Raw genomic sequence first — 72,089 nt, forward strand, 5'->3', positions numbered from 1 at the left:
TTACATAATACATATTTATATCGCAGCTATTATTTTTTTATTAAGATTTCTTTATCCGAATAATAATTTAATTATAATTATTACTCCAATTTTTTAATAGGTTTATAACCAATATAATTAATAACCTCACAAATTTGACTCCAAATGAAATAATTGAAAGCAAAATCCTAATTGAATAAACCTCTTTTGACTTTTATACAAAAAATAATTGAAGGAAAAATTTTTGATTTATGTATTTTTGGATTGGATATAATGAATTAAATATAAAATTAGAAATTAAATTCTAAATAATTTGAATTGGTTGAGTATTATTAGTTCATTTATTCATTTAAATAAGTGTTAATGTTTAAATTTTATTTCGTGCATGTAATAATTCATTAGCTATCAATTACCTCTAAATAAAATTTACATCTACAATAAATTAATCTTTTATCTGTGAAACATTGGATACCGTGGGACAAAAAAAAAAAAAAACTAAATCCTAATCATAGATATTAGATAGACAAATATATAACAATAATAGATTAAGTATTGAGTTGTTGCTAGTTGCTACTCTCGAAAACCTCAAGACAATCTTCTCTTTTTATTTTATCTAATAGTATAGGGTAGCTCTTTTTCTATTTCAGTACCTTTGTAAAAATGAATTAGGGTTTCATCTCGCATTTTGCTTTCTTCATTCACCACACTGTCACTCCGCAAACGCAGAGAGAGCTCTTCCTTAACCCTTCTCCCCCATTCTGATCTTTTCCCGCCACTTGGTGCCTCGGATTTTGAATACTAGCCGTTGGATCTACCATTTTTTTTGTATTTGAACCAAAAAATTTGTTGACCGTTGCTCTCGCCGGAGTGAACGGGAAATGTCTGCAACGGAAGCGGAGAAGAAGGCCACCGAGGGGGAGAACGAGGTCGTCAAAGGTGGAGAGCTCTTGTTCTGTGGCGGCACGTGCTGGGATGTCGTTGGCCGTCGCAAAGGCTCCGTCGACGGTAACCTCGTCTCTCCAACGCGCCTCCGTCCTCTTGTTGGCGTTGACATTCGCTTCGTTGCCTCTGGTTGCGGTAAGTTACTTTCTTACCACTCCTTTTATATTTTCCCTCAAACTCACTCCTCGTTCGTTTTAAATTTACTGTTACTTTAATCTTGTTACTTACTGTTTTGTTAATTCTTTCTCTTCTTCTTCTTATCATTATCTTTGAATGAATGCAGCTTCTTGTCATTGTGTAGCACTTGATGTTGAAGGGCGTTGCTATACATGGGGCCGAAATGAGGTGAGGATATGATATTTTAAATTTCATGATTTGTTTTTGGGTCTTGAGTGCCCAAGGATACTACAAGGGCGTTACCATTACTATGATGATTGATGAAAAGATTTTTTTTTTCTTTTTTTCTTTTTTGCAGAAAGGGCAACTGGGTCATGGAGACACCATTCAGCGTGATAGGCCTACCGTGGTATCTGAACTTTCCAAGTTAGTTGAAGATACCTTGCTTCCTCTCCTTTTGGTTATAATGGTTCCTTATTTAGTGTTATATGTGGTTATAAGCTTGAACTAGAATGATACTAAGTCTTCTCTTGCTTGGGTTAACGATATCGTTCCTTGGGTTGTTAATAGGCGTATAGTGAGGTTTGGGAAGATTTGAGGAATACTTTGAGGAAGGAAACTATATTCTTACTCTATAATTTTAAAAACAATGCTGAGTTTAGTGTTTGTCAAGCACATTTTCTGCATAAAGGTTAATTTTGTATCTACATTTGCAGTTTTTTTCCCTGTCAATATTTATGGTTATGCTAAAATTTGTTGACGTTTGAGATGAAGATACAAAATTGTCAAAGCTGGAGCAGGGAGGAACCATACAGTGGTTGTCACAGAGGATGGAAATTCACTAGCCTTTGGATGGAACAAGCATGGACAGCTAGGTTCGGGTTCTGCTAAAAATGGTAGGTAGAGTGTTTTTAGTGTATTATGCTAAAAGTCTGCATTTTTTTATGCTAGCTATTGTTTGTTTGTTAGTGTGTTCCATGCTCCTTAGTTACCATATCCTTTGTAGCTTGTAGAGAGAAATGGTTGCAGTTACTTATATTCATCCTGGTGGTAGTTTTTATTTGCACTTGTTGCTACTGTTTGTATAGTTGTATTTGTAGCATGTCTATTTTCTTCCAGTTACGCCAAGGTGAAGATGATATTTGATCCCAAACTGCACAGATTTGCCCTTCTAGTTTTAGCTTATGCATTTCTGTTTTGTTTATGAATATTCAGAATCACCATCTCACTGAGAGCGGTAATCTGATTTTCTTCCTTGCTTCACTGTGCAGAAATTGAGTCATCTCCTGTTCGCTGTCTTGTGTCTGAAGTAAATTATACTACTTGTGGCGGTGACTTCACTGTTTGGTTGTCATCTGTTGAAGGATCTTCTATACTGTATGGTTTATGAAAATTGCATCCTTTTTATTTATTCTGTACTAGCATACATGATGATTCTCCTTTTTTGCTCGTTTTGGGACACCCATTTCAAACATTTCCTTGTTTTATTTCCCAGGACTGCAGGACTTCCACAGTACGGACAGCTTGGACATGGAACAGATAATGAGGTATGCTAGATATGTGTGTCGTTACTTTGGTTTTAACACATGGACACAGGTCACTGTAATCAAGTGGTTGAATACTTCTGTTTGTTCTACTGATGGTATGCAATATATAAAGGCTCAAATTGCAATTGTGTTTGTGTATCACATCTTTCCGGTGACTGACAAAACCATGCACTTGCAACATAGCATTTAATGTTAAACTTTTTCTTTTCTACTCAGAAGTTAAAATCTTTGTTATCATCCTCCCATAGCTTCTGCTTATCCTAGTAAATGTTTTCATGAAAGGTGCAACAAAGAACAGAAAGCTTTACATATTTTGCATTTGCTTGCAGTATAATTCCAAGGACAGCTCTGTGAAACTGGTGTATGAACCCCAGCCACGTCCTCGGGCAATTGCTTCTCTGTCTGGGGAAACAATTGTCAAAGTGGCATGTGGGACAAATCACACAGGTGCTTGTTTTTCCATTCTTGATCTCAATTATTTAACCTTTTCTTTCATCTACTCATTATTTTTTTTTGAATGTTTAGTGGCGGTGGATAAGAATGGCTTTGTTTACACGTGAGTAATTCTTTACTTTCTTAGTTCAGTATCTTAGCTCTGTAAAACAAGTTATAACTGTTGATTATCCATTTGTGCAGCTGGGGATTTGGTGGTTATGGAAGGTTTGTGCAGAAATTTCCAGACTGGTTGTCAATGTTCTGTAAAATACAAAGAAATCACAACAATCAGATGATTCAATTCAAATTGGTTTTATTTATTTATTTATTTTGTTCTTCTTCACTTTTATTCTGTTTTAGTTTACAAGTAAGTTTATGAATATGTTCAGGCTAGGACATAGGGAGCAGAAGGACGAGTGGACCCCTCGTCGCATTGATGTCTTTCAGAATAGAAATGTTTTGCCTCCCGATGCAGTTATTTCGGCTGGTTCTGTGAATTCTGCATGCACTGCAGGTATGCTTGACACAAACTCAATTCCCTTGTCTTGTGTGTGTGTGTGTGTGTGTGTGTGTGTGTGTGTGTGTGTGTGTGTGTGTGTAAATGGATCATCTGTAAGATATCTCTTTATACGAGTCATTAAGCCTTGTTCAATTATGGCTACATCAATTTTCACTATGGATTATACTGATTAATGATAGGTCATATGGCATTGGCAGTGTGAGCATTTACAAGTTACAAGATTTAAGGCTTGGTTTTGAAAAGTGACAGGCAATGTTATTACTTATAGTACTGCACCCTTTTGGACGGCTTCAGTATTACAAGTTTACAACATTGTTATTATATGTATTATGCTTACACACACACATATATTAAAACCCGTCTAAAATGGAATGCTGCTTCAGCATATTTGAAATGATTGGTTACTTTCCAGGGTTGGTTTTTGTTTAGTGTCGTTAATATGTATTTTCAGGTGGAGGGCAGTTGTACATGTGGGGGAAAATAAAAAACACTGGTGATGACTGGATGTATCCAAAGCCTCTAATGGATTTAAGGTTGTGATTTTTTAAGTCATGTTTGAATGATATATAGTATATAAAATCCATATATATGGGTTCTTATATCTCTCGTTTACTCTGACCATTATATTCTGTGTTTGCTTTGGCGAATAGTGGCTGGAATTTACGATGCATGGATTCAGGCAATATGCACCATTTTGTTGGGGCTGATTCCTCATGTATAAGTTGGGGCCATGCTCAATATGGAGAGCTTGGATATGGGCCCACTGGACAGAAGTATGTTTATATGAAAATTCCCCCCCGTGCATTATCTTTATATCCGTTTCTTCATAATTTTTTTTTTCCTTTTTTCTAATCCTGCCTTTATTTACCCTTTAGGTCTTCAGCTGTCCCCAAAAAGGTTGATATACTTGAGGGCATGCATGTTTTGAGGTAAGCAGTAAGGCTTGGTTCTTTACTCCTTTTTATCTCTGTCACTATCTCTTGGAACTGCTTCATATTCTATATTTACTCTCTGGAAGTCAACAATCAACTGGTTGTCTTCTGTCTTGTAATTACCTTTAGCTGCCAAAATGCTGAAATTGCAAAGAGATATTTAGTGCATGAAACTTTATAATAAAAAAAGGCTTCATATGGATGATATGATGCCTTATTAAATGAAGGTATATGGTTTGTTTTCTTTTTATTTCTAGTCAATGTCTTCAGTTTCCATTAATAATTAATAGGGCTAGAATGCCACCTTATTTTCATTATGTTTCCTATTTTCAAGTTTATATGAAGGCAAAAAAAGATTGAAAATTGAGTGGCTTTTTAGTTACTGTTAAACTGAACAAAAATATACCAGATACCCTTTATGATTATGATATAAATAACCAACGAAATGAGAAATGATCCTAATGTATTCCTATTTTTCAAACAGTGTTGCTTGTGGTATGGGTCATTCAATGGTTATTGTTGATAGGACAAATGTTGCTGATCGACTTGACCAGGTAGCTTAGAAGCTAATTATTTTGTGATTACTATACTAAGTTCTCCAAGGATTGAATGAGTATTGCTGTGCTTTAGTCTCTATTGATGATGCTTAAATCAGAAATTAGGGTTTCAGGAGTTTGTGTTATTTATCCACACTACATGGCACTTAGAATAAATTTTAGAGAATTAATGAATGTTATGTCCTATACATTTTTTTGTTATCCCTACCCCCTCCTTGTAAGTTTGTATCTAAATTTATACTTAGTGTGTTTATGAATGAGATGCATCAGGTTTCTGTTAGCTTTTCTGTCCTCTACATTGCTTGTCTGATTTAGTTAATATTTTTAGAAGTTCTATTTTTTTTCACATACTTATTTTTCTGCAGCTTGATATCTATGATGGCAAAGCTTTTGGTGAAGGTATGCTACTTACAATAATTCAAGTTTGTCTTGGGTGTCCCGTATGTATTTCTTCCCAAACCCGGGGTTTAATAAAACTTTTCATATCTCGAATGCATCACAAAATATGATCTAGTGGATGGATTCAAAGGGGAAATTGTTTTCCCTCTTCTTTGGTCCCGTGTTTGTGTCCTGATCATAGGGCGTCATGGATTTTCCTGATATATCTTAGTTGGATTTTAAAACAATATGGTTGAGGTATAAAATGTGCTCATTTATCTGTGTTCTTGATCAGAAAATGAGTCTACAATCAAAATTCCAGTGGCTAAACAGAGTGCAAAAAAGGGTGCCAAGGGGGCTGAAAATTCAAAGAAAAGGAAGAAATCCAAAGATTCCTCTGACTCAGAAGAGGATGTTGAAGAAAGTGATAATAGTGAGGATGAAGCTAACGGTGCGGCTGAGGTAAAAAGGTCACGTGGTGGAAATAGTTCTGGTAGAGGCCGGGGTAAGGCTAAGGCATCCAAAAAGTCAGGTTCTGGCAGAGGGCGTGGTGGTGCTCCAGCATCGAACAAGAGTAGTACTAAAGACCCGCCAGTGAAATCCGGTAAGAGAGGGCGACCCCGAAAGTCTTGAATTGGGTTTTGGCTGGAAATTTTGTTCTCTACACAGAGAATTGTAATAGTAATTCATTGGCCGATTGTCTCACTAAAATTTCTGCTATTTTGAAATCTGGTCCCGCTAAGTATTTCTTATCTAATGCAAATTTTTAAACTACGTCTAAGATTTGCTGATCGTTTTTAGGTGCAGAGGATGTACTTTATACTTTTGTGAAGGGAATAGTGGCTTAGGTTTGTATTGGTCTTTTGCTAATTTACCTGATTGGTGACTTGGTTAGATGTTTGCTGATGAAACTCGAGGTCAGTTGAACTGTTCTAATTTTTAAGCCGATATGGTACTATATTCGAGAAATTCTATGTACTTCTGTAATAGCAAAAAGATATACATGATTAATTTGTTCCTGAGAGGATCTTATCGTTACATCATAGCTAAAAGAATTTGTTTTCCTTTCAACTTTGCCTATTAATGATGGGAAAGCTAATAGTCATAATCCATTAACTATATTTGGATGTGGAGACAAATTTAGGTAATGGATTTAGCTGTCTTAATATCTAGGAAGCTTTGGTTTCTCTTCTGAGGAACCACGAGACACTTTCATTTTGTATGTCAAATCTTTTGATTTGGAATCGTAAGTAGACGGTGCCTCTTGTCTGGCCTAAACCAATCATTGTGGTTTGGAAGCAAGAACCGACTTGTCTTATTCTAACCCAATTACCCAAATAAGGCATGGTTATGTGGGACATTATATCATTTTTTATTTGATGCTGCTTGACAGTTACTCATTTGTTTATTTTATTATATTTTCTCTCTTTTTTAAAATTATTTTGTAGTGATAAATGAATAGGGCTTTAGCCCTTTTTTGTTTTTATATTGGAACATTAAGAGTGTTTTACGTTATTTCGGTGTAATACGCTGATATAGGAAAGTTTAGTGTTAGAAAAAATCGTAACTAACCATTTCAATGAAATACAAATATTAGATGAAATCGTGATCTATAATTTCATGTGGGACAAAATTTATCAGAAAAGATTGATATGTGCTAGCCAAGTGTTATGAAGTGACAAGTGTTATGTTTTGGAATAGGAAAACATAACTTGGACTAATATTAATATATATCACTATCTTTTCCAATCCCTTGAAATTAAATATCCAAAAAACTGTAAAGGTTTCGTGATTTAACTAAAGGTGAAAGTAAAACCTTTCCAATGAACTAGGTTAGGGCGGTGGCGGAATGTACCCACTGTCAGGGACTTGGGAGCTAGGAAAGTGAAGCTTCACGCTCTCCAACCATTCACAATTTCTCATTCGTCTTCTTGACACCGGGTTTCGGAGATTCAATCTTCCTTGGTTTCCTAGTCTATGTCCAAAAGTCTTAGCCAAATCCAGTGCTTGTCCTGGTTCCACTCTCTTTGACTCGTTCGTAACTAGTCCAGGTGGAGTTTTCGAGGACTTTCATCCATACATATGCTAATTGGAACAAGTTAGATACAAATTGTTACTAACGATTTGTTTATTGTTATTATTATTATTATTATTTTTAAAGAGGAGTATTAGGGTCAATAATTTTTGTGATTTGTAGTCTTCAAATAGCTATCAATAATGATTTTAATAGTGTGAGATTGGTGTGAGATTTTATCCAATGACTCATTTTTTTTGCTGGTTACATGCTCACCAAATTTTAATAAAGTTGCTGACTCTAAACTTTTCCATTTTGAAATTGTTGGTAACGATTTCATCTAACATTAGTCTTTCATTTGAAATTGTTAGTCGCAATTTCTTCTGATATTAAATTCTTCCATATCAACATATTACACCAAAACAACATAATATTAATGTAAAACTCGCTTAATGTTCCAATATCAAATAAATAAATAAATTGCGAGAAGGATCATCTTTTCTTCTTAGTGTGTATATAAAAATTACACTAGTTCCGTTATGACTATGTGAGCAAACCCTATTATCGTACAGCATAAGCACATGTGACATGTCAACACTTGACCAATACAAAAGAGCACATGCGAACACGTATCCTATTCTAACGGTTACTACTAGTAGTGAGTAAAGTGATTATGTGTTACGTGAATTTGAAGCATGAGAGGATGATAAGGATCCAAAGGCTTGTGTGCTGCGCTGCTCACTGATTGTTAATGATTCATGGAGGCAGCATGTGAAACATGTCAGGGGCCATAACCCTTTTGAACTGAGACCAAGCCACATAACACATAACACAACACAAACTTTGGTTTTTGAATGAATGAGTACTGTCTCTTCATAATGAGTGAAATTTTGTTAACGAATAACAAATTTATGGCTGGCTTTCTGCGTTGGATCCCATGTGATACTGGGCTCTACCACAACTGCACACTCACTATTAATTGGGTTTAAATGGGTGGCCACCCATGTTTCGTTGTACCTAAATGTCATTTGATTGCTGAACCGAAACAAAGAAAAAGAAAAAGAGGAGTTGCATATTAGTATTACTAACTACTAACTAGTGCTGTTATGGATAAGAAAAATGGAACCTTTATGTGTGAAAGGTTTACACCCAACCAAATTGAAGTTTTTTTTTTCTTTTTTAGTAAATCAGTATTTTTTTATACAAGATTAGTATCCACTTCTAGAAAGTGCGAGAGAGCAATTGCTGGAAAAAGAAAAGGAGAAGTAGGAGTATCAGGGAAAGAAATAACGAACTTGCATTGTTCTCATCCGTGTGTCATTGCTGTAAAAGGGATGGTTACGTCATTTGCTTTTGTCGCGTCTGTTTGTCCATACGACGATTTTGAAATTAATGTGTTGGGATATTGCATGGAGTTGAAGTGGCTTAGTTGAATGAGACATTGTTTTTGTTTATAAAACTTTTGGGGTAATCATAGACTGAGAAAAATAATTTTTTAAAATATAAATATAAATAAGTGTTGAAATAATTTAAAAGTGTGACAATAATGATAAAAATATTGACAAACGATTTTTAAATTTATCAACAACTTATATATTTTATTTGAGTTTTGTAAACAAAATTAATTTAAATTAAAGAGTAAACACCTAACTCGGTTATTGTCCATTTTAAAATAGGACAAGGCAATTCCTGTCAATAAATTACACCTAACCCCGTTGTTATTCCTGATAAAAGTGAGACAAGGTGGCCCCTCCATTATAACTCTTCACCAAAATTGACGAAAAAGTCTTACGTGACCGGTGTTGATGTAGAGGGTTACTCACAGTTAAGTGCCACGTTGGTTAGCGAAAATAGACATGAGTCAATTTGTCCCCCTCCATTCTTCAAAAACGACGCCATTTCTGGTTTATATATATATATATATATATATATTGAAATGCAACCTAATTTTAGTGGGTGATTGCACCCTAAACCTCTTCCTACGTTCTGGGGTGCGAAATTGGAGACAAACCCTAGGACAAGATGAACTTGCGAATTGGAGGTGATAATTCGAGTTGTAACATGAACTCAAGTGAGAGCGTTGGAATTCGGAGGAAGAAGAGATGGTTCTCCCCAAAGAGTTATTGTGGGTCTCATGCTATTCTATTCATGTCTGAGACTGAAAACAATCCGGATAGATTATTCTTTCATTGTCCTTATTTCAAGGTATGTTAGGTTTAATAATGTGTTGATTCCAAATAGGTTTAATAATGTCTAGGTTTAGTTTTGTACTCATTGTTAGTTTCTCAAACTTAATTCATATTGTAGACTGCAGAAGTTCCTTGCTCATTCTTTGCATGGCTAGATGATTATGTTGCTTCATTTAATGAGTATGCTGGAAAGACAATGTCAAAGGGGGTATTGTTGCAAAAGCAGAATACGTTTGAAGGACAGAGTAATGCAGTGGATGACAAAGTGAAAGAGCTAGAGGATAGGTTGATTGGATTAGAGAACGAATAGGAAAAGTGTAGATTAAAAATGGGTGAAAGTACATGTCTGAGTTTTGGATGTAGATTTTTTGTATTTTTTGGTGGAGTTGTGATTGCTTGTTTGTTCAGGTTAATTTTGTAAAAAAATTGATGTCCTAACTTTAGTTGGTTGGGATTATTTATAATTTGGGATGAAATCATATATTTGAACACTATTGAAGATAAATGAAAATAACTTCCTATGATCTTTTTAATAGTTTGTTCCATGAATTAAATATGCAAAAAAATTTGTGCATGAAATATTTGTAAATGCAATCTGCTGGTTGTGCAACAATCCATAAGTTCACCAATATCAAATAAAGCACAAAAGTTTATGTATTATACTCATGCTGATATTGCACAAACAATCTATAGGTTCATAGTTTAGACAACATTTCATGGGCAATAACATGATTTTAAATCAAAAGACTAAAACATTTGTCCCTAAATCAAAAGACTTAAACATTTGTTCCTAAATTGAAAGACTTAAACATAATCTTGAAGAAGCTAAATAAGCAGCCAAAAAATTAAAATAAGTAGCCAAAATACCAAAAGAACGAAACACACTTTTTTAATCCCTATATCATTATCACAGCTTCTTCGAAGGACTGAGGCTTGGAGGCCTAAAGCCTGGTGTTGGCACAAATTTCTGAAGCCTTGATGCAGTTGTTGAACTTGCCGCAGCCATCATCTCAGCAGATATTATGCTCCCTGTAGTTCTTGGATTTGTTGTACCAACTACTGGCCTAGTGCATTGATTCTGTGAGTTGTGAGGCTTAGGTTGTTGAGATTGTGAGGGTTGAGATTTAAACCATAAAGTTAGTCCTGGAGCTGGTATAGGTGGGGGTACATAACATGGAGCTGTAGGTCGAACAATTTGTTGCTTTTCTCTAAATGTTATAGGATTGTTGTTAGAGTTATGTGTTGTAACCTGTTACAAGTGGTGAAATTGATCAGCATAGAATATTAATTCTTTAATAACAAAAATAATGAATATACTACCTCCTTAACCTGTGGTGTAGATTGTGACAATGGAATTTCTTCACTCTGAGCTTGGACTATTGTTTCAGGCAATATTTTGAAAATCGAACTGGTCATCGAACCGTTCTAACTACTGGTTCGTTGATTCATAGGTTCAATCGGTTCGACCGTTGTTGAACCGAAGAAACTGTTTTATAATAAAATAATAAATAAAATATAAATAAACACATTAAAATATAATTATAGTCTAACATAAACTTTAAAGTTGTAATTACACGTCCCTAAAGGCCATTGGGAGCACCTTATATTCCCAACCTAAGTTCTCAACAGTTACCTCACTTATTCTAATTACTACCTGCATAGGTCTAAAATTTTATTATGATTCATTGCTGCATCAAAATATCCCAAACAATTTAACTATATCATCTATTGTCTTCTTACTGTAATCCAATACGTGTTCCAGTAAGTCTTTATATGTTAAAAAACATTCTAAATTTTGGTGATGGGACAAATGTAACGCCATCATGAAATCATATACTTGGACTAACATCAAAACAAAATAAGTAAAATGCTCATCCTAATCCCTAATCTAACATAATTGCAGATCACACATAGACAAAAAATTTACTTTCCAGCATCTATAAGAATGTTGTGAGTTCCTGAGGAGCCCGGGTGACGAACGAGGATGCTCGTGTTAAGTCTCCTATTCTTATTGCCCGGCTGAGCAGCCTTTGAACTTATCTACAACAATCATGAAATATATAAATCTTAACAAAATCCTAAATATTCACTTCCATTGCAGCAAATTTTTAATTATTTTTTCCAAAAAGCTTTTTTGTTTCTTCAATGTACCGAACATTTTTCAGAGGATTAGTCAAGCAGTGATGAGCGGATAATTTATACGCTTTTTGGCACTGTTTTTAGTATGTTTTTAGTATACTTTAGTTAGTTTTTATTTAAAATTCACTTTTCTGGATTTTACTATGAGTTTGTGTGTTTTTCTGTGATTTCAGGTATTTTCTGGCTGAAATTGAGGGACCTGAGCAAAAATCTGATTCAGAGGCTGAAAAAGGACTGCAGATGCTGTTGGATTCTGACCTCCCTGCACTCGAAGTGGATTTCCTAGAGCTACAGAAGTCCAATTGGCATGATCTCAATTGCATTGGAAAGTAGACATCTTGGGCTTTCCAGAAATATATAATAGTTCATACTTTGTCCAAGATTTGATGGCCCAAACTGGCGTTCCAAGTCAGCTTAAAGATTCTGGTGTTTAACGCCAGAATTGGCATAAAAGCTGGAGTTAAACGCCCAAACTGGCACAAAAGCTGGCGTTTAACTCCAAGAAAAGTCTCTAAACATGAAAGCTTCAATGCTCAGCCCAAGCACATACCAAGTGGGCCCCGGAAGTAGATTTTTACACTAAACACCCTAGCTTACTCATTTTCTGTAACCCTAGGTCACTAGTTTACTATAAAAACTACTTTTAGTGATTCATCTTGTACCTCAGGACATTCTACACATTTCATATTGTATCTTCTACGGCATGAGTCTCTAAACCCCATTGTTGGGGGTGAGGAGCTCTGCTGTTCTTCATGAATTAATGCAATTACTACTGTTTTTCATTCTATCACACTTGCTTCTATTCTAAGATATTCATTCGCACTTCAACCTGATGAATGTGATGATCCGTGACACTCATCATCATTCTCACCTATGAACGCGTGCCTGACAACCACCTCCGTTCTACCTTAGATTGAATGCATATCTCTTAGCCTCATGATTCAGATCAGAGTCTTCGTGGTATAATCTAGAATTATTGGCGGCCATTCCTGAGGTCCGGAACGTCTAAACCTTGTCTGTGGTATTCTAAGTAGGATCTGGGAAGGGATGACTGTGACGAGTTTCAAATTCGCGAGTGTTGGGCGTAGTGACAGACGCAAAAGGATCAATGGATCCTATTCCGACATGATCGAGAACCGACAGATGATTAGCCGTGCGGTGACAGCGCATTTGGAACATTTTCACTGAGAGGACAAGAAGTAGCCATTGACAACGGTGATGCCCAACTTAAAGCTTGCCTTGGAAGGAGCCTTGCATGCATGAAGAAGAAGATAGTAGGAAAGCAGAGATTCAGAAGACAAAGCATCTCCAAAGCCTCAACCTATTCTCCATTACTGCATAACAAGTATTTATTTCATGTTCTTCTACCTTTTACAATTAAATCTGAGAATTATTGATATCCTGACTAAGAGTTACAAGATAACCATAGCTTGCTTCAAGCCGACAATCTCCGTGGGATTGACCCTTACTCACGTAAGGTATTACTTGGACGACCCAGTGCACTTGCTGTTTAGTTGTGCGGAAACGCAAAAGTGTGATTGTGATTTCGTGCACCAAGTTTTTGGCGTCGTTGCCGGGGATTGTTCGAGTTTGGACAACTGACGGTTTATCTTGTTGCTTAGATTAGGAATAATTTATTTTTGTTGGTTTAGAGTCTTTATTTGAGTTTAGTTTCATATTTTAAGTTTGGTGTCAATTGCATGCTTTTATTTTCTTTCAATTTTTCATATTTGCATGTTCCTAGTTCTTTCTTGATCTTTAAAAGTTCTAAGTTTGGTGTCTTCTTTGTGTTTTTCTTTTAATTTTCGAAAATTTGGGTTTGATTTTCTAAAAATTTTAAGTTTGGTGTCCCTTGTGCTTTTACTTACCTAAAAATTTTTTAAAAATTTGTTCTTGGTGTTCATCTTGATCTTCAAAGTGTTCTTGGTGTTCATCTTGACATTCAAAGTTTTCTTGTTTGTTCTCTTTGTTTTGATCTAAAATTTCTAAGTTTAGTGTCATTCTGTTGTTTTTCTCTTTCCTCATTAAAATTCAAAAATCAAAAAAAATATTTTTTCCTTATTTTACTCATAATTTTCAAAATTTTGCATTAATTTAGTCAAAGATTTTCAAAATCATATCTTTTTTTTAGTCAAATCAAAATTCTAATTTCAAAAATTGATCTTTTCAAATCTTTTCCAAAAATAAAATCTTTTTAATTTCTTCAATCATATCTTCTCAATCATATCTGTTTTCAAAATAATTTTCAATCATATCTTTTTGATTGCTAATTCCAAAATCTTTTTAATTAATTAATTAATTTAGTTTTCAATTTGTTTTTATTCCATTTTCTTCTAATTTTCGAAAATCATTTCCAGAATTTTTCAAATCTTTTTAATTAATTAGCCATTTTAGCACTTGAATTACTTATTTATCTTTTTACTTTTTCTCTTAATTTTTGAAACTTTTATTTTATTTTTCATTTATTTTGTTTTATTTTTTCGGTTACTTTTAATTAAATAAAAAAATTCATATCAATTCCCTTTTCTCCATCATGGACATAAGTGGAAGTGAACAGTCCAGAAAGACTCTGGCGTCATATGCTAACCCCATTACAGCTGCATATGGGAGTAGCATCTGTATAGCTCCCATTAAAGCAAGCAGTTTTGAGCTAAATCTTCAGCTCATTATCATGGTGCAGCAAAATTGCCAGTATTCCGGTCTTTCACAGGAAGAACCTACTGAGTTTCTGGCACAGTTCTTACAAATTGCTGACACAGTACGTAATAAAGAAGTGGATCAGGATGTCTACAGATTATTACTGTTTCCATTTGCTGTAAAAGATCAAGCTAAGAGGTGGTTAAATAACCAACCCACAGCAAGCATAAAAATATGGAGACAGTTATCAGACAAATTTCTGAATCAATTTTACCCTCCAAAAAGGATGACACAGCTAAGGCTGGACATCCAAGGCTTTAGACAAGAGGATAATGAATCCCTTTATAATGCCTGGGAGAGGTACAGAGGGATGCTGAGAAAATGTCCCTCTAAAATATTTTCAGAGTGGGTACAGTTAGACATCTTCTACTATGGGCTTACAGAAAAAGCTCAGATGTCTCTAGACTACTCAGCTGATGGATCTATACACATGAGGAAGACGATTGAAGAAGCTCAAGAACTCATAGATACGGTTGCTAGAAATCAGCATCTGTACTCAAGCAGTGAATCCTCTATAAAAGAAGAGGCTAGGGCAGTAACTACTGATCCTAATCCTCAAGAACAGATTGTTGAACTTAATCAGCAATTACTCCTTGTGACAAAAAAATTAGCAGAATTTAAAGAGATGCTCTAAGACACTAAAAATGCTAACAAGAATATGGAAGCACAATTGAATCAGACAAGACAGCAGCTATCTAAACAGATAACAGAAGAATGCCAAGCTGTCCAATTAAGGAGCGGGAAGACATTGAATAAATCAGCTCAAAGTAGCAGAAAGCCAAGAAAGGAACAACTGACAGAAGATGACCAAACCACTACCCAAAATCCCTCTAAGGACAGCAAGAGCCCAGAGAGGAATAATTCTGGCATTCAAACGCCAGAAAAGGGTGAAAGATTGGCGTTCAACGCCCAGTGGATGCTCACTTCTGGCGTTCAAACGCAAGAAAAGGGAGAAAAGTTGGCGTTAAATGCCCATTCTCTGCCTAGTTCTGGCGTTCAAACGCCAGAAAAGGGTGGGAAGCTGGCGTTAAACGCCCATCCAGCACCCAATCATGGCGTTCAAATGCCAATGAGAGATCAGACACCTGCAAGTGCTGATAGTAACCCCTCTAAGAAGGCTTCTCCAACCACCTCTACAAGGAATAAACCTGCAGCAACTAAGGTTTAAGAATATAAAGCCAAGATGCCTTATCCTCAGAAACTCCGCCAAGCGGAACAGGATAAACAATTTTCCCGCTTTGCAGACTATCTCAGGACTCTTGAGATAAAGATCCCATTTGCAGAGGCACTTGAGCAAATACCCTCTTATGCTAAGTTCATGAAAGAGATCTTAAGTCATAAGAAGGATTGGAGAGAAACTGAAAAAGTGTTTCTCACTGAAGAATGCAGTACAGTCATTCTGAAAAGCTTACCAGAGAAGCTTCAAGATCCAAGGAGCTTTATGATACCATGCACATTAGAGGGTGCTTGTACCAAGACAGCTCTATGTGACCTTGGAGCAAGTATCAACCTAATACCTGCATCCACTATCAGAAAGCTTGGGTTGACTGAAGAAGTCAAACCAACCCGGATATGTCTTCAACTTGCTGATGGCTCCTTTAAATATCCATCAGGCATCATTGAGGACATGATTGTCAAGGTTCGGCCATTTGCCTTTCCCACTGACTTTGTAGTGCTGGAAATGGAGGAGCACAAGAGTGAAACTCTCATTCTAGGAAGACCTTTCCTAGCAACTGGACGAACTCTTATTGATGTACAAAAAGAGGAAGTGACCCTGAGAGTCAATAAGGATGAGTTCAAGTTAAATGCTGTCAAAGCTATGCAGCATCCAGACACATCAAATGACTGCATGAGCACTGATATTATTGACTCTTTGGTGGAAGAGATCAATATGACTGAGAGTTTTGAATAAGAGCTAGAGGACATCTTTAAAGATGTTCAGCCTGATTTGGAGGAACCAGAGGAAATAAAAGAACCTCTAAAAATCCCTCAGGAAGAGGAGAAACCTCCTAAACCAGAGCTCAAACCACTACCACCATCCCTAAAATATGCATTTCTGGGAGAGGGTGACACTTTTCCAGTGATCATAAGCTCTGCTTTAAATCCACAGGAAGAGAAAGCACTAATTCAAGCACAAGACAGCTCTTGGGTGGTCCATAAGTGACCTTAAGGGCATTATCCCAGCAAGATGCATGCACAAGATCCTATTGGAGGATGATGCTAAGATAGTGGTTCAACCACAGAGGTGGCTAAATCCAACCATGAAGGAAGTGGTGCAGAAAGAGGTCACTAAGTTACTAGAGGCTGAGATTATTTATCCTATTTCTGATAGCCCCTGGGTGAGCCCTGTCCATGTTGTCCCTAAGAAGGGAGGAATGACAGTGGTTCATAATGAAAAGAATGAACTGGTTCCTACAAGAACAGTTACAGGGTGGCGTATGTGTATTGACTATAGAAGGTTCAATACAGCCACCAAAAAGGATCATTTTCCTTTACCATTCATAGACCAGATGCTAGAGAGACTAGCAGGTCATGAATACTACTGCTTTTTGGATGGCTATTCAGGATACAACCAAATTGCAGTAGATCCTCAAGACCAAGAGAAAACAGTATTCACATGTCCTTCTGGAGTATTTGCCTACAGAAGGATTCCCTTTGGTCTATGCAATGCACTTGCAACCTTTCAGAGGTGTATGCTTTCTATCTTCTCTGATATGGTAGAAAATTTTCTGGAAGTCTTCATTGATGACTTTTCAGTATTTGGAGACTCATTCAGCTCTTGTCTTGACCATTTAGCACTTGTTCTAAAAAGATGCCAAGAGACCAACCTAGTTTTAAACTGGGAAAAATGTCACTTCATGGTGACTGAATGAATTGTCCTTGGGCATAAAATTTCAAACAAGGGAATAGAGGTGGATCAAGCTAAAGTGGAAATAATTGAAAAATTACCACCACCTGCCAATGTAAAGGCAATCAGAAACTTTCTGGGACATGCAGGATTCTACAGGAGGTTTATAAAGGATTTTTCAAAAATTGCAAAACCTCTGAGCAATCTGCTAGCTGCTGACACGCCATTTGTATTTGACACAGAGTGTCTGCAAGCGTTTGAAACCCTGAAAGCTAAGCTGGTCACAGCACCAGTCATCTCTGCACCAGACTGGACATTACCATTCGAACTAATGTGTGTTGCCAGTGACCATGCCATTGGTGCAGTGTTGGGACAGAGGCATAACAAGCTTTTGCATGTCATTTACTATGTTAGCCGTGTTTTAAATGATACACAACAAGCTTTTGCATGTCATTTACTATGCTAGCCGTGTTTTAAATGATACACAGAAGAATTACACAACCACAGAAAAAGAGTTACTTGTAGTGGTTTATGCCATTGACAAGTTTAGATCCTATTTAGTAGGTTCAAAAGTGATTGTGTATACTGACCATGCTGCTCTTAAATACCTACTCACAAAGCAGGATTCAAAATCCAGGCGCATAAGATGGTTGTTGCTTCTGCAAGAGTTTGATATAAAAATAAGAGACAGAAAAGGGACAGAGAACCAGGTAGCTGATCACCTGTCCCGGATAGAACCAGTAGCAGGGGCGTTCCTCCCTCCTACTGAGATCTCTGAAACCTTTCCGGATGAGCAACTCTTCGCCATTCAGGAAGCACCATGGTTTGTAGACAGGAAAGGGAAGAAGCATGAAAGGCTTCTCTCAATACAGATTCAAATAAAACCCCCACAACCAAACTCTAAGTTTGGTGTTAAGAGGGCATCATCATGCTTTGAGTATCTGTGAGGCTCCATGAGAGCCCACTGTCAAGCTACTGACATTAAAGAAGCGCTTGTTGGGAGGCAACCCAATTTTACTTATCTATGTTAAATTTCTATTTTCCATTGTTATTTTATGATTTCTGTAGGTTGATGATCATGTGAAGTCACAAAAACAATTGAAAACGCAAAAACAAACTGAAAAATAGAATGAAAAATAGCACACTCTGGAGGAGAAGCCTACTGGCGTTTAAACGCCAGTGAGGGCAGCAGAATGGGCGTTAAACGCCCAGTCTGGCACCATTCTGGGCGTTTAACGCCAGAAATGGGCACCAGACTAGCGTTTAACGTCAGAAAAGGGCAAGAAGCTAGCGTTAAACGCCAGAAATGGGCAGCAACCTGGCGTTTAACGCCAGGATTGGCTACAAAGGGCGTTTTGCAAGCCTAATTGGTGCAGGGATGAGAAATTCTTAACACCTCATGATTTGTGAACCCCACAGAATCCCCACCAACCTCAACTTACTCTCTCTGTTCTTCACACCTTTTCATAATACTCTTCCCCATATACCCTTCACCAATCACCTCAATACCTCTCCCCCAAAAACCCCTCACCCATCAAATCCTACCCTCTTCTCCATAAAACCTTCACCAATCCACATCCATCCATCACAAACCCACCCATACATGACTGAACCTTACCCTCTCCCCACTTCTATATAAACCCATCTTCACCCCTTCATTTTCACACATTTTTTGCTCGAGGACGAGCAAACCTTCTAAGTTTGGTGTGGTAAAAGCATTGCTTTTCATTTTTCCATAACCATTTATGGAACCTAAGGCCGGAGAAACCTCTAGGAAGAGGAAAGAGAAGGCAGTGGCTTCCAACTCTGAGTCATGAGAGATGGAGAGATTCATCTCAAAAGCCCATCACTAGAAAGAGGATGGAGCAAACAAGAGAGCCCACTCATGGACCTCAACAAAAGCAAGCCATTATCATCTATGAAATTAGAGAAGACCAAAGAGTTATGAGAGAGGAGCAATAAAGGCAAGGAAGATATATTGAGGAGCTCAAGCACTCCATAATATCTTCAAGAGGAAGAACAAGTCGCCATCACTAAGGTAGACCCGTTCTTTAATGTCCTTGTCTTTATTTTCTGTTTTTCGAATTTTTATGCTTTATGTTTATTTATGTTTGTATCTTATTACATGATCACTAGTGTCTAAGTGTCTATGCCTTAAAGCTATGAAAATGAATCCATCATCTTTCTTAAATAAAAAGTGTTTTTAATTGCAAAAGAAAAAGAAGTACATGAATTTCGAATTTTAAAACAGTTTAATTATTTTGATGTGGTGGCAATAGTTTTTGTTTTCTGAATGAATGCTTGAACAGTGCATATTTTTGAATTTGTTGTTTATGAATGTTAAAATTATTGGCTCTTGAAAGAATGATGAAAAAGGAGAAATGTTATTTGATAATCTGAAAAATCATAAAATTGGTTCTTGAAGCAAGAAAAAGCAGTGAAGAGCTTGCAGAAAAAAGAAAAAAAAAAGAGAAGAGGCGAAAAAAAAGAGAAAAAAAAGAAAAAGAAAAAAGGCAAGCAGAAAAAGCCAATAGCCCTTTAAACTAAAAGGCAAGGGTGAAATAAAAAAAGGATCCAAGGCTTTGAGCATCAGTGGATAGGAGGGCCCACAAGAATAAAATCCTGGCCTAAGCGGCTAAACCAAGCTGTCCCTAACCATGTGCTTGTGGCATGAAGGTGTCAAGTGAAAACTTGAGACTGAGCGGTTAAAGTCGTAGTCCAAAGAAAAAAAGAGTGTGCTTAAGAGCTCTGGACACCTCTAATTGGGGACTCTAGCAAAGCTGAGTCACAATCTAAAAAGGTTCACCCAGTTATGTGTCTGTGGCATTTATGTATCCGGTGGTAATACTGGAAAACAAAGTGCTTAGGGTCACGGCCAAGACACATAAAGTAGCTGTGTTCAAGAATCAACATACTGAACTAGGAGAATCAATAACACTATCTGAATTCTGAGTTCCTATAGATGCCAATCATTCTGAACCTCAAGGGATAAAGTGAGATGCCAAAACTGTTCGGAGGCAAAAAGCTAAAAGCCCCGCTCATCTAATTAAGACTGATCTTCATAGATGTTTTTGGAATTCATTGTATATTCTCTTCTTTTTATCCTAATTGATTTTCAGTTGCTTGGAGACAAGCAACAATTTAAGTTTGGTGTTGTGATGAGTGGATAATTTATACGCTTTTTGGCACTGTTTTTAGTATGTTTTTAGTATACTTTGGTTAGTTTTTATTATATTTTTATTAGTTTTTATTTAAAATTCACTTTTCTAGACTTTACTATGAGTTTGTGTGTTTTTCTATGATTTCATGTATTTTTTGGCTGAAATTGAGGGACCTGAGCAAAAATCTGATTCAGAGGCTGAAAAAGGACTGCAGATGCTATTGGATTCTGACCTCTCTGCACTCGAAGTGGATTTTCTTGAGCTACAGAAGCCCAATTGGCGCGCTCTCAATTGCATTGGAAAGTAGACATCCTGGGCTTTCCAGAAATATATAATAGTCCATACTTTGTCCAAGATTTGATGGCCCAAACTGGCGTTCCAAGTCAGCTTAAAGATTCTGGCGTTTAACGCCAGAACTGGCATAAAAGCTGGAGTTAAACGCCCAAACTGGCACAAAAGCTGGCGTTTAACTCCAAGAAAAGTCTCTACACATGAAAACTTCAATGCTCAACCCAAGCACACACCAAGTGGGCCCCGGAAGTAGATTTTTACACTAAACACCCTAGCTTACTCATTTTCTGTAACCCTAGGTCACTAGTTTACTATAAAAACTACTTTTAGTGATTCATCTTGTACCTCATGACATTCTACACGTTTCATATTGTATCTTCTATGGCATGAGTCTCTAAACCCATTGTTGGGGGTGAGGAGCTCTGCTGTTCTTCATGAATTAATGTAATTACTACTGTTTTTCATTCTATCACGCTTGCTTCTATTCTAAGATATTCATTCGCACTTCAACCTGATGAATGTGATGATTCGTGACACTCATCATCATTTTCACATATGAATGCGTGGCTGACAACCACCTCCGTTCTACCTTAGATTGAATGCATATCTCTTAGCCTCATGATTCAGATCAGAGTCTTCGTGGTATAAGCTAGAATTATTGGTGGCCATTCCTGAGATCCGGAATGTCTAAACCTTGTCTGTGGTATTCTGAGTAGGATCTGGGAAGGGATGACTGTGACGAGCTTCAAACTCGTGAGTGTTGGGCGTAGTGACAGACGCAAAAGGATCAATGGATCCTATTCCGACATGATCGAGAACCGACAGATGATTAGCCGTGCGGTGACAGTGCATTTGGAACATTTTCACTGAGAGGACAGGAAGTAGCCATTGACAACGGTGATGCCCAACTTAAAGCTTGCCATGGAAGGAGCCTTGCGTGCATGAAGAAGAAGATAGTAGGAAAGCAGAGATTCAGAAGACAAAGCATCTCCAAAGCCTCAACCTATTCTCCATTACTGCATAACAAGTATTTATTTCATATTCTTCTACCTTTTATAATTAAATCTAAGAATTATTGATATTTTGACTAAGAGTTACAAGATAACCATAGCTTGCTTCAAGCCGACAATCTCCGTGGGATCGACCCTTACTCACGTAAGGTATTACTTGGACGACCTAGTGCACTTGCTGGTTAGTTGTGCGGAATTGCAAAAGTGTGATTGTGATTTCGTGCACCAAGCAGCTAACTTTAGGTATCCCTTCACTAGTTCCAGTCCCCATGAATATAATCTCTTCCTGATCACCAGGTAATTCAACCCCAATATCTCCATTTTCTGAAGCAGCAGCAGCAAATAGAATAAAGGCAAAAAATCAACACAAATTTCACCTAATTCCATATTAAATTAAGAATTCGAACAATCCAAAAGCATAGTTCTAGCTTTAATTAAATAATATCAGAGTACAATCATGCAATCAAATTATGATAATAAATAAATAAATAATTAAATAAATAAATAAGTGGAACAAAATTGGAGAGTAGTTAGTTACTTGGTTAGATAGTTACTGGATTGGAGGCGAGAATGAATGGGAAGGAGAAGAGAAACGAAAAAGACAGAGCGCCAACGGGAAGAAAAGGAAGTGCGATGAGGAAAGGGAATGGAGGTGAAGGAAGGTGGGAAAAGCGGAATGGAGGGAGCAACCACCATTGCTAAGTAGATCAATCGGCTTCGTTGGATGCGCACACTGAATACTGAAGGAGAAGGAAGTTGCGATGGTTGCTGCGCAACGGAGGGGAAGGAAGATGCGACAGTGGCTTCCAAGTTCGCAATTGCGTCGGCGGCGGTAGCAGGCGGTGGCTAGACGGAAGTGACGGAGGAGCAGGAGCTCGATGAGAGGAGCTCGGACTGGCTGAGTTTGAGAGAGGTAGGAGCGCATTTTGATTAGGGGATAGGGGCTTAGGGCTGGGGCTGGTAAGGGTTACCTCCCGTGCCCTAATGTGCTACAAAACGACGCGTCTAAGCTTAACTAAAAAAATTGGCCAGGTCACGGTTCGGTTTGATCGACCAGTTCCTGGTCGGTTTGACGGTTCAAGAGCGGTTTCTGAATTTCCCGATTTTAGCATTTGACTGATTCGCTTTTCTCTTTGGTTCGCAGTTTGATCGGTTCAACTGGTCGGTTCAAACCAATTTTCAGAACCTTGGTTTCAGGTTTTGTAGACAATAGGAAGTTTTTTCTTAGATTTTCTTGCCTTGGTCTGTATCAAAATAATGAGTTACAAACAGTAATCAACACAGCTACCTTTAAGAAATGTTCTTACAGGTTAAACTCACCACAACATCTGAGATTGTCCAACCATATGTTGTGTTATCATTGACTTGAGTGTTGTTGCCACCTTCTTGGGCCTACTCAGTAGGAAAAGAAATGTACAATTAAACCATCATACAAACATAATAAGGACATATATTTCTAAACAGTACCTGATTAGTGTTTGTTGCTTGAGTGGTGGATGAGTTTTGGTTTGTTGTGCTCTTTTGTGCTCTTCTCTCCTTTTTTATCATTGGCTTCCAGTTAAGGTCTTGGGGTACATTTGTGCATGTTTTATAGTAATGACCTTTCTGTCCACATTTGGAGCAAGTAACAATAAATATTTTCTTCACCTTCATTGTGCTCAACTCTTTCTCAACTGGGTCAGCTCTTCTCTTAAGCTTTGACCTGTGAGCAGCTCTATTGATTGTGGAAGGCATAGGCCTTGGAGCTTCAGTAGGTGTCCAGTACTCTTTATTATTGACAGGTTTAATGCAGTTTACATATGTTGCCCTAATGGCATCCATGATTAGCTATTTATGGACAAAGTCCTCAGCTTTAAGGCCTATTTTAGCCATTGCAGCAACTGCATGTCTACAAGGCATGTCTGTACATAATATGAAATAGGAAGAAATATTATTCAAAATCTCACAATGGACGTACAGAAAATATTTTGGCAAATTTTATTATCAAATAGATTGAAAACATTACTGAAAAATAAGATAAATGTGCTTTAGAAACTCTTACCATTCAGTTGCCAAACATTGCATATGCATGTCCTCTCCTATAAATTAACAGCCACCTTATGATTTTGGCAATATAATGAACCTCAAACAGAATTTTTTATGAATCACCAGCCCAAATAGCTCTCCATCTATGGCTTTTAGACTTGATAAAATCATTTAATCTTTTATGTTATACTGGAGCAAGGGGTCTAATGTGAGACTCTAACTTCTTTTTATGCATTACCATTTTTCTCATTATGTAGCACCATAATTCTTCACATATAGTTAGAATTGGCTTTTTCCTATATTACACTATTTTAGCATTCCACACTTCACACATGTTATTAGTTATATTGTCCACCTTAGATCCAAGACTAAAATGTACCTTATACCAAATAACTGGCTCAAATTTCTGGAGATATTCCCATGTTGGAGTGCATACTTGCTTCAACTTTTCCATTACAGCATTCAGTTCATTGTGAGTGGTACATTTTGCATACTCCCACACTAGTTGTTTTGTCTGTTCATCTTTAAAGCGTTTAATAAAATTTTTCTACATGTGTAAAATACAGTTTCTGTGATGACCTCTCAGATATACATCCTTCAAAGCTAATGCCAATCCCTAAAACACATTTAACACAAGAGTAAGTAATTTACTAATTAATTATCACCCACTAAATTACTTTAGACTCTGATGTATTTGAAAAGAAATGCAAAATGTCAACTAACTACGCAACTTATCTAATGTATTTGAGAAAATAAAATAAATGCATCAATCAAACTTAGCAGAACCCACAAAATATGAAGCACTAAAAACTGCATAAGTAAAACTAGGCTTACTACTTGATATAAATTAAAATGCATCAAAGCAAAAAGTAATTAAAAATGAAAGGGCTGTAACACCCTACCACACAGAGCTTTACGCCTAGGACGTAAATCATGGGTGGAGAGGCACTACGACCTCTAAAATTAAATACATACATAGATATAGTAGAAAGAAGTTATAACTAGGAGTCTTGAAAAAGAAGTTAAGCAAAATTGAAACAGAAATCGCGTCGCTCACGAAGGATAAGTATAGACGGATAAGCAAGATTGAAAGGAAGGCTAAAAGACCATATATATATATATATATAACCTAAAATATCCCAGACTCATAAAACTGACAACCTGTTTCTTCAAGTCAACCTCTAAGAGGGACAAGCATAAAATACAAGATGGAGAATCTATATACATATATAAACATAAATAAAATGCAACCCTAAGTCCCCAGAGTTCTTCGCTTAAGAGAGTCTCCAGAATGCTTAGTGAGGTACCTCCTACTCTGCATCTGAAAAGCAACAATATGTATGGAATGAGAATCGGAGGTTCTCAGCATCCCTAAAGGTGTCCACATAGTTAATACAAAAGGTCCAGAGAAAGCCAGAGGCAATCCTAGAACTCCGTCACTTAGATATAAACTTAAAGGAATAAATTAAACCATAAATTTTGTAAAATTCTCTAAAGTATCCAAGTCTCAATCTAACTCTAATTTTACATTCTGATGAGCGGATAATTTATACGCTTTTTGGCATTGTTTTTACATAGTTTATAGTATGTTTTAGTTACTTTTTATTATATTTTTATTAGTTTTTATGCAAAAATAACATTTCTGGACTTTACTACGAGTTTGTGTATTTTTCTGTAATTTCAGATATTTTCTGGCTGAAATTGAGGGACCTGAGCAAAAGTCTGATTCAGAGGCTGAGAAAAGACTACAGATGCTGTTGGATTCTGACCCTCCTGCACTCGAAGTGGATTTTCTAGAGCTACAGAAGCCCAATTGGCGCTCTCTCAATTTCGTTAAAAAGTAGACATCTTGGACTTTCCCTCAATATATAATAGTCCATATTTTGCCCGAGATTTGATAGCCCAAGCTGGCGTTCAAACGCCAGCCAGAGACCCTTTTCTGGCGTAAAACGCCAGGAGTGGCACCAGAACTGGAGTTAAACGCCCAAACTGGCATCCAAGCTGGCGTTTAACTCTAGAAAAGGCCTATTCACATGTAAAGCTCAATGCTCAGCCCAAGCACACACCAAGTGAGCCCTAGAAGTGGATTTCTGCACTATCTGCACTTAGTTACTTATTTTCTGTAATCCTTAATAACTAGTTTAGTATAAATAGCACTTTTTACTATTGTATTCGGATCCATCTATCACTTGGAGACCTGATCTTTTGACTTTTATGTTACATTTGGGAGGCTGGCCATTCGGCCATGCCTAGACCTTTTTCTCTTATGTATTTTCTACGGTGAAGTTTCTACATCTCATAGATTAAGGTGCAGAGCTCTGTTGTTTTTCATGAATTAATGCAAGTACTATTGTTTCTCTTTCAATTCACACTTACTTCTTCTCCAAGATATACTCTCGTACTTAATTCAGTTAAGTCAGAATGAAGGGGTGACCCGTGACAATCACCCACTATCTTCGTTACTCGCTTAGCCAAGATCCGCGTGCCTGACAACCACAAGCGATCTACATGATGTTCAACGTAGTCATTGGACGACAGCCGGAGTATAATCTCTTAGGTCTCTAATCCACGGACCAAGTCCGTGAGATTAGAACCTTCGTGGTAGAGGCTAGAACCAATTGGCAGCATTCTTGAGATCCGGAAAGTCTAAACCTTGTCTGTGGTATTTCGAGTAGGATCTGAAAAGGGATGACTATGACGAGCTTCAAACTCGTGAATGTTGGGCGCAGTGATAGTGTGCAAAAGGATAGAGAGATCCTATTCTGACACAAGTGAGAAGCGACAGATGATTAACCGTGCGGTAGCTGTACCTGGTATTTTTCATCCGAGACGAGAAATCCGACAGTTGATTAGCCGTGCAGAAACCGTACTTGGACCATTTTCACTGAGAGGATCATACAGCTTGCCATGGAAGGGAGCACGCATGATTAGATGAAGACAATAGGAAAGCAGAGGTTCAGAAGCAACAAACCATCTCCAAATGCTTATCTGAAATTCCCACCAATGAATTACATAAGTATCTTATTTTATTTTATGTTTTATTTATCTTTTAATTATCAAAACCTCATAACCATTTGAATCCGCCTGACTAAGATTTACAGGATGACCATAGCTTGCTTCAAGCTGACAATCTCTGTGGGATCGACCCTTACTCGCGTAAGGTTTTATTACTTGGACGACCCAGTGCACTTGCTGGTTAGTTGTACCAGAGTTGTGAAAAGTGTGATCACAATTCTGTGCACCAAGTTTTTGCCACCGTTGCCGGGGATTGTTCGAGTTTGGACAACTGACGGTTCATCTTGTTGCTTAGATTGGGTAATTTTATTTTATGTTTAAGCTTTTTATTTTTATTTTCGAAAAAAAAATGTTCTTCAGAGTTTTTAAGAATGAATTCTAGAGTTTCATGAGATATGTTGAAGCCTGGCTGGCTGTTAAGCCATGTCTAATCTTTTGGATTGAGGTTTTCACTTTCCATTGTAGAAAGGACATGTCTGTATTTGTTATGCTAAAGCTTGGCTGGCCATTTGACCATGTCTAATTCTTTTGGATCGAAGCTTTAGAATAACATTGCATGAATCCTGGAATTCTTATTAAAAATTTTGAATTTCTTATTTCTCTTTTTCCAAAATAATTTTTCGAAAAGTATACAAAAAAATTAATAAAATCATAAAACCAAAAAAAAAAGTTTGTGTTTTTTGTTTGAGTCTAGTGTTAAATTTTAAGTTTGGTGTCAAATGCATGTTTTTAATTTTTCTTAGATTTTCAAAAATTCATGCATTGTGTTCTTCTTTGATCTTCAAGTTGTTCTTGATGACTTTCCTTATTTGATCTTTAAATTTTCTTGTTTTGTACTTTTTGTTGTTTTTCCTATGCATTTTCGAATTCATAGTGTCTAAACATTAAAAATTTATAAGTTTGGTGTCTTGCATGTGTTTCTTCTCTTAAAAATTTTCAAAAATATGTTCTTGATGTTCATCATGATCTTCAAAGTGTTCTTGGTGTTCATCTTGACATTCAAAGTGCTCTTGCATGCATTATTTGTTTTGATCTTAAATTTTTATGTTTTGTTTCATTTTGTTGTTTTTCTCTCTCCTTAAAAAAATTTCAAAAGTAAAAAAAAAATCTTTTCCTTATTCTTCTCATAATTTTTGAAATTTTGAGTTGACTTAGTCAAAAATTTTTAAAATTTAGTTGTTTCTTGTTAGTCAAGTCAAAATTTCAATTTAAAAACTTTATCTTTTCAAATCTTTTTCAAAATCAATTCTTTTTTATTTTTTTTTATGATTTTTGAATTTCATTCTTAAAATTTTTCAAAATCTTTTTCTTATTTTTATTTCATATTTTCGAAAACTTTACTAACAATTAATGTTTTGATCCAAAAAATTTCAAGTTTGTTACTTTCTTGTTAAGAAAGGTTCAATCTCTAAATTCTAGAATCATATCTTTTAGTTTCTTGATAGTCAAGTCATCAACTTTAATTTTAAAAAAATCAAATCTTTTTAAATCTCTTTTTCAAATCTTTTTCAAAATAAATTTCAATCATATCTTTTTCAAAATTTAAAAATCTTTTTCTAACTTCTTATCTTTTCAAAAATTTGACTTTCAAACCTTTTCAACTAATTACTTGATTTGTTTGTTTTAATTTTAAAAAAAAGTTTACTATTTCTTATCTTTTTCAAAATTACCTAACTACTTTTCTCTCTCATTAATTTTGAAAACTAAATAATAAATTTTTCAAAAATCTTTTTAATTAATTAATTTACTTAGTTTTCAATTTGCTTTTATTTCTTTTCTTAAATTTTGAATTCTAACTTATAATTAAAATAAAAAACAAAAACATTTTTCTTTTCTTTTAATTAATATTCGAATACTCTCTCTCTCATCTCTTTCTATTTATTTTATTTATTTACTAACACTTCTCTTCTACTCATCTAATAATTCAAACCCCCTCTCTCTCTCTCTGTGTTCAAATTTCTTCTTTTTCTTCCTTCTTCATTCTATTCTTCTATTCTTAAACTCACATAAAGGAATCTCTATACTGTGACATAGAGGATTCCACTATTCTCTTTGTTCTCTTCTTTTTCATATGAGCAGGAACAAGGATAAGGACATTCTTGTTGAAGCTGATCCTGAACTTGAAAGGACTCTGAAGAGGAAGCTAAGAGAAGCTAAAGCACAACACTCTGGAGAGGACCTTACAGAAAATTTTGAAAAAGAAGCAGACATGGCAGCCGAACCCAACAACAATGGTGGATATGCAAGGAAGGTGCTTGGTGACTTTACTACACCAACTTTCGACTTCTATGGAAGAAGCATCTCAATTTCTGCAATTGGAGCAAACAACTTTGAGCTTAAGCCTCAATTAGTTTCTCTAATGCAGCAGAATTGTAAGTTTCATGGACTTCCATTGGAAGATCCTCATCAGTTCCTAGCTGAATTCTTGCAAATCTGTAACACTGTTAAGACCAATGGGGTTAATCCCGAGGTCTACAGACTTCTACTTTTCTCCTTTGCTGTAAGAGACAGAGCTAGGATATGGTTGGACTCACAACCTAAAGAAAGCCTGAACTCTTGGGAAAAGTTGGTCAATACTTCCTTGGCCAAATTCTTTCCACCTCAAAAGTTGAGCAAACTTAGAGTAGAAGTCCAAACCTTCAGACAGAAGGAAGGTGAATCCCTCTATGAAGCTTGGGAAAGATACAAGCAATTAATCAGAATGTGTCCTTCTGACATGCTTTCAGAATGGAGCATCTTATGTATATTCTATGATGGTCTGTTTGAATTGTCCAAGATGTCATTGGACCACTCTGCTGGTGGATCTCTTCACCTGAAGAAAATACCTGCAGAAGCCCAGGAACTCATTGAAATGGTTATAAATAACCAGTTCATGTATACTTCTGAAAGAAATCCTGTGAATAATGGGATGACTCAGAAGAAAGGAGTTCTTGAGATTGATACTCTGAATGTCATATTGGCTCAGAATAAAATATTGACTTAGCAAGTCAATATGATTTCTCAGAATCTGACTGGAATGCAAGCTGTATCTGGCAGTACTAAAGAAGCTTCCTCTGAAGGAGAAGCTTATGACCCTGAGAATCTTGGAATGGAAAAAGTGAATTACATGGGAGAATCTCATGGAAACACTTACAATCCTTCATGGAGAAATCATCCAAATTTCTCATGGAAGGATCAACAGAAGCCTCAACAAGGCTTCAATAATAATAATGGTGGGAGAAATAGGTTTGGCAATAGCAAGCCTTTTCCATCATCTTCTCAGCAACAGACAGAGAATTCTAAGTAGAGCCTATATGACTTAGCAACTATAATCTCTGATCTATCTAAGACCACTCTCAGTTTTATGACTGAAACAAGGTCCTCCATCATAAATTTAGAGGCACAATTGAGTCAGCTGAGTAAAAGAGTTACTGAAACTCCTCCTAGTACTCTCCCAAGCAATACAGAAGAGAATCCAAAGAGAGAGTGCAAGGCCATCCATATATCCAAAGTGGCCGAAACTATAGAAGAGGAAGAGGCAGTGATTTCCAGTGAGGAAGACCTCAATGGACGTCCACTGACCACTAAGGAGTTCCCTAATGAGGAACCAAAGGAATCTGAGGCTCATACAGAGACCATAGAGATTTCAGTGAACTTACTGTTGCCATTCATGAGCTCTGATGAGTATTCTTCCTCTGAAGAGGATGAAGATATTGTTGAAGAGCAAGTTGCTCGATATCTAGGAGCAATCATGAAGCTGAAGACCAAGTTTATTTGGTAATGAGACTTGGGAGGATGAACCTCCATTGCTCATCAATGAACTGAATGCCTTGGTTCAGTAGAAATTACCTCAGAAGAAACCGGATCCCGAAAAGTTCTTAATACCTTGTACCATAGGCACCATGACCTTTGAGAAGGCTCTGTGTGACCTGGGGTCAGGAATAAACCTCATGCCACTCTCTGTAATGGAGAAACTAGGGATCTTTGAGGTACAAGCTGCAAGAATCTCACTGGAGATGGCAGACAAATCAATGAAATAGGCTTATGGACTTGTAGAGGATGTCTTAGTGAAGGTTGAAGGCCTGTACATCCCTGCTGACTTCATAATCCTAGACACTGAGAAGGATGACGATGAATCCATTATCCTTGGAAGACCCTTCCTAGCCACAGTAAGGGCTGCGATTGATGTAGACAGAGGAGAGTTAGTCCTTCAATTGAATGAGGACTACCTTGTGTTTAAGGCTCAAGGATCTTCTTCTGTAAACATGGAGAAGAAGCATGAAAAGCTTCATCCAATTCTCTCCATACAGAGTCAAGCAGAGCCCCCACATTTCAACTCTAAGTTTGGTGTTGGGAGGCCACAATCATGCTCTGAGTATCTGTAAAGCTCTGTAAGATCTCACTATCAAGCTATTGACATTAAAGAAGCGCTTATTGGGAGGCAACCCAATCTTATTTATCTATGTTAATTATTTTTTTTCATGTTCCATTGTTATTTTATATTTTTTTAGGTTGATGATCATGTGAAGTCATAAAAACAGCTGCAGAATTAAAGTGGATTCAAAAACAGCATCAAAAATAGCACACCCTGGATGACAGGCTTACTGGCATTTACACGCCACTAAGGATAGCAGAATGGGCGTTTAACGCCCAGTTTGGCAGCATTCTGGGTGTTAAACGCCAGAATTGGCAGACAGACTGGTGTTTAACGCCAGAAAAGGGTGTCTGGTTGGCGTTAAACGCCAGAATTGGCAGACAGACTGGCGTTTAATGCCAGAAAAGGGTGTCTAACTGGCGTTAAACGCCAGAATTGACAGACGGACTGGCGTTTAACGCCAGAAAAGGGTGTCTGGCTGGCGTTAAACGCCAGAAAGGGGCATCAGCCTGGCGTTTAACGCTAGGAAAGGCAGCAGAGCTGGCGTTAAACGCTAGAAATGGCACACAGAGGGCGTTTAAACGCCAGAAATGTACAGGGAGCAGAATTTTTTGACACCTCAGGATCTGTGGGCCCCACAGGATCCCCACCTACCCCAACTCACTCTCTCTCCTCTTCACACCTCTCCATAACACTCTTTCCCAAATACCCTTGACCAATCACATCAATACCTATTCCCCAAATACCATTTACCTATCAAGTCCTACCCTCTTCCCCATATTCTCTTCACCACTTACATCCATCCACTATTCCCCAAAAATCCATCATAAAACCCCACCTATCTCACCATTCAAATTCAAAACATTTCCCTCCCAAACCCAACCCCCTCTTACACGAATTCCCTCTCTCTCTTACCCTATAAATACCCCTCCTTACCACCTTCAATTTCACACATCATAAATACTTAAACCCCCCTTGGCCGAATTCAACACACCCCTCTATCTCTTCCATTTCTTCTTCTTTTACTCCTTTCTTTCTTCTTTTGCTCGAAGACGAGCAAACCTTTTAAGTTTGGTGTGGAAAAAAGCTCTGTTTTTTGTTTTTCCATAACCATTAATGGCACCTAAGGCCGGAGAAACCTCTAGAAAGAGGAAAGGGAAGGCAATTGCTTCCACCTCCGAGTCATGGGAGATGGAGAGATTCATCTCAAAGGTCCATCAAGACCACTTCTATAAAGTTGTGGCCAAGAAAAGGGTGATCCCCGAAGTCCCCTTCATGCTCAAAAAGAGTGAATATCCGGAGATCCGACGTGAGGTTCGGAGAAGAGGTTGAGAAGCTCTCACCAACCCCATCCAATAAGTCAGAATCTTAATGGTTCAAGAGTTCTATGCTAATGCATGGATCACTAAGAACCATGATCAAAGTATGAACCCTAACCCAAAGAATTGGCTCACAATGGTTCGAGGGAAATACTTGGATTTCAGTCTGGAAACTGTGAGATTGGCATTTAACTTGCCAATGATGCAAGGAGATCCTCATCTTTTCACTAGAAGGGTCAACTTTGATCAAAGGTTGGACCAAGTCCTCATGGACATCTGTGTGGAAGGAGCTCAATAGAAGAGAGATTCCAAAGGCAAGCCGATTCAACTGAGAAGGATTGACCTCAAGCCTGTGGCTAGAGAATGGTTAGAGTTAATCCAACGCTCTATCATTCCTACTAGCAACCGGTTTGAAGTTACAGTGGACCGGGCTATCATGATCCCTAGTATCATGAATGGAGAGGAAGTAGAAGTTCATGAGATCATACCTCTAGAACTATACAAGGTGGCGGACAAGCCCTCTACTTTGGCAAGGTTAGCATTCCCTCATCTCATCTGTAACCTATGCAATTCAGCTGGAATTGTCATAGAGGAAGACATCCTCATTGAAGAGGACAAGCCCATTACTAAAAAGAGGATGGAGCAAATAAGAGAGGCCGCTCATGGACCTCAACAAGAGCATGAGGAAATTCCTCATCAAGAAATCCCTGAGATGCCTCAAGGGATACACCTTCCTCCACAAAGTTATTGGGAGCAACTCAATACCTCTTTAGGAGATTTGAGTTCCAACATGGAGCAACTAAGGATGGAGCATCAAGAGCAAGAGGACCAAAGAGCCATGAGGGAGGAGCAACAAAGGCAAGGAAGAGATATTGAGGAGCTTAAGCACTCCATAGGATCTTCAAGAGGAAGAACTAGCCGCCGTCACTAAGGTGGACCCGTTCTTTAATTTCCTTGTTCTTAGTTTTCTATTTTCGTTTTTTATGCTTTATGATTTGGCTATGTTTGTATCTTCATTATATGATCATTAGTGTTTAGTGTCTATGTCTTAAAGCTATGAATGTTCCATGAATCTTTCACCTTTCTTAAATGAAAAATGTTTTCTGAAAAAGAAAAAGAAAAAGAAGTACATGAATTTTGAATTCTATCTTGAAAAAAGTTTAATTATTTTGATGTGGTGGCAGTACTTTTTGTTTTCTGAATGAATGCTTGAACAGTGCATATTTTTTATAGTGAAGTTTATGAATGTTAAAATTGTTGGTTCTTAAAAGAATAATGAAAAAAGAGAAATGTTATTGATAATCTGAAAAATCATAAAATTGATTCTTGAAGCAAGAAAAAGCAGTGAAAAACACAAAGCTTGCGAAAAAAAATGGCGAAAGATAAAGAAAAAGAAAGAAAAAGAAAAAGAAAGCAGAAAAAGCCAATAACCCTTTAAACTAAAAGGCAAGGGTAAAAAGGATCCAAGGTTTTGAGCATTAATGGATAGGAGGGCCCAAAGGAATAAAATCCTGGCCTAAGCGGCTAAATAAGCTGTCCCTAACCATGTGCTTGTGGCGTGAAGGTGTCAAGTGAAAAGCTTGAGACTGAGTGGTTAAAGTCGTGGTCCAAAGTAAAAAAGAGTGTGCTTAAGAACTCTGGGCACCTCTAACTGGGGACTCTAGCAACGCTAAGTCACAATCTGAAAAGGTTCACGCAGTTATGTGTCTGTGGCATTTATGTATCCGGTGGTAATACTGGAAAACAAAATGCTTAGGGTCACGGCCAAGACTCATAAAGTAGCTGTGTTCAAGAATCAACATACTGAACTAGGAGAATCAATAACACTATCTAAATTCTGAGTTCCTATGGATGCCAATCAATCTGAACTTCAAAGGATAAAGTGAGATGCCAAAACTGTTCAGAATAAAAAAGCTACTAGTCCTGCTCATCTAATTAGAACTAAGCTTCATTGATATTTTGAAATTTATTGTATTTTCTCTTCTTTTTATCCTATTTTGTTTTTAGTTGCTTGGGGACAAGCAACAATTTAAGTTTGGTGTTGTGATGAGTGGATAATTTATACGCTTTTTGGCATTGTTTTTACATAATGTTTAGTATGTTTTAGTTACTTTTTATTATATTTTTATTAGTTTTTATGCAAAAATCATATTTCTGTATTTTACTATGAGTTTGTGTATTTTTCTATAATTTCAGGTATTTTTTGGCTGAAATTGAGGGATCTGAGCAAAAGTCTGATTCAGAGGCTGAGAAAGGACTATAGATGCTGTTGCATTCTGACCCTTCTGCACTCGAAGTAGATTTTCTGGAGCTACAGAAGCCCAATTAGCGCGATCTTAATTGCGGTAGAAAGTAGACATCTTGGGCTTTCCATAAATATATAATAGTTTATATTTTGCCCGAGATTTGATGGCCCAAGATGGCGTTCAAATGCCAGCCAGAGACCTTTTTTTGGCGTAAAATGCCAGAACTGGAGTTAAACATCCAAACTGGAATCCAAGCTAGCGTTTAACTCTAGAAAAGGCCTATGCATGTGTAAAGCTCAATGCTCAGCCCAAGCACACACCAAGTGGGCTCCGGAAGTAGATTTCTGCACTATCTGCACTTAGTTACTTATTTTCTGTAATCCTGAGTAACTAGTTTAGTATAAATAGCACGTTTTACTATTGTATTTGGATCCATCTATCACTTGGAGACCTGATCTTTTGAATTTTATGTTACATTTGGGAGGCTGTTCTTCATGAATTAATGCAAGTACTGTTATTTCTCTTTCAATTCACGCTTACTTCTTCTGCAAGATATACTCTCGTACTTAATTCAGTTAAGTCAGAATGAAAGGGTGACCCGTGACAATCACCCACTATCTTCGTTACTCGCTTAGCCAAGATCTGCGTGCCTGACAACTACAAACGGTCTACATGATGTTCAACATAGTCATTGGATGACAGCCGTAGTATAATCTCTTGGGTCTCTAATCCACGGACTGAGTTCGTGAGATTAGAACCTTCGTGGTAGAGGCTAGAACCAATTGGCAGCATTCCTGAGATCCAGAAAGTCTAAACCTTGTCTGTGGTATTCCGAGTAGGATCTGGAAAGGGATGACTATGACGAGCTTCAAACTCGCGAATGTTGGGTGCAGTGACAGTGTGCAAAAGGATAGAGAGATCCTATTCCGACACAAGTGAGAATCGATAGATGATTAGTCGTGCAGTAGCTGTACTTGGTATTTTTCATCCGAGACGAGAAATCCGACAATTGATAAGCCGTGCAGAAACTGTACTTGGACCATTTTCACTGAGAGGATCATACAGCTTGCCATGGAAGGGAGCACGCATGATTAGATGAAGACAATAGGAAAGCAGAGGTTCAGAAGCAACAAAGCATCTCCAAACGCTTATCTGAAATTCCCACCAATAAATTACATAAGTATCTTATTTTATTTTATGTTTTATTTATCTTTTAATTATCAAAACCACATAACCATTTGAATCCGCCTGACTAAGATTTATAGGATGACCATAACTCGCTTCAAGCCGACAATCTCTGTGGGATCAACCCTTACTCGCGTAAGGTTTTATTACTTGGACAACCCAGTGCACTTGCTGGTTAGTTGTACCGGAGTTGTGAAAAGTGTGATCACAATTCCGTGCACCACCTTCCACTTTCTGTCTCATTAAACTCTAACCCTATAATTCACTCTCTGTCTCCTCCAATCTAATTGTGATCCAATCCTTCGCTTTCCCTTTCCTCCATTCCTCCAAAACTCCGGTGCATAGACAAGCAATACAGGCAAAGCAAACACAAGTAGGATACAGATATAGCAGGTAGCAATTATAGCAGGTAAGCATAATAATCACATAGGCAAGTCCAATTAATGTACGATCAAACAAAATACACATATGCATATGATGTATGTCTACCCTATGGCTGATGAGTCTCATCTGTTGGTTATAAAGCCAACCCGACATATTTGGTAGCTAACCCGGACATCGTCCTCTTGAAAACTGGTGAGGGGTACAATACCACGATCCTCACCTGATGAGCGGTAAACCACCTCGATCCCTGCAAAATAACTTTTTTTTTAAATCTGGTGGGCAGTAAATAACCACGATCCCCACAAAAGTATCGACATTGGACAAGCGATAAACCACCACGATCCTTGCCAGGTCAAAGCTCAAAAATCAATTTCATTTTCAAATTCATTATAAAACATTCACACATTCATTCTCAATCATATCTCATTCATCACGAATCTTAACATCAATACCATCTCCATCATACCATATTCATTATTTCTAATCAAAGTCATTTGTTGTTATAACTCACTCCAACTCCTCTACCCTCTACTCAATTGGCTCTAAATTCATGATGCTAAACACTCTTTTAAACCAAAATCAATTTTAGTTTCATTCTTAAATTTAAAATATTCCTAAAAACTCGAAGATCGTCCCGTTTTTCTAAATCAAAACTCAAATTCTTCAACTTTTCCAAAATGTTGCAAAACAAAATTATTCAATCAAAAACCAATTACTTTTAAAATTCACTAAAATTCTCCCAAATGTGATTTCTTAATCAAACTCAAAACACAATTCTTTTCTCAATAATTTAAACTCAAACCTAATTCATTCTTTTCTTAAATAAATCAAAATCAAATAAACTATTCTTCTATCCAAATTAACCAATACAAAACTTTCCAAAATACTCATAAAATTTTGGCAGCACCTCCCCTAAAACTCAGACTTTGCCACCCATCTCGGGTCCCATCCAAACCACTCAATCATCCACAAATATCTACATATATATAATCAACAAATCTCCACAACCTATCCTCATCATCACTTACTATCAATGTTATTTATCACATTCATTATTAATTTCAAAGTTCATCATTATAATTCAATATCATTCATCAATCATCAATCATTCTCATCATCATTATTCACAATTATTAATAATCAATCATCATGCATTTCAACCACCCACTCAATAATTTTCAACAACGAGTCACTAAACCTCAACCTTCCATATCATATAACTTATTCTATGATCATCTAGCCTATGTTTTCACGTGACATTAAACATTAACTACGAGAAACCAAAATCATACCTTGGCCAATTCCTCCCTAAGTCCGAAACACCTCAATTATCCACCGTTCCTCAAGCTCCAAAGCTTTAACTTCTCAACAATTGAATTTTCAGCTCCCAGGATTCAATTCCCAACTTTCAATATCCACCAATTTAACTCCAATTCAACAAGATACACGAGCTAATTCATACAATATCACAATAATCAATATTGAGCTCACTAAATCACCAATTCACAAGGGTTAGAGCTTCCTTACCGTTATCCACGAGTCAAATAGACAAAATTCAGTGATTATCCACCACTAGAGTACCCTTAAACTATCAAAATCACAAAATATCTCAATTACCAAAACCCAAAATTACGAAATGAAAAGGGGAGAATTGGGTAAGAAAACATGATTCCCTTACCAAATTTCTCACTTTTGTAGAGAATTTTGAGACGAATGCATGACCGTTGACGGCTCGTCAATCAGAGCTCCGAATTGAAAGTTATGGACGATAGAATTTTTTGGAAGAGAGTGTTAGGGATTTTGTTACGTGATTCTCTCCTCTTTAACGTCTCAAGAGTGAAAAATGAGAAAAGAAAGCTTGTGGCTTAGTTTATAGGGTGGGCTTTGGGCCCGTTTGGACCTGGTCCAATCGGTTCGGTGTGTTGACTCGGTTTTGGACTAAAATCTTTAAAATTAGTGTCAAATTTTATATTTTAATTATTTCTTTCATTCTAAACCATAAAATTTAATTTTCTATTTTTTAAAATAATAATTAATTTATTGACTAATTATTTACTAATTACTCGGGGTTTACATCCTACCCTCCTAACAAAAATTTTCGCCCTCGAAAATTTGCTATCAAATCTTCGTATATGCTTCCTCAAATTCAGCCGACATCATAACATTCATTCTGTCATTCTCCAACATCAATTCACACACTAATTTACATTCTCCATTATCATGTACAAGATCATAAACTTAACCAAATTAAAGCCTAAGTCATACCTATTTGTTTCACTCTTAGCTTCATTTAGTTCTTTCTCAGTAACTACACTCTCTCTTACACTTTAAGGTTTTCATCTAAATCAAAACAATCTCAAACACTAAACAATTTCTCAATCTCTTAGTCTATTTTAACCCGCTATAACCTAAATCACACACTCACACTTTCCATTCCTTGATCCTACGTCAATTCTCGAAATAATCTCCTATCCCAAGACTCCTTTTTCACGTCACTACAACTCTAGAGCCACCAAATCACCTTGCTTCCGTAGCGCCACTCAAATTATAAATCACTAAGAGCTTAATCCTTCAATCGCTTCCACCGAACATCTCCTTGAATCTTTTTACCTTTTTAACTAAACGCCATTGTCCTTTACTCCATTTGTACGAGTTCTAATCCCTTGGTTTTCTTCACCGCCAGATCCATTACCGCCTCTATCACCGTTTTTAGCTTGTTGTCTCAACCCGTCAGTAATAGCCTGTATAGTAGCAGCTCTATCGTCAACTGTATCACCTCACTCGCGTCCATGAGACGCCCTTTGGGTCTTGTCCATACCGAATAATTGATATTAAGGTGACCAGTATTAATATCTCAAGTCTAGCGCTTCGAATCTCCAAAAGTATGCTCATGAATATTTATGTTATATATGTCTAGCTGACATCCTAAATAGCATATGCACATACCCAGAGTATGCCCAGAAGCATAGTTAGTCCGTCCCTCAGGCTCTATAGGAATGAACTGCTCTGATACCATAATGTAACACCCTACCACATAGAGCTCTACGCCTATGACCTAAATCAGGGGTGGTGAGGCGCTATGACCTCTAAAAATAAAATACATACATAGATATAGTTGAAAGAAGTGATAACTAGGAGCCTTGAAAAAGAAGTTAAGCAAAATCGAAACAGAAATCGCGTCGCTCACGAAAGATAAGCGTAGACGGATAAGCAAGATTAAAAGGAAGGCTAAAAGACCAGAAATATAGATTAGAATTCCAAAATACAAATATCAAGCTCCGAACTTGACCTGTGAAGCAAAGGCCAGCCATAGTGTATATACATATAACCCAAAATATTCCAGACTCATAAAACTGACAACATGTTTCTAGAAGTCAACCTCTAAGAGGGACAAGCATAAAATACAAGATGGAGAATCTATATACATATATAAACATAAATAAAATACAACCCTAAGTCCCCAGAGTTCTTCGCTTAAAAGAGTCTCCAGAATGCTCAGTGAGGTACCTCTTGCTCTGCATCTGAAAAGCAACAATATGTATGACATGAGAACTAGAGGTTCTCAGCATGGTAAATGTGCCCACATAGTTAATATAAAAGGTCCCGAGAAAGTCAGAGGGAATTCTAGAACTCCGTCACTCAGATATAATCTTAAAGGAATAAACTAAACCATAAATTTGGTAAAACTCTCTAAAGTATCCAAGTCTCAATCTAACTCTAATTCTACATTTCACTTTCTATCTCATTAAACTCTAATCCTACAATTCACTCTCTGTCTCCTCCAATATAATTGTGATCCAGTCCTTCACTTTCCGTTTCCTCCATTCCTCCAAAACTATGGTGCATAGATAAGCAATACAAGCAAAGCAAACACAAGTAGGATACAGATACAGCAGGTAGCAATTATAGAAGGTAAGCATAATAATCACATAGGCAAGCCCAATTAATACACGATCAAATAAAACACACATATGCATGTGATGTATGTCTTCCCTATGGCTGATGAGTCTCATCTGTCGGTTATAAAGCCAACCCGACATGTCTGGTAGCTAACCCGGACATCGTCCTCTTGAAAACTGGTGAGCGGTACAATACCACGATCCTCACCTGGTGAGTGGTAAACCACCTCGATCCCCACCATCTGTGGGCGGTAAACCACCTTGATCCCCACAGACATTTTCAATTGGAAAACAGCACACACGTGGGCGGTAAATAACCACAATTCCCATAAAATAACTTTCTTTAAAATCAAGTGGGTGGTAAATAACCACGATCCCCACAAACGTCTCGACACTAGACAAGCGATAAACCACCACGATCCTTGCCAAGTCAAAGCTCAAAAATTAATTTCATTTTCAAATTCATTATAAATCATTCACACATTCATTCTCAATCATATCTCATTCATCACAAATCTTAACATCAATACCATCTCCATCATACCATATTCATTATTTCCAATCTAATTCATGATGCTAAACACTCTTTTAAACCAAAATTAATTTTAGTTTCATTCTTAAATTTAAAATATTCCCAAAAACTCGGAGATCGTCCCGTTTTTCAAAATTAAAACTCGAATTCTTCAACTTTTCCAAAATGTTGCAAAACGGAATTATTCAATCAAAAACCAATTACTTTTAAAATTCACTAAAATTCTCCCAAATGTGATTTCTTAATCAAACTCAAAACACAATTCTTTTCTCAATAATTTAAACTCAAACCTAATTCATTCTTTTCTTAAATAAATCAAAATCAAATAAACTATTCTTCCATCCAAATTAACCAATACAAAACTTTCCAAAATACTCATAAAATTTCGGTAGCACCTCCCCTAAAATTCGGACTTTGCCATCCTTCTCGGGTCCCATCCAAACCACTCAATCATCCACAAATACCTACATATATATAATCAACAAATCTCCACAACCCATCCTCATCATCACTTACTATCAATATTATTTATCACATTCATTATTAATTTCAAAGTTCATCATTATAATTCAATATCATTCATCAATCATCAATCATTCTCATAATTATTATTCACAATTATTAATAATCAATCATCATGCATTTTAACCACCCACTCAATAATTTTTAACAACGAGTCACTAAACCTCAACCTTCCATATCATATAACTTATTCTATGGTCATCTAGCCTATGTTTTCACGTGACATTAAACATTAACTACGAGAAACTAAAAGTATACCTTGGCCGATTCCTCCCTAAGCCCGAAACACCTCAATTATCCACCGTTCCTCAAGCTCCAAAGCTCCAAGTCCTCACCAATTAAATTTTCAGCTCACAGGATTCAATTCCAAGCTTTCAATATCCACCAATTTAACTCCAATTCAACAAGATACACGATCTAATTCATACAATATCAATATAATCAACATTGATCTCACTAAATCACTAATTCACAAGGGTTAGAGCTTTTTTTACCATTATCCACGAGTCAAATGGACAAAATTCGATGATTATCCACCGCTAGAGTACCCTTAAACCATCAAAATCACAAAATCTCTCAATTACTAAAACCCAAAATCACGAACTGAAAAGGGGAGAATTGGATAAGAAAACGTGATCCCCTTACCAAATTGCTCAGTTTTGTAGAGAATTTTGAGATGAACGCGTGGCCGCTGATGGCTCGTCAATTGGAGCTCCGGATTGAAAGTTATGGACGATAGAATTTTTTTAGAAGAGAGGGTTAGGGATTTTGTTACGTGATTCTCTCCTCTTCAATGTTCCAGGAGTGAAAAATGAGGAAAGAAAGCTCGTGGCTTAGTTTATAGGGTGGACCTTCAGCTGGTTTGGGTCCGGTCTAATTGGTTTAGTCTTTTGACCCAGTTTTAGACCAAAATCTTTAAAATTAGTGTCAAAATTAATATTTTTATTATTTCTTTCTTTCTAATCTATAAAATTTAATTTTCTAATTTTTTAAATAATAATTAATTTATTGACTAATTATTTACTAAGAGTAGCATTTCTTGTAAGATCCAGAACCTTTGAAAAGTCTTTTTATGATCAAGTCTCAAATCATATGGTTATTTATAGCCTTAATTTCAGAAATCATTTTATTAAAGATAATTAAGGCAAGTTTTGATTTATTGAATTTGAGACGAGTTATGATTATTATCCAATTTTATAATTATTGGATTATTTTCTATATTTGAATTATAAAGTTGATAGTTATGAAATAATAAGGATTTTATACGATTTGGATTAGATAAGTAATATTTTAAATATTAATGTTGTTATTTTGGAAAATAGAGAAATTAATTATATTATTTCTAATTTTTAGATTTGGGCATTTTATTGAAAATAATTTGTAAAGTTGATGAGCAAATAGTATTTTCCTATATATGATTAGTGTTGGATTTAATTTGGATTTCAATTACCATATTATCCTTATTTTTATGTGAAATTACTATATTGCCCCTAACCCTAAGTTTCGAAAATAAAACCCTAATCCTTGTAACCCAGCAGCCACCCCCAACCCCCCTTCAGCAACACAAACAGCAGCACACGGTTTTCTTTCCTCTTTCTCCATGAAAGGAAAGGAACAGAAGCCAAAAATCAGAGAGAAATGGAGACTGAGTCGCGAAGAAGGAAGGAGGAGAGGAAGACATGCGCTGGCGTGCTGGTCTCACTGCCGCCGTCGTCTGACCGAGGAGGGGGAAGAGCGCCGCGCCTCTCTGTCTCGCCGCCGCTGAACTCGCGCACAGGAAGAGAGGAGATGCACGAAAGGGAGCCACTGCGGGGAAGCCATCGCCGCCTGCCACCATCGCCGAGTGTGGGGCCGCCGTCCTCCTCGTCGCCGACCAGCCCGTCTCGTCGCCGCCGTCAAACCCGTCCCTTGCCGCCGCCGTTGAAGCTGCGAACATAGAAGAGGGAAAGGGATGAGTCGCAAGGAAGCAACGCTGCCCTTCCATCGCCGCTGCTGCCACGGTTGTGGTTGAGGGTATCCCCGTCGCCGTGGGTGGTTCCACCGCCCTTGCTGCCGTGCCGTCAGAGTATGCCGCCATGGCCGCCGGTCTCGTAGTTGCTGCTGTGATTGGGGGTCTGCTGTGTATGGTCGCCGGAAAACCTTTCTGCCACCGGAGCTGCCCTAAAACACCATCGGAGTCTGACAGCACCGCTGCCGGAGTTCTGAGGCCACCGGAACCACCGCCAGAGGTTCTGGCTACTTCTGCCGTCGCCGAAAAAGTTGCCGGTAAGGGTTTCATTTGAGGTTTCTGCCTTTTTGGTTTTCGAGATGGTTTTGATGCTGTGCAGTTTTTCTAGTTGATACACCGGAGTTTCCGGCTGCCGCCGGAGTTGTTGTTGCTGCCGGTTCGAAATCGCAGCTGCTTCGTGTTGTTATTCCGGTAAGAAATTATGTTTCGAAAAGTCTCGCGTTAGTTTTTGGTTGTGTTGGTTAATGAATATGAGTTTTGGTAACGTGGGGTTGAGTCCTGATTATTCTATGTTGCGATTATTGTCGCTATGGTTATTGGGGATGTGGCTTGAAGCTGAGGTTGCGGTTGTTGATGATTTCGGGTTGAGGCGGAAAGGACTCTGTGACGCGTTTGAGTTATGGAATTTGCGTTTTGAGGTAGGGGCGCTTTTCGAAAACTATAGTTTATTATTGGAATTATTACATATGGATACTGATGTGAGATATGGTGTATTTAGTGATTGTATCTGCCTTATGTATTATTTGATTGAGTCGAATGATTATGGATGTTTGTTTGGCTGAATTGTTGTGCGGCTTTGTGAAATGTAATGTTTTGAAGTGATTCTTTAAAGATTTGAAATCTGAGTTTAATCCGTTGAGGATTGATTTGATTTGAGTCAATTATTTGATGATGTGAAAAGTCGAATGCACTTTTGAATTCAGCCTGGTTTACTTTAATTGACTTGATCTTGGACAAATGATTTGTTACTGAACCATTTCTTTAAAGCTTTGGAAATGAGTTAAATCGGTTGATATTGAATTGACTTTGAAATGGTTTTCTTGAGATATGCCACTGAGGCGACTGTTGGATTTAACTTGCTTTGAATTGATTTCTGGTTTTGAGCTGTTGAAAAGGAGTGAGAAACGGTTTAGTTGGGACCCGAACCGGGTGGCAAAAGTCCAAGTTTTAGGGGAGGTGTTGCCGACTTTTCTACAAAATCCTAGTCTTGTTTAAAAAGTTATTTAAAAAGGATTGGATTTGAGAAGTTGTATTGTTTGATTTATTAAGAGAATATTTATATTTTCAAGCTTAATTTATTTAGTGAACTTTATGCCTTGAGTTTGACTTATTTAGAAATGAACTATTTTCACCGTTTGAATCACTGAAGGAAAGAATGATGCTCTAATATTGATTTCAATATAAAAAGGAGATTTTAGTGATTTCAAATGAATCTAGACTTTTGATTGAGTAATTAAGTTTGAGGCATTTTGGAAGAGTTAGAAAAATGGGTTCCAAAAAGAAACCTGAAAGTGGTTTGATTCAAATGAACCGGTTTCTTTTCAAATGAGTTGATTTTTGGACCGGGTTGGAACTTGTGATTTTGTATGGTTGGTTTCATAATAAATTCAGTTTTATTTACTTGAACCGAGAATCCATGATTTTAAGAGTTTCAATGAATTTTAAGGAATTGATATATGTTGACCTTCCCTAAAGACTTGGGACTCTGCTGAGAAACTTTTGTTATAAAATCCTATTGTTATATGGGTGATTTTGAATACTTTGAAATAAATCCTTAACTTGCCATGGTTTTGGAAGTTTTGGAAAGAGAATGCCAAGAGTGGCTTTGTTTTAAAAAGGGAACTCACTTTGAGTAAATTTGGCTTATGAGCCTGAGATGATTTGAGAAACGAGATTTCTAAAGCCAAGGCTGAAAAGAGTTGAAACTTGATTTCAAAGTGAATCAATTTGAGAAAAAGTGATTTATGGCTTAAATGCCGGTTTTATGAATTTGATGATGTTGGATGGTGGAAGTGCTGTTTTGTTATGGGCCGGAATGGTTGTGTATGATTATGAATATTGGCTGGTTCTGGATTGAACCGTGAGCCGAAATGGCTGTGTATGATATTGATTTATGACTGATTGCCGAATGAGTTATGGGCCGTATGGCTGACTATGAATTATGAATTTAAGCCAGATGGCTGAGATGGATGTTGATCCATGGCTGGGACTGAATGAATATATGCTTGAGATACCTGGGTAGTAGCAAGGGTTGTGGTTCGTCCCACTTGCTCCAGGTTATAGACTGTGACGCCTGGGTAGTAGCGGTAGTAGTGGTGATTCCACTCGCTCCAGGTTGAGCTTTTAAACACCTGCCTGGGTAGTAGCCACAGTAGTGGTTATTCCACTGGCTCTGGGTTGAGCGGGTAGTAGCAATGGGGTTGTAGCTCAAACCTACTTGCTCCGCGATGGGTGTTTCTGTCCATGGTTAGCTACCAGGACGTGTCGGGTTGGCTATATAACCGACAGATGATATCATCAGCCACTAGGGACAGGCATGCATCATATGTATTTATGTGACATTGTTTGGGTGTGCATATTATACTTGGTTTGCCTATGTGATTAATTGCTAACTGTTCTACTTGCAATAACTGTTTGTTTGTGCTTGCATCTTCCTATTTGTGTTTGCTACTGGGGCTCTGTTGGACTGTGGTGATTGGTTGTTGTTGGATTGTTTGGGCCTAAGACCGTGGTTGGAATGAGATGAATCGATGGTTGATTTCGGTTTTGTGTTTTTGGTTTGGAATAAAATATGAAAGGCTATTTTGGTTCAGTATAAATAAACCTTTTGAAAGGCTTTTGATGTTTTCGAGAATTGAACGGTTCCTCTTTCAGAAAAGATTTCCGACTTTACTTTTATTGAAAACCGTTGTTTTTGAAAAGAGGCATAAGACGGTTATTAACCACTGGTACAGTCTATCTTCACGTAGCCTATTACAGTAATTCCCAAAAACCCTCTACTGAGAACCCTTTCGAGGATGATGTTCTCACCCCCCTACATTTTTTCCCCTTTCAGGACATGGGCGCAGAAGTTACGAAGATTTTATTTAGTTGTTGTTAAGATGCTCTGTCTTGTTTTAGTTATGGTTTATTGAACCCTCGCCGTTATCTTGATATATTCTGTAAGAGGGATAGGAATTGTATTGGCTAATACTTGTAAAGTTATTTATATATATTTATGTATATATATATATGGATGTACGTTATCGAACGAATGTATTTTTGGGAGCGGTATTACGGTTTAAAGTTTTAAACAGGCTCATATTTTAGTATTAAATAGTATAAGTGTCGTCGTAATGTCCGAGCTATCAGAGTCGCGTAGCCGGAAGCGTGAGCTTTGGTAGTTAGGATGTTACATTATGGTATCAGAGCAGTCCTTTCTGTAGAGCCTGAAGAATGGACCGACTATGCTTCAATTGCATACTCTGAGCGTTTGTCATGTATTAGGTCTTGTCGAATGACGAGAATTAGAGCTTTATGCACATGACGGTCTATTGATTAACGCTGTTAGTCTTGTATTGCAAAATTCTTGGTATTAAATTTGGCCGGCTTAATACTAGTGAATTATGTATATGAAAGCACTGATGGGTTATCATAGATGATATACGAGTTTCGAGTAAAGTGAATCGCGGGTTTTGGGAATGTTGGAAACTATTTCTCGAGGCTATTCAGTTGTGTGTCTTGAATTCTGTTCGAGTCGACCTGTTCTTTCGTATCCTAACTTGAAGTTCTTGTTTGCTAATCCTTTTAAAAAGTAGTTTGATTTTTTTTAACTCTATTCCTTTATTCATATGCATTCTTGTTTGATCTTAATTGCATATGCTTGTTTAGAATCCTTGTTACATCTGTCTTTCTCTATTTCAGTTCTTCTTTATTCAAATATTCTTTGATATAGCTTTGAACTTGTCTTAATGCGCTGTGCCTTTTAACTCTGGAGTCCGAGTCCGTTCTTAGAGAAATTGTTGATTCAGTGTTCCTCTTATTTGACAGTGAATTACAGCCAATTTTGAGATTTTTATAAAGTTGTTGTTGATTAGATATGTACTTATCTATATATGAATCTTTGAAGATTTCTTATACAGTTTAATAACTATTTATCTCTAATACCTCACATGTACTTTTACTGATTTACGGAACTGCACTTACTTTAAAAGTAAATTGACTTTCTAGTAATTCTACTATAGCTCTAGTGCACATCTTCATTTGATTATGTATTTGGATATTTTTCAAAATTTTGAAAAGAAAGGATTTACCACTTTTGTCTCGGTTGAGTTTCGTTTGATAAACTTTACTTAATTCATTTTGATTTGAGTTTGATTTAGCATACTACATGGCTTATGCCATTGTTGTTCTTTTGAAAATGTTGGACTCATGGCTTTCTTCTTATGAGCGAACTCGTTCTCTCTTAAGCTTTCCATCTCCATGAATGTCATGCTTGACCTTGTTTTTAACTGATCTCTTACATCTTGTGAGCATTACTATTGATCTTGGTTTTTCCAACCTTGTGAATCTCATTCTTATGTGAGTTAGTTTGATTTGTCTCAAATAGTGCATCGTTTATTCTCATTATCTTTACAAGAGTTTTTAGTCAAAGATTTATCCTTGGGAAATTACTAATGATTGGGTTGTATTTTCCTATGACTTTCGTATTCTTTTGAATCAATTGAAAGCTTGTTTGATGCCTCATGCCTAGTGGATCTTGTTTGAACTATCTTGATTTAAGATCCTTTCAGGTATGGCTTGACTCCTTTTAAGTACATTCTAATCTCCTTGAATATCCTTCTGAGATGGTGATTTCAAGAACACTTTTGGAGTCTTGTTTTGAACTTTTTAAAGAAGTTTTGAATTCTCTTTAAAGCAGTTCTAAACTAAATTTATTTTTCAACTGCTTGATTGTGATGGAAACCATCGTTCAACTTTGACAAAGTTGTTTTAAAGTGGCATGCGCTATTTTAAATGAGGTTTTAGAAAGCTTCCTTGTTTAGTGGAAATCGGTTTGTTTGTAACGCACTACTTATTTCCTTTACCAAATTGTAAGCAAATTTTTACTTCGGAGTTTCTTTTCTACAAAGAGTTTAACTTTCTCTTTCGTACTTGCTATAAATGTTATACACGCTTGTTTGAATATAAAATTTTGAGAATTTTGAACAAGCATTTGATTACTTTCGAGTTTTTATGAACTGCTTTTGGTTAAGTTGTGCATCTAATTATCTTTCTAAAATATTTAAGGAAGTATTTTAGCTCTTAGCCAAAGTTGTGTGCATTTGTTTTTGGAACTCTACAAAATCTTCTTCAACATGAAATTGTATTGAAGTAAAGCCACATTTATGCTTTTGCTACTCTCTTGAAGAATGTTTGTTGCTTAACTTTTCTTCTAGATTGCAAAGTGGTTTTTTCGCAAGTTTTCGACTCTTTCATGAACAATGTATCCGAAAGTATTTGTAATCGTGCTCTTGAGTTCTGTGAGCTTTGTCTTGGGTTCGAGATATTCTTTCCTGTAAACCTCCTACTTCTTCGACTCAATTTGAATTTGTTTCGAACTAAGGCGCTAGTTCTCTTCTTATTGGTCCTATTGAATTTCTTGGATCAAGGGTTATCTTTGAAGTTGTCAATTGATTTATTTCTAGCAAACTTCATTGCTTGAGCGTCTTTGTTTATTTGGGAATTGGATACATTCTCTTAAATCTATGAGCATTATCCTTGATATTGTTTCTCTGTTCTAAATCTTGTATCCTTCTGAGTAGACTCGAGAATTGTTTAATATCACGTGCGACTTGTAGACGTATACGTAACGCGATGCGTTAGTTCTTTAAGACATGATATGTGTATATGGAAGATGAAGCGGTAGGTGTGTAACATTATGATGAGTTGTGGGTGTTTTGTCCCTTGCAAACGAGCTTGTGGGTGTTATGCTTATGATTGGCTTTGAGGTTGAAAAGTGCTTGACGAAGTTGGAAAGTTGAAGCCTTGAGGTTGATATGAGATTAGTGTGCGGATGTTAAGCACGTCGTTTTAACCCCATCATGTTTTATAGCCTTCGATGCCTTGCTTTACTATCACATGTTTGAACCATGTCATCTTTGCTTTGTGAACGCCTATCTTGATTTGCACCCTATTTTGGCACCTCAAGTTTTTGTGAGGCATTGGGATCATATGACCTTGTGCATTGAGCCTATCTTATAACGGTTGCTTTACAATCACACTCCTGCCTTTGTATCTTTATGCATACGACCATCCAAGTATTTGAAAACCGTATATATGCTTATATGTTGAGATATTTTTGCTTCTTTCTTAAATATGTTCAAAGGTGAACTGTTATGAAATTTCTTTCATTTTGTATCAATTTTCAAGGACGAAAATTTTTATAAGGTGGGTAGAATGTAAGATCCAGAACCTTTGAAAAGTCTTTTTATGATCAAGTCTCAAATCATATGGTTATTTATAGCCTTAATTTCAGAAATTATTTTATTAAAGATAATTAAGGCAAGTTTTGATTTATTGAATTTGAGACGAGTTATGATTATTATCCAATTTTATAATTATTGGATTATTTTCTATATTTGAATTATAAAGTTGATAGTTATGAAATAATAAGGATTTTATATGATTTGGATTAGATAAGTAATATTTTAAATATTAATGTTGTTATTTTGGAAAATAGAGAAATTAATTATATTATTTCTAATTTTTAGATTTGGGCATTTTATTGAAAATAATTTGTAAAGTTGATGAGCAAATAGTATTTTCCTATATATGATTAGTGTTGGATTTAATTTGGGTTTCAATTACCATATTATCCTTATTTTTATGTGAAATTACTATATTGCCCCTAACCCTAAGTTTCGAAAATAAAACCCTAATCCTTGTAACCCAGCAGCCACCACCCCAACCCCCCTTCAACAACACAAACAGCAGCACACGGTTTCCTTTCCTCTTTCTCCATGAAAAGAAAGGAACAGAAGCCAAAAATCAGAGAGAAATGGAGACTGAGTCGCGGAAGAAGGGAGGAGGAGAGGAAGACCTGCGCCGGCGTGCTGGTCTCACTGCCGCCGTTGTCTGACCGAGGAGGGGGAAGAGCGTCGCGCCTCTCTGTCTCGCCGCCGCTGAACTCGCGCACAGGAAGAGAGGAGATGCGCGAAAGGGAGCCACTGCGGGGAAGCCATCGCCGCTTGCCACCATCGCCGAGCGTGGGGCCGCTGTCCTCCTCGTCGCCGACCAGCCAGTCTCGTCGCCGCCGTCAAACCCGTTCCTTGCCGCCGCCGTTGAAGCTGCGAACAGAGAAGAGGGAAAGGGATGAGTCGCGAGGAAGCAACGCTGCCCTTCCATCGCCGCTGCTGCCACGGTTGTGGTTGAGGGTATCCCCGTCGCCGTGGGTGGTTCCACCGCCCTTGCTGCCGTGCCGTCAGAGTCTACCGCCATGGCCGCCGGTCTCCTAGTTGCTGCTGTGGTTGGGGATCTGCTGTGTATGGTCGCCGAAAAACCTTTCTGCCACCGGAGCTGCCCTGAAACACCATCGGAGTCTGACAGTGCCGCTGCCAGAGTTCTGAGGCTACCGGAACCACCGCCAGAGGTTATGGCTACTTCTGCCGTCGCCGGAAAAGTTGCCGGTAAGGGTCTCATTTGAGGTTTCTGCCTTTTTGGTTTTTGAGATGGTTTTGATGCTTTGCGGTTTTTCTAGTTGATCCACCAGAGTTTCCGGCCGCCGCCAGAGTTGTTGTTGCCGCCGGTTCAAAATCGCAGCTGCTTCGTGTTGTTATTTCGGTAAGAAATTATGTTTCGAAAAGTCTCGCGTTAGTTTTTGGTTGTGTTGGTTAATGAATATGAGTTTTGGTAACGTGGGGTTGAGTCCTGATTATTCTATGTTGCGATTAGTGTCGCTATGGTTATTGGGGATGTGGCTTGAAGCTGAGGTTGCGGTTGTTGATGATTTTGGGTTGAGGCGGAAAGGACTTTGTGACGCGTTTGAGTTATGGAATTTGCGTTTTGAGGTAGGGGCGCTTTTCGAAAACTATAGTTTATTATTGGAATTATTACATATGGATACTGATGTGAGATATGGTGTATTTAGTGATTGTATCTGCCTCATGTATTATTTGAATGAGTCGAATGATTATGGATGTTTGTTTGGATGAATTGTTGTGCGGCTTTGTGAAATGTAATGTTTTGAAGTGATTCTTTAAAGATTTGAAATCTGAGTTTAATCCGTTGAGGATTGATTTGATTTGAGTCAATTATTTGATGATGTGAAAAGTCGAATGCACTTTTGAATTCAGCCTGGTTTACTTTAATTGACTTGATCTTGGACAAATGATTTGTTACTGAACCATTTCTTTAAAGCTTTGGAAATGAGTTAAATCGGTTGATATTGAATTGACTTTGAAATGGTTTTCTTGAGATATGCCACTGAGGCGACTGTTGGATTTAACTTGCTTTGAATTTATTTCTGGTTTTGAGCTGTTGAAAAGGAGTGAGAAACGGTTTAGTTGGGACCCGAACCGGGTGGCAAAAGTCCAAGTTTTAGTGGAGGTGTTGCCGAAATTTCTACAAAATCCTAGTCTTGTTTAAAAAGTTATTTAAAAAGGATTGGATTTGAGAAGTTGTATTATTTGATTTATTAAGAGAATATTTATATTTTCAAGCTTAATTTATTTAGTGAACTTTATGCCTTGAGTTTGACTTATTTAGAAATGAACTATTTTTACCGTTTGAATCACTGAAGGAAAGAATGATGCTCTAATATTGATTTCAATATAAAAAGGAGCTTTTAGTGATTTCAAATGAATCTAGACTTTTGATTGAGTAATTAAGTTTGAGGCATTTTGGAAGAGTTAGAAAAATGGGTTCCAAAAAGAAACCTGAAAGTGGTTTGATTCAAATGAACCGGTTTCTTTTCAAATGAGTTGATTTTTGGACCGGGTTGGAACTTGTGATTTTGTATGGTTGGTTTCATAATAAATTCAGTTTTATTTACTTGAACCGAGAATCCATGATTTTAAGAGTTTCAATGAATTTTAAGGAATTGATATATGTTGACCTTCCCTAAAGACTTGGGACTCTGCTGAGAAACTTTTGTTATAAAATCCTATTGTTATATGGGTGATTTTGAATACTTTGAAATAAATCCTTAACTTGCCATGGTTTTGGAAGTTTTGGAAAGAGGATGCCGAGAGTGGCTTTGTTTTAAAAAGGGAACTCACTTTGAGTAAATTTGGCTTATGAGCCTGAGATGATTTGAGAAACGAGATTTCTAAAGCCAAGGCTGAAAAGAGTTGAAACTTGATTTCAAAGTGAATCGATTTGAGAAAAAAGTGATTTATGGCTTAAATGCCGGTTTTATGAATTTGATGATGTTGGATGGTGGAAGTGCTGTTTTGTTATGGGCCGGAATGGTTGTGTATGATTATGAATATTGGCTGGTTCTGGATTGAACCGTGAGCCGAAATGGCTGTGTATGATATTGATTTATGACTGATTGCCGAATGAGTTATGGGCCGTATGGCTGACTATGAATTATGAATTTAAGCCAGATGGCTGAGATGGATGTTGATCCATGGCTGGGACTGAATGAATATATGCTTGAGATACCTGGGTAGTAGCAAGGGTTGTGGTTCGTCCCACTTGCTCCAGGTTAGAGACTGTGACGCCTGGGTAGTAGCGGTAGTAGTGGTGATTCCACTCGCTCCAGGTTGAGCTTTTAAACACCTGCCTGGGTAGTAGCCGCAATAGTGGTTATTCCACTGGCTCTGGGTTGAGCGGGTAGTAGCAATGGGGTTGTAGCTCAAACCTACTTGCTCCGCGATGGGTGTTTCTGTCCATGGTTAGCTACCAGGACGTGTCGGGTTGGCTATATAACCGACAGATGATATCATCAGCCACTAGGGACAGGCATGCATCATATGCATTTATGTGACATTGTTTGGGTGTGCATATTATACTTGGTTTGCCTATGTGATTAATTGCTAACTGTTCTACTTGCAATAACTGTTTGTTTGTGCTTGTATCTTCCTATTTGTGTTTGCTACTGGGGCTCTGTTGGACTGTGGTGATTGGTTGTTGTTGGATTGTTTGGGCCTAGGACCATGGTTGGAATGAGATGAACTGATGGTTGATTTTGGTTTTGTGTTTCTGGTTTGGAATAAAATATGAAAGGCTATTTTGGTTCAGTATAAATAAACCTTTTGAAAGGCTTTTGATGTTTTCGAGAATTGAACGGTTCCTCTTTCAGAAAAGATTTGCGACTTTACTTTTATTGAAAACCGTTGTTTTTGAAAAGAGGCATAAGACGATTATTAACCAATGGTACGGTCTATCTTCACGTATCTTATTACAGTAATTCCCAAAAACCCTCTACTGAGAACCCTTTCGAGGATGATGTTCTCACCCCCTTCATTTTTCCCCTTTCAGGACATGGGCGCAGAAGTTACGAATATTTTATTTAGTTGTTGTTGAGATGCTCTGTCTTGTTTTAGTTATGGTTTATTGAACTCTCGCCGTTATCTTGATATATTCTGTAAGAGGGATAAGAATTGTATTGGCTAATGCTTGTAAAGTTATTTATATATATTTATGTATATATATATATGGATGTACGTTATCGAACGAATGTATTTTTGGAGCGGTATTACGGTTTAAAGTTTTAAACAGGCTCATATTTTAGTATTAAATAGTATAAGTGTCGTCGTAATGTCCGAGCTATCAAAGTCGCGCAGCCGGAAGCGTGAGCTTTGGTAATTAGGATGTTACATTTCTACTCTATAAGATTCGTACATTTTGAATCTCCATATATATATATATATATATATATATATATTTCATTTATTAATTTAATAATAATATTATTATTGTCACTTACAACAGGCACAGTTGCACAAAGATATTGTTATATAAAGCCTTAGAGTTTGTAATATAAAAGGGCCATATATTAATTAGGAATAGCATTTCTACTCTCTTTATATATATAGATGCAGGTATTTGTGTGAAACAATGAAAGGGCTGTGTAAAAATATCAAAGCCAATATTAAAACAGAACAAAAATTCAGCAAACATAACAATAACAAAAAATCAGCAACCAAACTACTTGCTTTAGTGTACATAATCTCAAATAATTTAAATCAACTTACATGATGTTAAAGAATATAACATCAGATTGCATAACAATGACATCAAACAATATAAGATTCATAACAATAACAAAAAATCAGATTATATCAATTGAATTCAACAACTCAGATTACATAACAATAACAAAGAAATCAACATATAAGTATCCATTTATATGAATTAAACTCAACAACTCAGATTATGTAACAGTAACAAAAAATAACAAATTAGTACCCACTTATGTCAATTGAACTCAACAACTCAGCTTGCATGATAATAATTAGTAATAAACAAATCACTATACAATTAAATCAATTGAATTCAACAACTCAGATTATATGACAATAAAAAAATTCAACAAATCAAGGTATATGACATCAAATGAATTAACTTACAGCAGAGTCTATGTATATATTAACAAAATATATAAGTTAGATGTGACATTTTTGTTGATTCGATATGAAATTCAAGCCAAGTTCAATGCATTCTCCTAGATCTTGTTGGAGTAGTGTGAGGAACCACTTCTATGTATCTTTATACTCATTGGAAACTACAGCATACGCAATAACAAAAAAGTGATTGTTGGTGTCTTGATCCATCGCAGATAATAGCTAATCACCGTAATAACCTTTTAGAAAGCACCCATCTAACCCGATTAGAGGTCTGCACCCATCTCTAAATCCTTTTTTACATGCATCCAAACTTATGTATAATTTATCAAAAAGTGGCAGCGACTCCGGCTGAGGTATGACTTCCATCAAAGCTGTGCTCCCAGGATTACTGATGAGCAGATATTTTATACGCTTTTTGGCATCATTTTCATATAGTTTTTAGTATGTTTATTTAATTTTTATTAAGTTTTCATAGGTTTTAGTGCAAAATTTATATTTTTGGATTCTACTTTGAGTTTGTGTGTTTTTATGCAATTTCGGGTATTTTCTGGTTGAAATTGAGGAGTTAGAGCAAAAGTCTAATTCAGAGACAGAGAAAGCACTGTAGATGCTGTCCGGATCTGACCTCCTTGCACTTGAAAGAGATTTTCTAGAGCTACAGAAGTCCAAATAGAGCATTCTCAATGGCTATAAAAAGCTTACTTCTATAGCTTTCCAGAAATGTATAATTGTTTATACTTTGCTTCAGAATTGAAGGCCCAAAACTGGCGTCCAACGCCAGCCTCCTGCCCCATTCCAGGCGTCCAGCACTCAAAGGAGGAGACCAGTGTCCAAACGCCCAGAGAGAACCCCCTAGCCATCGTTCAATGCCCTAGTGGCCTCCTAGCACGTGGATCTCATCAAAGCTCAGCCCAAACACTCATCAAGTGGGCTCCGGAAGTAGATTTCAGCACTAAAAGACTGGTTTACCCTTTTTATGTAATCCTTAGCTAGTAGATTAGTATATATAGAACAAGGATCACACTTGTTCAGGACCTTTTGACATTTTACACGTTTTTATGATTGTATTTTCTTTCAGTATGAGTTTCTAAACCTCCTACGTTGAGGGGAGGAGCCTTGCTGAGTTTTATGCATTAATAAAGAAAACACCCATCTAACCCAATTAGAGGTCTGCACCCATCTCTAAATCTTTTTTTACATGAATCCAAACTTATGTATAATTTATCAAAAAGTGGCAGTGACTCCGGCTGAGGTATGACTTCCATCAAAGCTGTGCTCCCAGGATTACTGATGAGCATATATTTTATACACTTTTTGGCATCATTTTCATATAGTTTTTAGTATGTTTATTTAATTTTTATTAAGTTTTCATAGGTTTTAGTGCAAAATTTATATTTTTGGATTCTACTTTAAGTTTGTGTGTTTTTATGCAATTTTAGGTATTTTCTGGTTGAAATTGAGGAGTTGGAGCAAAAGTCTGATTCAGAGACAGAGAAAGCACTGTAGATGCTGTCCGGATCTGACCTCCTTGCACTTGAAAGAGCTTTTCTAGAGCTACAGAAGTCCAAATAGAGCATTCTCAATGGCTATAAAAAGCTTACTTCTATAGCTTTCCAGAAATGTATAATTATTCATACTTTGCTTCAGAATTGAAGGCCTAAAACTGGCGTCCAATGCCAGCCTCCTGCCCCATTCCAGGCGTCTAGCACTCAAAGGAGGAGACCAGCGTCCAAATGCCCAGAGAGAACCCCCTAGCCAGCGTTCAATGCCCTAGTGGCCTCCTAGCACGTGGATCTCATCAAAGCTCAGCCCAAACACTCATCAAGTGGGCTCCGGAAGTAGATTTCAGCACTAAAAGACTGGTTTACCCTTTTTATGTAATCCTTAGCTAGTAGATTAGTATATATAGAACAAGGATCACGCTTGTTCAGGACCTTTTGACATTTTACACATTTTTATGATTGTATTTTCTTTCAGTATGAGTTTCTAAACCTCCTATGTTGAGGGGAGGAGCCTTGCTGAGTTTTATGCATTAATAAAAGTATTACTGTTTCTCTTCAATCCGTGTTTGATTCTCTATTCTAAGATGTATCTTCGTTCTTCATCAATATGAATGCGTTGAACTGGCATAAGGTTATCACATTCTACATGGGTTCAAAGTGAGTCTTTCATCGGACAATGATGAACCACCAGCTTGATTATACATCTCTTAGACGGCTAATCCACGACTTCGTTGGGGACTTCTCAAGACACCAGTTCAGCCAAAGTATGGGGAGATTAGGGTCTCTGTGGTAGAGGCTAGAACCAAAGGCGCAGCATCCTCTGATCTGGAAGATTTGACCTTATCTGTGGCGTTTTGAGTACGATCACCAAAGAGAATGAACGGTAGGAGCTTCACCTTCAATCAGACTGGATCCGCAATAACCCTGGGGTTCAGATCTAGAGGAGTATTGGCGGCTGCTCAAACCAACGTCAATCACATACAGCCTGCCATAGAAGAAATCATTATAATTGAAGAAGATAGTAAGACTAGAGTTAATCCAGAAGGACAAAGCATCTCCAAGCCTTAACCATCTTTTTATCATTATTCTTATAATCAAACCTTGTAATTCCATCTTTATTCCTTTTTATGCCCTTAACCAAATCCAACAACTCTTCTATTTACCTGACTAAGATCTGCAAGATAACCATAGCTTGCTTCAAACCACAATCCTCGTGGGATCGACCCTGACTCGCTCAGGTATTATTTGGACCCCAGTGCACTTGCTGGTTCAGTTGTACGAAGTGTGGAAATTCGTGCACCAATTACTCCGATGCAGTTCTTGCGGATAGTCACGAATCTTCCCATATTGAGCTTGTTTATTACCTATAACTATCTCTTTAGCAGCCTTCAGTGTCCTACTTACCATTTTACCATTTTACAATTCAGATACACATTGTAATCTTCAATCATGTATTCCATAGCCTGTTTAGGCTTCAAATCAGGGTGAGTAAGTAGCCTCTTCATCATTGATGTTACCCAATGCCTATCAGCTAGGTTGGAACCATAATTCCTAGCATATTGTGCTCATTCTTCACTTGATAACTACCTTCTGCACTATTCCAAGAAGTCAGGATCAACCAAGGGCACTGCTCACCCACACATGCTGTCCTAACCCTCTTCTTTTCATTTTTGAGATATACTACATCCTTCCCCTCAAACACAAAATAGTCCTTCAGGGCATTCTTGAAACTTTCCATTGTAACAAATGTCTGTCCAACCTTAAATTCAACCTCTCCATACTCTATCTCCTTATTGAATGCATCAAATGCAATCCTTTCTTCATCATCATCTGACACTGAACTGTTAAATGCCTCACTTTCATCCTCATATGGCTTCTCATAATCAGAATCTAACTCAACTCCATTTCAATCATTTGTTGCTGCCACCAAATTTTTTCCTATTGCATTTTTAGGCCCATTACCACCCCCTGTGTCAAGCGTATCACCCTATCTAAATTCACACTACCTCCTTCATTCTTTTCAGCTCTAAGAACATGTGTCCTCCTCCTTCCAGAATACTTCTTTGAAGTCCTTTTTTTTGGTTATCCTAGGAGAAAAAGTTGGGCCACTCTTACTTGGGCCAGCATGATCACTTTTCTTACTTGGGCCAGTCTTATCTACAATTTTTGGGCCAGTCTTATCATCTTTCATCTCAGCATTTAGTCCCTGAGCAGCTCTTTTTCTTGCAGCACCCATCCTTCTCTTCTTCTTCAACCTCTCATTCTTTCTTTGTTCTCCACTGTCTTCACTACTATCTGCATCTTCATATCGAGGAGGAGGAGGCTTATAAGACTCATCTTCCGTTGTTTCATATCCATCATTTGAAGATGATGAGTCACTCAGAATAACATTCTCAACTTGCTCCTCATTATCCACAACTTCAGGTACACTAACTAGATGATCAAAGTAGATGTGAATTTCATTAATTTTCTTATTTCTACTCTTGTTATCGCTTATTTCATTTATTTCAGCATCACTCTTTATTACATGCAAACCAGACTCAAAGTTAGGGGCGATGCTATCAAACCAATACATGGTCTTGTAATTTGTGTAACCAAGCTCCCTTAGTAAAGCTTCTAGATCGAAGAAGTTCACCAAATCAATATCAAGAGGTGGCCATTTCTTCACTTTTTCATTAACATAATCCATTTTATCTTGTAAATTTTTCTTGAAATTTCCTCCATGATGAAAAATAGGAACTACTTCAAACTCATCCATCTGCAAATATGTACATCTAATCAAATTTCACTTCAACACACTAATTATCCAACTATGACAGTGATCTAAACCAATCACAAACAACATTATTTAGATAACAAATTAATTAACCAGCTTTAGAACACCATTCACGCAAAAAAAAAAAAAAACAAAAAAAAAGCACATTCAGTGAACACTCTAACATCAACATGCAATTGAAAAAAAAAGAGTGAATACTACTAAATTTTGAAACCATAAAACCTTTCACCAACCTGGATGGTGACAACAGCTGCCTCCACTCAACGTTGTCAATGACACCGTCAATTGTGCAATTATAGTTGTCGTTTGGGACCTTGTTAGCAGCCTTGTCAGCAACGCACTCAGCACAATCGCCAGGTGCTCCGTCAAACGTTTCTTGTTTTGGGTGAAGAAGAAGATAAGGGTTTGGTATTTCTGTAAATAAGGGTTAGGGTTTGGGGGGTTATATGTGACCTTATTAGGTTTTGTTTCAATAGAGGACCAGAAACGTCGTCGTTTTTGAGGAACGGAGAGGACAAATCGATCCCTGTCCATTCTCCCTAAGCCAACGTGGCACTTAACTCTGAGTAACCCTCCACATCAGCGCTGGTGAATGCCACGTAAGACTTTTCCGTCAACTTTGGTAAGGGGTTATAACGGAGGGGCTGCCTTGTCTCACTTTTATCAGGGACAAGGGTCGGGATGGGTGTAATTTATTAACAGGGATCGTTTTGTCCTATTTTAAAATGGACATGGACCGGGTTGGGTGTTTACTCTAAATTAAAACTATCAAGTTTTAAGCATGAAAATGTATGCTTAAATTTTGGGTCAATTAGATGTTATTTGTGAGATGGATTGTATGGAAGCGTTCAATTTTGTTACTAATCACTAAGATGTTTTTGGGTTTATTGATCCGTTGGTGCTCAAAATAAGGGATATCATGCATTGAAATTGGCGTGTTAAATTTTGTTTAATTATGTGAGATGCAAACACGGTGGCAGACACCATGACAAAGATGGCGATGAGATTACAACTTCATCAAGTGGAGCTTCTTTTTCTTTGAGAGGAGTTTAGGAGTAATCTTAAACGAGACTATTCCTGTATTTAAGCAGTTCTTTTGTTTTTCTTATATTTTTTGTTTAGCTTATTTAAGTCACAAAAAAAACATGAAAATATATAATTTTTAAATTTTTAAAAATATATATTTAATATTTAATTATTTTTCTCACATTTTTTTATTTTTCAAAAATTTACATGTTATTAATATATTTTAAAATATTTTTCAGCAATATAAACCATACCAGTTAAGGAGTTTATGTTTTTTTTTGGTGACATTTTGACTAATTTATGTTTAGACTAATAGAAAAATATTAGTTGTCCTTTAATTTTTAGGTTTTAATAAATTTTTTTAAAAATTTTTTATTATTATTTAATTAATTTAAATATCCATTTTTACGTCTTTGTTGTTCAAAAAATTAGAAAAATTATTTATTTTTTTATTTTTTTTTCTCTTATGAAAACTAAATAAAAGGATAATATTTAAAGAATATTTAGTTGTAGTGTAATTAATGTATTCATTTATGTTTTATAAATTTTTATATTCATTTATGATTAATCCGATAATAAAAATACCGTGACTAAAAAATTTTTAATATGGATATTAGAGGTGTACTTTATCTGAAAAAGGAGGTTTTTGGTATATAGACAGGTGGGTGAAAAGTATGTAGGCACAACACGCAGGTAACGCGTTGAGTCAGCACACAACTAACGTGTTGGACATGTGACACAATCGCACACAACAGGCAGGTAACGTATTGCCACGTGGCACATATTCATTTAACACACAAGTAATGTATTGCACACATAACAAAAGGTTGTTGAACGATATTTCAACACGTAAGTAACATATTATACACATAGCAAACACGTCAACACATTATATGTGTGTTGAACAACAGATAACCTCCGTGTTAAACTATTTTTCTAACACATCCACAACTCTTTAAAATATTTCAAACACCCATATTTAAACAAAACACTATTCTTTACTCCATATCTAAAATAATTTCTGGAATATAGTATCATATGATTTAAATAATTATTTCTGTAGTACGGAGGAAAAAAGTAATTTCATAGCCAGGAGTCCAGGACATTAGTCACTATTAGCTGCCTTAATTTCAAGAGAGTAAAACCTACTTAACTACTACACATAAATTTCGAAGCTGTACTAATCTCTTACATTTTGATCCGACTGTGGTGATGAAGACAAACTTTCGAGGATCCAATCGAGGCGTTGCAGTTTTCTCATCTGTTTAGTTGACCCGTACTGTTAGTGCCAAACGATAACGATCCTAAATTCCCAATCCAGAAAAAGGCAAACCTACTTCACTCTCCGTCATCATAAAACCAACCATCTTCAACACGAGATTTTCACTTTTTACCGTACTCGTCTAATTTCTCGCGAGTTCCGAGTCTTCTCTCTATCCTCATTCCTCAAAAGTTAAAATTTCAAAGCAACGACCACCGGATAACATCATTGCTTCAAAAAAAAGAAAAAGAAGATTAAATTAAATTAAAACATGAGTCATAGGAACGGAACGCGGACTCCAATGCAAAAAACAAAGTAGATTTAAAATGTGTTGAGGTCCGATTCATAAATAAAATTTTAGTTAGTATTATTTTTTCAATTTCCAATACTGTAACAGGAACGCAAAGCGGTATGGTTTGTCTTATTTTCTCCAGTGAGTGAAGTAGGAAGTGTGAAGTGAGTGAGACTGTGAGAGAGATAGAGAGAGAAGCAAGCAGCATGGGAAGACCGGCCTCCTGCTTCAAGCTAATTATATGCGGCGGCGATGCGGCGGAGAAGGACGGTTACCAAGTAGCTCAGGTGAGCTTAACCTCTTCATTCGCTTCATCTCCATTGTGCTTTATGCATGTGCATTATTGTGCTCACGAAAGAGTAGAATCAGTCAACAATAAATTAAAGTAAATGCTTCAATCTAGAATGTCTCAATTATATTATGAAATTGCAGATCAAGGATTCTAATGATAAACGTGGTTGGAGTTTCCGCAAGAAATCTGTAACTGCAAAACAACGTGTGCTTAGCAATACTGTGACTGCAGATTCCTCATCTGCAAATAAGGAGAGTTCACAATGTAATAGTTTTAATTTTGAACCTAACGTTGTTGACAAGGTTTACACAACAAATAACTCTGATAAGAAGCCCAATTTATCCTGCATTGAAAGTTCAGAAACGAATGTCATTGAAGCAGAGAGTAAAAAGGACGTGAATCCCCCAGAATCTGCTGTTATCACTATCCAGGCTGCCATCAGAGGGTTGCTGGTATATTTTCCTTTCGAATTTTGGTAATCATGAAACTTCCATGAAGGAACCAACTGTAATTAAAATGTTATGTGTGTTTTATTGTTTGGTTGTGATCAGGCTCAGAGAGATTTAATGCAGATTAAGAATTTAGTGAAATTGCAAGCTGCTGTTCGTGGGCACTTGGTCCGGAGCCATGCTGTAGGAACCCTTCGCTGTGTTCAAGCCATTGCTAAAATGCAGCTTCTTGTTCGAGCTCGTCGGGCTCAGCAATCACAGGTTCTTCTTTTCAATGGTGTATATTTTAGTTTGCATATAGTTTTGTCCGTCTGGATTTATTAGTTTAGTCATTCAGAGCAATTTTCCCCTTCATAAGTATTGTTACAGCTACTTGATCTTAGGATACTAATTGTAGTTTGTTGACTGTTGCTTGTGAGATATCAATAAAAGGTTTCAATACAGAAGAGCATTGTTGCAGTTAATTAATATGCTCTAGGTCCTTCTCGGATATTGATCCTTAATTTTGCCTTGATTTAGGAAAATCAAAGCCACATGAACAAGTCAAATGTGATGGATGCATCCATTGAGAAGCTGCTTAGCAGTAGGTTTGCTCGCCAGGTATCATAGTTATGGGTTGCTTTAGTTGGGTATTTTTGCATTTACATGTATCTTATTTATATTTATTTTATTTCCACTAATTGTAACCTCCTCCTTTTTTAAACGCATTACAGCTATTGGAATCAACACCAAAAAATAAACCTATACATGTCAAGTGTGATCCTTCTAAAGCTGATTCTGCATGGAAATGGTTGGAGAGGTGGATGTCTATGTCTTCAAAGTATACTTCAGATGACAAAAAAACAAGTTCCCTGACAGAGGAATCAGAAGTTTATCCACAGACAGCTGACACAAAGCCCAGTGTGGAGGATTCAATTCTACCTTCTAGGGATGAAAAGAAGCCAATTACTCATGATGCTAATAACTTCAGCTTTCAAGCAATCCGCTCTCCATCACCTTCTAAAAAGGCAGTTGAATTTGGTGCTAAAGTAGCCTCAGCAGAAATCGGTTCGTTTAAAGATGGAAAATCAGCATCAGATGTAAGTGCCCGACCAGAGGTTAAATCCCTTCCTCAGAAGCCTGAAATTGATGGCGAGCTGCGCAAACGATCAATGAAAAGATATGCATCAGACCAACTAGAAGCTGAACGAAATAAATCTGGACATGGATCAAGAAAGGTCAGTAATCCTGCATTTATTGCTGCACAGTCAAAATTTGAAGAGCTGAGTTCAACGATAAATTCAGGTAGGACAAGCAGTTTTTCTGAACAAACTGCAGCAGTTGAATCAGAAGCAGACACCTCTTCTGTCAACATGGATATGGCATATAGATCAAAAGAGTTATCTGAGAATTCTGGTCCCTTTTTTTCTAAGATTGGTGGTTCTCAATGTGGTACTAAACTATCTATTTCTTCCACTCTTGATTCACCCAATGTATCCGAGGTTGGTCCTATTGAAGATGACCAAGATGCCAAAGATTTAGAAGGGGTTGGAAATCTTGACAAGAAAACAAACCTTGATGTTGATACCGATATTCCAGGTGCTATTCCATCTTCTAACTTAGCCACTGCTGTTATGGATCAGACAGAAACTGTTGACGAAATCAATGGCATTATGGTTCACTCATCAGTTGCAGTGGACTCTGAAGAGCCTGTTAGCAAGACTGAGAAAAATGCATCTGATGTACAGAGAGATCAAAATGAGGATCCTCTGCAAGGTTTCAGATCATCTCGAGAAGCATCACCTAAAACACACACAAAGGTCCCTGAATCACAAGAAACACCTTCGAGTCAGTTATCTATGAAACCCAAAGACAGCAAAGACAAGTCTAGATCCAACAGTAAACTTGGGACCCCACCAGGGGTTAACAAATCACCTGTAAACGGAAATCATGATTCGAGCTCTAGAGGTCAGCCGAGTGGGAAGCGACGCAATTCATTTGGCTCAGTTAAAGCTGATCACATTGATCAAGAACCTACAGGTAACACAAATAACAATAGTCCTCTTCCCCGTTTCATGCAAGCAACAGAATCAGCTAAGGCCAAAACCAGTGCAAATAACACACCAAGGTCAAGTCCAGATGTGCATGAACGAGATGTTCAAGTTAAGAAGAGACACTCGTTACCAGGTGCCACCGGCAGGCAGGTTTCTCCACACATCCAACAATCGATGTCTCAAGCACAGCAGAACCCGAAGGGATATTGTGTACAGCCTCAGCCTACACAAGGTAACTTCTAAAGCATAAGGAATCTTGCAGTTCTGTATCATTGAGGACTTATTCATTTTCTATATCATCTCATAGATGCATGCGCGCACGTATTGTTCTCACATTTCAGAGGAAACCTTTTAAGCAATAGGAGAAAAAATAAAAAAGAAAGATAATAGTGCTTCTTTATATGTTTAATGCTAATCCTTTGAGTTGTTCTTTCAGAGAGAAAATGGGTGAGGTGAATTGACAGCTCAAGTGTGCTGACATACTTCTACAGTAGTTGATGATCAGCAATGGCGTGGCAATTTAGAATATCTAATTTCGTTTCTTCATTCTCTTTTGAAGGAAAGGAATGTCGCTTCCCTATACCCTGTAACTGCTCCTTTTGAGTCTTTCTTTTTTCTTAGTGTTGTTTTTCCCGTTATCTTTGACTCTGTATTCTTTGCCTCCCCTCTCTGCCTCCCCGTATTTGAAGGTGCCCTGTTTTGGTCGGTTCGTAAAAGTGAGTGAGGCTTTTATATGTATATTATCCACTCGATCTGTTTAGTTTCCTTTCTAAGAATATATCAATGTTTGTTAAATATATTCTGCTTGAGACAACTTCAGGATTATAATCTAGTGGTACTTTGCCCTGCATTATTCTATTGATTTGAATCGTTTTATCTTCATGAACGTTGCACTACTCTGCAACAAAACTCTCTGGTGCGGTATACATTAATAGACATATTTTACTCAATATTATAAAAAATCGATTTTTTTATTTGTGTCTAAAAGTAAATGAAAGAAAAGAAAAACAAGGGAGAAGAACAAGCCAAATCAACTAGCTGGAACCATATCAAGATTCCTAAGCCGGAAGAACCACAAATAACTATGGAAATTGGGGTAAAAGGATATGGATCATCAAGTTATTTTTTTTTTCAATAAGAATCGGTTCAAGAGCAGGAAAATTGGAATTTATTTTACAACGATTCAATAAAATATTTATTTAAATTGGTGGGTACATGTATCAATACCCAATACAATGAATTTTGTTATGATGAGGATAGCCTGAATTCGAATCGCTTTTGAATTTATTTCAAATTCCATTGATATGATAACATCGATATCATATCATTGAAAATCAAATCTAATATCGATAAACTTTTTTATTAATTATATGTTTTTTCACTATGTAAATCGAATTTTTTGTCCTTTAATGAGTCGATATGTAAATAATAGATATATCTATGGGCATATATTCTAACAGATATTCTAATATTATCTATATTAAGAAATATATTCAGTAACAAATATTTGTGCTAGACTTGTATGATGTTGAAGCGCACTCTAAAGATTCAACCATTCCGAGTAGGATGGAAAACAAAAAAAATTGATTGAATTTAATCTTGCTGATATACCAAAGAAGGTGTTTTTTGTATTTTCTTGTTATTAATAGTATGGTGAATATTTACATGCATTTGTCTTTATATGTAGTTAATAGTTAAGAAGCGTTACATGATTTGACAAATTTGACTAAATTGTTATTTAATATTAACTTTACATAGAGACAGCTGTATATGAGTTTTTACCTAATATTAATTATAAAAAATATTAAGCTATGAGTTAATAATAATTATATAAAATATAATATTTTAGTACCACCATAATTGAATATTAAGATTTTTCACTAATTTGAGTTAGTTGAGTAGGTAGTTTTGTTTTTTATATGTTGTAATTCATTAGTTAGTAATTAATTTTTGGTTAAATTACATAGTTGGTCCTACATTTTTAGTGAAATTATAAATTAGTCCTTACACTTTAAAAGTTTATAATTGGGTCCCTAAAGATAATTAAAATTTGCAATTTAGTCCCCGCTGTTCAAAAAGTGTTTGATTTAACAGAATATTCTCATAATATTCTTTATTTTGAACATGTGACCTGTACATGTTTGACAACAGGGACCAACTGTGTAATTTTATCATTTGGAGTGACCAAAAACTCTCTAGGCTATATGAACCTATCCCGTCCCTCCCCAACTCTCTCACTCTCACTTTCTCACTTTCTAAAACGACACCCGAACCCCACCGCTCTCTATATCTCACCTCGGTTCACCATCGTTATGCCGGATCCACCGCATTTGTGCTCACGAGTCGGGTCTCGCCTCCTTTCTCCATCTCGCCTCTCTCATCCGACAACTTTTTCTTCTCTTCCAATCCCAATACTGAACACTGACGATAAATGAAAGAGAACAATTCCAATCTCAAGCATGCTCAAAGCGAACAATTTAATGTCTAAGAAAAAAATAGCAACAAATCAACACAAAAATAGCAACTCAATTTATTAGTGAATTCGGCGTGGTGACGGAGGCGAGAGGCACGACGATGGTGAGTCGAGGTGAGAGACAGAGAGCGTTGGGGTTGTGGTGCCATTTTGGAAAGTGAGAAAGTGAGAGTGAGAGAGCTGGGGAGGAGTAGGGTGGATTCAGATAGTCTAGGAAGTTTTTGATCATTTTCAAATAGTTAAATTACACAGTTGCTCATCATACTTTCACTAAAGTTGCAAATTGGTCCCTATTGTAAACATGTGCAGGTCACATGTTCAAAATAGAGAATATTCTGAGAATATTCTGTTAAATCAAACACTTTTTTAATAGCGGAGACTAAATTACAAATTTTAATTATCTTTAGGGACCCAATTACAAACTTTTAAAGTGTAAGGACCAATTTGCAGTTTCACCAAAAGTATAGGACCAACCGTATAATTTAACCTTAATTTTTAAATGAAATTTAGATATATGACACGAATAAAAAATAAAAAATTTTTAATTTAATTTGACTAATTAATAACTTAGGAAGAATTTTAAGTATATCAAGTACACCGGTGTTTTAATAATTTTAACCGTTGATCTCAATTATAAAAAAATATATAAAATATATTAATTAAAATCAACGGTTAAAATTACTAGAGCACCGGTATTTCAGGTACATCTAAAAACTTTCCAATGACTTAAATAATAAACTTTAGTTTGAAATTTTAGAACAGATTAAAAATGTTGAAAAATTCAAGGTCACGATTAGGAGTGGGAGTGGAACGGGCTGCTCAACCGGAACTCATGACTCAGGTCAGTTTGTTTTATTAAACAGACTAGACTTAAACGTTTATAAAATCTAATAGTTAAAAAGGTCAGATCATATATTTAAAAGAAAGCCTATGAAACTCATTGGTTTAGCTCGTCAAAATATTTTTTTTTTTGTAAAATAAGTTATTCTTAGACTAAATTTTCAACTATTCACTTATATTAAACACAAAACAAAACTAAAAAGAATCAATAATCAATACTAATTTAGATCGTAATTTTTGTCCAAAAAAAAAATTTATGAATTATAAGTATAGTTATAATATGTGACTAAAGATTGATATATAAATAAATTTTTTTACAAATTATGAATTATAATTTTAGAATCCATTTAATTTTAATTTAAATTTTTAAGTTTTTTTTGAGTTATAATTCATGAAACATACTTTTTAAATAGGCTCGTGCACTTATTTAACTTTAAACAAAATGAGCTTAAGCCTGAAAAAAAAGTCTATAAGAAGTAGTAGGTCTAGACTTGGGTGGTCTATTTACAACATGGGTCATGCTTATTAAAATTCATTTTTAACCGTTATTTTTGCCAATAAACTATAATTCAAATGACATAGTCTCTCTATTTTCATCTAAAGTTTCGAATTCAAATTTTATTCTTAATTAAAAAAAAAACTCACATCCATTTTAACTATTCACACTATCAATGTGAAATGTATTATTTTTACTGGTATTATTACATAATTGGATGCACGTATAAAATTGCGTGTATCAAAATTAAATTCATATATTTTTTTTAAAAAATAAGAAAAAAATAAATAAAGAGGACGTGACTACGTGGGAGGTGAGTAGTGACGAGCTGACGACAATTTAGGTTTGAGAATCATCCTATATTATGAAGCTGGCATTTTGGGAATTTTCTCATTAGGAGTGACGATAATTTTGGGGTGAGTTGTTAAGGTTAAGGAGACTAGGGAGACTAGTGGAAAGGGCAACTTGTTAAAGCAAAGGGATGCATAGGTGGAAATGTGGAGTTCTATTTCCAAGCATGTGATTATGTGAATTTTAACACCCAATAACTGCGATACATAGGAGGCTGCTGCAGAGCCCTATTCTTTCTTTCTTTCTTTCTTTCTTTCTTTAACTTAAAGATATTATATTATTTATATCCTCTCGTCTTGCCTTTCAGTCTTTCTGCCTTCGTCTTCGTCTTCGAGTGTGTCTGACTAGGGTTTACTCTCTCATCTTCATTCCTTACCCTTAACTATGCGTGGATTACACAAATCGAAAAGAGTTTCATGGGCCTCCGATTTAGATCTTTGTCAGGTAAAAACTAATTACTATCCCTTCAATTCAGTTGCCCACTCCCAAATCCGTCAAATTAACAATCCTGTAATCCCTAATTCTGTTTTTTCTCTGTGCGTGCGTGCCTTACCCCTCTCTATTCATGATTGAATGATATTGCCACCATCGGCGAGTTCTACCTCGTGTTGATCAAAATCTGATCTTGCTTGAATCTCATAGAAACATGCACTTAATTGAAGTTCTCGTATGGCAGGCGTTAATCATCAATTTATGAATGCTGGTGGACTTCCTAATTGATTTTCAATCAAGCTGTAAAACTTTTGATTAAACAAAATAAATCCAATAACCGATTATAGTTTCAAACTTCATCGGAAAAATATAATTAGAAGAAGAGTAAGTGATGTGTTGTTGTTGTATAGGAACAAACACAAAACAGGGTTTTGAGAGATGATTTTTACTGTCACTGAAACTCTTCATAAAGTAATCTTGATAAATTTGCTTTTGAAGTTACTAGTAAGGTCATGAAACTGTGCCAAAAGAGAGAGGGAAAAGAAAAGATCTGTTTTCGTAGAGTGTATTCATAATTGTTGATATGAGACTATGCCACTATGGCGATGCTATATTTGACCATGGCTGCAAAATGTATCCTTATAACCTGTAGGAGAATTACATACCAGATACATGAACTACAAATCAATTTTGCATGATAATGTTATCATTTCCATCAGTACTATACTAGAGCTCTTTTGCAATTTTTCTTGCACCATGGTGGCTTGATGATTAATCATATGGATGTTTAAGATAGAGTACCAGTACAAGTTCCTGTTTCACTTTTATATTGGGGTACCAGTAGGGACAGACATTATATATTTGAGTTGTTGGTAGTTGTGATGTGACTAGGAACAACCTGTAGCAATTGCAATCTTTCATTCTTGCAAAGTAAGTTTGATGGAAGAATTCTATGCAGGGCAATTCAATTTCTGCAGCTTATAGATAGTACCTAAGTAAATCTTACTTTTGATGCTCCGCTAAGTTTTCTTTTTAGTTCTGTCCCTATGATCTTTCATGGTTTGTGTCAATTATAATGATTTTAAATCTTTTATGATGTATTGAAGAGTGATTGCTCGATACCAGGTCCCTTCTTTTCAAGATGTTGCTATCTTTCTTACTATGCCAATTTGTGCTTTCATTTGTTGGACATAGAAAAGGAAAACTTTATTTTGATAGACTAGATCTTTAGTGGTTTGGTGGTTTGAATGTAAATTTTGATTGTATATGGTATAGGTATGCTATACATGGGGATTGCGTCTCCAAAAACTACTGAATAAGTCTGGGCATTAGATTGCTTTGTTAACTGTTTGTGGATTGTTCTTCGAATTTATTTATATTGCTCATTGTAACATTATGTCTAGTTTTCATTGGAGTAAATCCTTTCGAAGCTTGCCACTGTTATTCAAGATGTGACATAAATATTGGTTTTGAATAAATATTAGAATGAAGTATTTGGGCTAACTAATGGGTTTCGTTTAACAGATTAGGTTATTCTTATCAGAGGAATCTCCTTCTCAAGTTGGTTTAAATTCTCAGGATCACCTCCAAGCAAAGACATCATTGCTATTACCTCCAGGAGGAACAAGTTCTGATGACTTTCTACCTCCTGGATTTGAGGGAACCCAAGCCTCGACCCATTTTGAGGTTGATCTGTCTCAAATACCAGTGTCTAGGTGGACTACACCATGCAAGGTAGTTTTGTTTTTAGGCATGTTAAATATTCTTTTTAAATACTTTCCAATATTCAATGCATGAGTTGGGTTATGGTGTTATTATGATTCTTAATAATCTTGTGATTCTCACAGATTATACTTAATTTAGCGTGGCAAGTGGTGGCTGGGGAAGAAAGCAAGGAGGTAGAAGATCAATGTCAGAGGGAGATGAGAGTACTTGAAGCAATTTATCCCCGCCCATCATCCATTCCTCCAAAGTTTGAATCTCTTAAACCTCGTACGGTAATTTTTATTTAATTCCCCATTAGTGATGTAACTGTTATTCTTTCTTCTTGCAGCCCATCTGTTTCAGCGGATGTCGAGGCTTCCCAGTGCATTGATAGCCAAACTACCTTGATACCAATTACACCTATGGAAGATGAAGATGCTACAACTGATTCTATCTCACAATCTAATTCTTTTGAATTACCTCCTGTCATACCAAATGGTCCAAACCCCCACACAAGTGTGCAGTTAGCTCATGGCTCATTATCTGATGCATTAACTAGTGTGATGAAGAATAATGAACATGGGAATTTGATTGATCCTGAATTATTCAATAATATTCTCAAAAACCCAGAAGTGATTGAGAAACTGGTTAGAGATTATGGAGCCTCTAACAGTTTGCAGAGTGCAAATAATCCGGGGTCATCTTCAGTGACATTTTCACATCCATCTCTTTCTAGTCATCAAGTAGAAGCCAGTGCACCAACATCAGTTACATTTTCGTCTCCTAACTATCCTTCTTCAGGTGGAAATCAAGTAGGACCTGTTTCTACCCAATGGCTTCCTAGGCCTCCGATGAGTCAAGCTACAATTTCTTCTGCCTCAGACGTCTCTCTACCAAAGGATGTAAATTATTACAAGAGCTTAATTCAACAACATGGAGAAGAGAGACAAGAAACACACCCTTACACTGCTAACCGTCAAATCCAGAGACCAATGGTGAACCATGAGACACCACAACACAATTCTAGATCAAGGGAAACTAAATCGAAGATAATGAAACCTTGTATATTCTTTAACAGTTCTAGAGGATGTCGAAATGGTGCTAATTGTGCATACCAACATGATGTAACATTCCAATCACGAGGTAGTGCCGTGCCTTCGGTACAAAGTTCAAAGAGAATGAAAATGGATAGTGAGATCAGCAGTTAGATGAACTCGGTTATCATTTTGATGGTGTTGGATGCATGTAATGCAACTTTTACGGTCATTTGATAAGTGATTGTGAGCCTTGTTTCTCACTAGTATTAAAGTTAATACATACGTTAATTTTTAATGGAAGGTTCCTTTACACTTTCCCCTTTTTTTAATAATTTTTTGTTGTTTTCGT

General features: G+C 36.7%; 4 protein-coding genes and 1 non-coding gene across 5 annotated transcripts; 4 read left to right on the forward strand and 1 right to left on the reverse strand.

Annotated features, from left to right (window-relative positions):
- Positions 1–531: 531 nt before the first annotated feature.
- LOC107609973 (Regulator of chromosome condensation (RCC1) family protein) lies at positions 532–6,426 on the forward strand. Its single transcript, XM_016312035.3, has 16 exons — positions 532–1,056; positions 1,205–1,266; positions 1,397–1,464; positions 1,813–1,934; positions 2,310–2,415; positions 2,534–2,585; positions 2,915–3,032; positions 3,111–3,141; positions 3,222–3,245; positions 3,410–3,534; positions 3,992–4,073; positions 4,191–4,313; positions 4,416–4,469; positions 4,957–5,026; positions 5,395–5,428; positions 5,703–6,426. Exons 1-16 carry the CDS (start codon positions 858–860, stop codon positions 6,038–6,040), a joined length of 1,608 nt encoding a protein of 535 aa, XP_016167521.1. The 5' UTR covers positions 532–857; the 3' UTR covers positions 6,041–6,426.
- A 22,984-nt stretch (positions 6,427–29,410) lies between these two features.
- LOC148553905 (small nucleolar RNA R71) lies at positions 29,411–29,518 on the reverse strand. Its single transcript, XR_015893318.1, has one exon. It is a non-coding gene; the product is annotated as a small nucleolar RNA R71 (small nucleolar RNA).
- Positions 29,519–50,701: 21,183 nt separating this feature from the next.
- Positions 50,702–51,222, forward strand: LOC110265117 (uncharacterized). The gene is made up of 3 exons (XM_088494914.1): positions 50,702–50,891; positions 50,963–51,045; positions 51,157–51,222. The coding sequence occupies exons 1-3, from the start codon at positions 50,702–50,704 to the stop codon at positions 51,220–51,222; spliced, it is 339 nt and encodes a 112-aa protein (XP_088351040.1).
- A 9,835-nt stretch (positions 51,223–61,057) lies between these two features.
- On the forward strand, positions 61,058–65,257 carry IQD32 (IQ-domain 32). Its single transcript, XM_016312036.3, has 6 exons — positions 61,058–61,920; positions 62,066–62,377; positions 62,477–62,635; positions 62,894–62,974; positions 63,088–64,639; positions 64,844–65,257. Exons 1-6 carry the CDS (start codon positions 61,840–61,842, stop codon positions 64,861–64,863), a joined length of 2,205 nt encoding a protein of 734 aa, XP_016167522.1. The 5' UTR covers positions 61,058–61,839; the 3' UTR covers positions 64,864–65,257.
- Positions 65,258–68,776: 3,519 nt separating this feature from the next.
- Positions 68,777–72,053, forward strand: LOC107609975 (Zinc finger C-x8-C-x5-C-x3-H type family protein). Its single transcript, XM_016312037.3, has 4 exons — positions 68,777–69,011; positions 70,524–70,733; positions 70,847–70,971; positions 71,053–72,053. The coding sequence occupies exons 1-4, from the start codon at positions 68,952–68,954 to the stop codon at positions 71,909–71,911; spliced, it is 1,254 nt and encodes a 417-aa protein (XP_016167523.1). The 5' UTR covers positions 68,777–68,951; the 3' UTR covers positions 71,912–72,053.
- The last annotated feature ends 36 nt before the right edge of the window (positions 72,054–72,089 follow it).

This window comes from Arachis ipaensis, chromosome B7 (genome assembly GCF_059453495.1).
Source record: "Arachis ipaensis isolate K30076 ecotype BB chromosome B7, ASM5945349v1, whole genome shotgun sequence".
Classification (NCBI taxonomy): domain Eukaryota; kingdom Viridiplantae; phylum Streptophyta; class Magnoliopsida; order Fabales; family Fabaceae; genus Arachis; species Arachis ipaensis.

Coding starts and splice junctions, on each gene's coding strand:
- LOC107609973 (XM_016312035.3), top strand. CDS start 858: ATGTCTGCAACGGAAGCGGAGAAGAAGGCCACCGAGGGGGAGAACGAG. Junction 4,074..4,190: donor AAGCCTCTAATGGATTTAAG/GTTGTGATTTTT, acceptor TTTGGCGAATAG/TGGCTGGAATTTACGATGCA. Junction 4,314..4,415: donor TATGGGCCCACTGGACAGAA/GTATGTTTATAT, acceptor TTTACCCTTTAG/GTCTTCAGCTGTCCCCAAAA.
- LOC107609975 (XM_016312037.3), top strand. CDS start 68,952: ATGCGTGGATTACACAAATCGAAAAGAGTTTCATGGGCCTCCGATTTA. Junction 69,012..70,523: donor CCGATTTAGATCTTTGTCAG/GTAAAAACTAAT, acceptor TTCGTTTAACAG/ATTAGGTTATTCTTATCAGA. Junction 70,972..71,052: donor CCATCATCCATTCCTCCAAA/GTTTGAATCTCT, acceptor TTCTTCTTGCAG/CCCATCTGTTTCAGCGGATG.
- LOC110265117 (XM_088494914.1), top strand. CDS start 50,702: ATGGCCGCCGGTCTCCTAGTTGCTGCTGTGGTTGGGGATCTGCTGTGT. Junction 50,892..50,962: donor CGTCGCCGGAAAAGTTGCCG/GTAAGGGTCTCA, acceptor CGGTTTTTCTAG/TTGATCCACCAGAGTTTCCG. Junction 51,046..51,156: donor TGCTTCGTGTTGTTATTTCG/GTAAGAAATTAT, acceptor TGTTGCGATTAG/TGTCGCTATGGTTATTGGGG.
- IQD32 (XM_016312036.3), top strand. CDS start 61,840: ATGGGAAGACCGGCCTCCTGCTTCAAGCTAATTATATGCGGCGGCGAT. Junction 62,636..62,893: donor GTCGGGCTCAGCAATCACAG/GTTCTTCTTTTC, acceptor GCCTTGATTTAG/GAAAATCAAAGCCACATGAA. Junction 64,640..64,843: donor ACAGCCTCAGCCTACACAAG/GTAACTTCTAAA, acceptor TTGTTCTTTCAG/AGAGAAAATGGGTGAGGTGA.